The sequence below is a fragment of the Oryx dammah genome, unplaced genomic scaffold (assembly GCF_014754425.2).
Source record: "Oryx dammah isolate SB20612 unplaced genomic scaffold, SCBI_Odam_1.1 HiC_scaffold_2, whole genome shotgun sequence".
Classification (NCBI taxonomy): domain Eukaryota; kingdom Metazoa; phylum Chordata; class Mammalia; order Artiodactyla; family Bovidae; genus Oryx; species Oryx dammah.
This window is the reverse complement of record NW_024070186.1, coordinates 183,266,976-183,334,124: the sequence shown is the minus strand read 5'-3', so window position 1 is coordinate 183,334,124 and position 67,149 is coordinate 183,266,976. Positions and strand designations below refer to the sequence as shown.

The following is a 67,149-nucleotide window of genomic DNA, read 5'->3' as shown; positions in this document are numbered from 1 at the left end:
CCCCTTTGTCAAAAATAAGGTACCCATAGGTGCATGGGTTTATTTCTGGGCTTTCTATCTTGTTCCATTGGTCTAGATTTCTGTTTTTGTGGCAGTACCATACTGTCTTGATGACTGTAGCTTTGTAGTATAATCTGAAGTCAGGACGGTTGATTCCTCCAGCTCTATTCTTCTTTCTCAAGACTGCTTTGACTATTTGGGGTCTTTTGTGTTTCCACATGGACCACAGCCTTGTCTAACGCAATGAAACTATGAGCCATGCCATGTAGGGCCACCCAAGATGGTCGGGTAATGGTGGAGAATTCTGACAAAATGTGGCCCACTGGAGAAGGGAATGGCAAACCACTTCAGTATTCTTGCCTTGAGATCCCCATGAATAGTATGAAAAGGCATAAAGATAGGACAGGGAAGCCTGGCATGCTGCATTCCATGGAGTTGCAAAAAGTCAGACATGACTGAGTGACTGAACTGACTGACTGTGTTTCCATATGAATTGTGAAATTTTTTTGTTCTAGTTCTGAAAAATGCCATTGGTGATTTGATAGGGATCACATTGAACCTGTAGATTGCATTGGTAGTATAGTCATTTTCACAATATTGATTTTTCCTACCCAGGAACATGGAATATGTCTCCATATGTTTATGTTATCTTTGATTTCTTTCATCAATGTCTTATAATTTTCTGTATACAGTTCTTTTGTCCCCTTAAGTTTATTCCTAGATATTTTATTCTTTTTGTTGCAGTGGTAAATAGGATTCATTCCTCAGTTTCTCTTTATGATTTTCCATTGTTAGAATATAGGAATGCAAGTAATTTCTGTGTATTGATTTTATATCCTGCGACTTTGCTAAATTCACTCATTAGCTCTAGTAATTTTCTGATAGTATCTTTAGGGTTTTCTATATATAGTATCATGTCATCTGCAAACAGTGAGAGCTTTACTTCTTTTCTGATCTGGATTCTTTTTATTTCTTTTTCTTCTCTGATTGCTATAGCTAGGACTTCAAAACTATGTTGAATAATAGTGGTGAAAGTGGACACCATTGTCTTATTCCTAATCTTAGAGAGAATGCTTTCAGTTTTTCACCATTGAGAATAATGTTTGCTGTGGGCTTATCATATATGGCCTATACTATGTTGAAGTAGTTTCCTTCTATGCCCATTTTTTGAATAATTTTAATCATAAATGTCTGGGGAGGCCTTACAAATAGCTGTGAAAAGAAGAGAAGTGAAAAGCAAAGGAGAAAAGGAAAGATATAATCATCTGAATGCAGAGTTCCAAAGAATAGCAAGGATACATAAGAAAGCCTTCCTCAGCAATCAATGCAAAGAAATAGAGGAAAACAACAGAATGAGAAAGACTAGAGATCTCTTCAAGAAAATTAGAGATACCAAGGGAACATTTCATGCAAAGATGGGCACAATAAAGGACGGGCACAATAAAGGACAGAAATAGTATGGACCTAACAGAAGCAGAAGATATTAAGAAGAGGTGGCAATAATACACAGAAGAACTGTACAAAAAAGATCGTCACGATCAAGATAATCACGATGGTGTGATCACTCACCTAGAGCCAGACATCCTGGAATGTGAAGTCAAGTGGGCCTTAGAAAGCATCACTATGAACAAAGCTAGTGGAGGTGATGGCATTCCAGTTGAGCTATTTCAAATCCTGGAAGATGATGCTGTGAAAGTGCTGCACTCAATATGCCAGCAAATTTGGAAAACTCAGCAGTGGCCACAGGACTGGAAAAGGTCCGTTTTCATTCCAATCCCAAAGAAAGGCAATGCCAAAGAATGCTCAAACTACCTCACAATTGCACTCATCTCACATGCTAGTAAAGTAATGCTCAAAATTCTCCAAGCCAGGCTTCAGCAGTACATGAACCGTGAACTTCCAGATGTTCAAGCTGGATTTAGAAAAGGCAGAGGAACCAGAGATCAAATTGCCAACATCCGCTGGATCATGGAAAAACCAAGAGAGTTCCAGGAAAACATCTATTTCTGCTTTATTGACTATGCCAAAGCCTTTGTCTGTGTGGATCACAATAAACTGTGGACAATTCTGAAAGAGATGGGAATACCGGACCACCTGACCTGCCTCTTGGGAAAGCTATATGCAAGTCAGGAAACATGGAACAACAGACTGGTTCCAAATAGGAAAAGGAGTATGTCAAGGCTATATATTGTCACCCTGCTTATTTAACTTATATGCAGAGTATATCATGAGAAACACTGGGCTGGAAGAAGCACAAGCTGGAATCAAGATTGCTGGGAGAAATATCAATAACCTCAGATATGCAGATGACACCACCCTTATGGCAGGAAGAGAAGAGGAACTAAAAAGCCTCTTGATCAAAGTGGAAGAGGAGAGTGAAAAAGTTGGCTTAAAGCTCAACATTCAGAAAACGAAGATCATAGCATCTGGTCCCATCACTTCATGGCAAATAGATGGGGAAACAGTGTCAGACTTTATTTTGGGGGGCTCCAGAATCACTGCAGATGGTGACTGCAGCCATGAAATTAAAAGATGCTTACTCCTTGGAAGGAAAGTTATGACCAACCTAGATAGCATATTCAAAAGCAGAGACATTACTTTGCTAACAAAGGTCCGTCCCGTCAAGGCTATGGTTTTTCCTGTGGTCATGTATGGATGTGAGAGTTGGACTTTGAAGAAAGCTGAGCACTGAAGAATTGATGCTTTTGAAGTGTGGTGTTGGAGAAGACTCTTGAGAGTCCCTTAGACTGCAAGGAGATCCAACCAGTCCATTCTGAAGGAATCCCTGGGATTTCTTTGGAAGGACTGATGGTGAGGCTGAAACTCGAATACTTTGGCCTCCTGACGCAAAGAGTTGACTCATTGGAAAAGACTCTGATGCTGGGAGGGATTGGGGGCAGAAGAAGAAGGGGACGACAGAGGATGAGATGGCTGGATGCCTTCACCGACTCGATGGACATGAGTTTGAGTGAACTCCGGGAGTTGGTGATGGACAGGGAGGCCTGGCATGCTGCAATTCATGGGGTCACAGACACGACTGAGCGACTGAACTGAACTGAATTTTGTCAAAGGCTTTTTCTGCATCTATTGAGATTATCGTATGGTTTTTATCTTTTAATTTGTTAGTATGGTGTATCACATTGATTGATTTGTTATATTGAAGAATCCTTGCATCCCTAGAATAAACCCAACTTGATCATGGTGTATGAACTTTTTAATGTGTTGAATTCTGTTTGCTATAATTTTGTTGAGGGTTTTTGCATCTATGTTCATTAGTGATATTGGCCTGTAGTTTTCTTTTTTTGTGTGTTGTCTTTGTCTGGTTTTGGTATCAGGGTGATAGTTGCCTTGTAGAATGAGTTTGGAAGTGTTCCTTCCTCTGCAATTTTTTGAAAGAGTTTTAGGATAGGCATTAGCTCTTCTCTAAATGTTTGATAGAGTTCACCTGTGAAGCCATCCGGTCCTGGGCTCTTTTTTTGGGAGATTTTTTTAAATCACAGCTTTGATTTCAGTGCTTTTAATTGGGTTGTTTATAATTTCTATTTCTTTCTGGTTCAGTCTTGGAAGATTGAACTTTTCTAAGAATCTGTCCATTTCTTCTAGGTTATCCATTTTATTGCCATAGAGTTGTTCATAATAGTCTCTTATAATCCTTTATATTTCTGCATTGTCTGTTGTAACCTCTCCTTTTTCATTTCTAATTTTGTTGATTTGATTCTTCTCTCTGTGTTTCTTGATGAGTCTGCTAAAGGTTTGTCAATTTTGTTTATCTTCTCAAAGAACCAGCTTTTAGTTTTATTAATCTTTACTATTGTTTCTTTCATTTCTTTTTGCTCTGATCCTTACGATTTCTTTCCTTCTGCTAAGTTTGGTTTTTTTTGTTCTTCTTTTTCCAGTTGTTTTAGATGTAAAGCTAGGTTGTCTATTCGATGTTTTTCTTGTTTCTTGAGGTAGGATTGTATTGCTGTAAACTTTCCTCATAGAAATGCTTTTGCTGCATCCCATGTTTTGAGGCGTTGTGTTTTCATTGTCATTTGTTTTTAGGAATTTTTTGATTTCCCTTTTGATTTCTTCACTAACCTGTTTGTTATTTAGAAATGTATTGTTTAATCTCCATGTGTTTGTGTTTTTTATTGTAATTGATATCTAGTCTCATAGCACTGTGGTCAGAAAAGATGCTTGATATGATTTCAATTTTCTTAAATTTACTGAGGTTTGATTTGTGACCCATGATGTGGTCTATCCTGGAGAATGTTCCATATGCACTTCAGAAGGTGTATTCTTCTGCATATGGATGGAATGTCCTGAAGATATCAATGAGATCCACCTCATCTAATGTATCATTTAAGACTTGTGTTTCCTTATTAATTTTCTGTTTTGATGATCTGTCCATTGGTGTAAGTCAGGTGTTAAAGTCTCCTACTATATTGTGTTACTGTCAAAACTGATGGAGAAATCAAAGGCTTTTCAGACAAGCAAAAGTAAAGAGAATTCAGTAACACCAAACCAGCTTTACAACAAATGTTGAAGGGACTTATATAGTCAGGAAATACAGAGAAGAAAAAGATCTACAAAAACAAACCCGAAACAATTAAGAAAATGGCAATAGGAACATATATATCAATAATTACTTTAAATGTAAACAGATTAAATGCTTCAACCAAGAGACACAGACTGGCTAAATGGATACAAAACAAGATGCATATACACTGTCTACAAGAAACTCACTTCAGATCTAAAGACACATATAGACTGAAAGTGAGAGGATGGAAAAATACATTCCATGCAAATGGGAAGCAAAAGAAAGCTGGAGTAGCAAATCCTCATATCAGACAAAGTAGACCTTAAAATAAAGACTATTATGAGAGATAAGGAAAGAGTACATAATGATCAAGGGATCAATCCAAGAGGAAGACATAACAATTGTAAATATCTATGCACCCAACATAGGAGCAACTCAATACATAAGTCAAACACTAACAGACACAAAAGGAGAAATTGACAATCTCTTGACTATTAATATATATTGCAGTTATTTTCTCCTACTTCTCACTTGTATTATTTTTTAAATCATTTAGAAACTTTTAAAAAGTGCATCAATTTTTTAATTTATGGTTTCTATACATATATGTGTCTTTCTTTAGAAAGTATGCCTTATCCCAGGCAGGCTTACAAACATATTTTCCTTTTTTCCCCAATATTTTTATCACATGTGTATGTATTACATGTAGCTTCCAATATCTGGAGACCATTGGCAAGTTTCCTAACATTGCTAACCTTTTGTTTTCTCACTTGTAAAGTAGGGATAATACCAATTTTATTTTGATATTGACATGGTTGAACAAGGGAACATATAAAGGCCATCAAATGCTTGACCCATTTAGAAGTTATTCAGTAGTGGGTAGCTATTGTTATTATGTGATTATCTCAGTATTTAACATCTTATCATAATTTTTTTGTGTATCTGCCTCTTTCACTAAGGCTTTTCATTGATAAGAAATATGGTTTCCCTCATTGTGGCTTCTACCCAGCGAGTTCCTTGGTGGCCTAGTGGTTAGGATTTGGCATTTTTACTGGGGATGCCCAGGTTGGGGAGACATCGCACATGCCTCAGAGCACAGCCAAAACTATTGCTTCTACGCAAGTGCCTGGCAGTTAGCAATATTCAGATGTTTGTTGAATGAATTAATTGGTTGATGGAATGGATGAAACCACATCATAAAGTGGGAAAGCAATAATCTTATCAAGCAGTTCTGATACAAAACTAAACACAAAAGTGAAGTTTAACTAGGTATAGAAGGAACGTTATTAAGTACTATTATCTAGGGGTTCTTTCTAAGGATGAGCTCCAAGAGGACTGAGGTTCCACTGATTTAAACTGCATGTGGATGTTTAGATGAACATGCATTTTTCCAAGGAGAGGGTCCAGAAGCAGGTTGTAGTTCCAGGAGGCCAGGGATCTTGAATCCTTTGTTCACCATTGTATTCTTAGCTCACAGAACAGAGCCTTCTACTCATATTTATTGAATGAATATCTGGCTGACTGAATGAAAAGCTTTCATCAAATTTTCAAAAGGGTCTTTAATCTCCCCAAGTTTTAAGACTCAATAATTTGGAAGGAAAAAAATAAAACAGCTCTCTGAGAGAGGCTTTATCTGAGTCAGAGCTCTGAGAGGAATTTATCACCATGGAGTGATTGAAGAATCTCTCTTTAAATTCCTTTCAAGGGACTGGTTGATTCCCTTCTCCATCAGCTTTCTGATCCTCATATGATAGGCTGTAGACAAGCCCGAATCATAAGCCAGCTTCCGTCACCTACTGTCTGGTGGTCCAGGGGTTAAAACTTCGCACTTCCAGTGCAAGGGGCAGGGTTCGGTCCCTGGTCAGGGAACTAAGATTCCACTTGCCATATGATATGGCCAAAAATAAATAAATAAACTAATTAATTAATTAATTAATTAAACATGTCTAGGGCCAGGTTTCCACAGTAACATCCTTTGAGGGCCTGATGAGTGGATTAAGTCAGAATATTGGTGTAATGCTGGAGCTTTACAGTTCACAACCAATTTTGTGTTTTCATTTGCTCCTCTCCAACTTTTAAGACATTTGTTCACATCCATTTACCCTCATTCGCAGACCTCAAGGAATTTTCTTGCTCTAACCAGTTTGCCTCTATTGGTCCATAGGATTTGCTTGGTTTGGCAAGTAAGTATCAATTATGGTCATTGACAGAAACTTCTGTCCAAATATGCCTAATTATTCTGAGACACAGGAATAATGGGGGGGAATTGCTTGTTGACTTTCTGTCGTATACCAGCACTACTCGGTGCTTTCATGTCATCTTACCCTACAAATTAGACTTGTCATTAAGTCAAAGCATTAACAAAATTTTTGCTATGTGGATATTAATTTTGGACCTGAACCATGGCAGGTGTTTAAAAAAAAATGATTGTTGACAGAATAAACTTTCTTTTGCATTTTAACCTAAATTTCACAAACATTCAAGCCTGGGTAGACATGCTCCCAACCATAAAATGAGACTGAAAATCAGTGAGTTCTTGGGGAAACTGGGCTGTATGGAGCTGTTTTTAGTAAATTCATCAATAAATATTTACTGAGCAAATAACATGTGCTCAAACTATGAAAAGACCTGGGGCTTGTGAGAACATGGTACTCTAGGAGCTGAGGTGCAGGTAGGGAGACTAGATCAAGACTAGGGAAAGTCTACCTAGTTGGCCCACACTAGGCTGGACATGACTATGAGTGAATGTGCAGAGACTTTTGTAGGTTTTCAGGAGAGAGCTCTTGGCAGAACTGAGAAAGGATTTAGTGAGAAAGGACTGGATTCAGTGTTGGGACATGTGGGCTCTAGTTCTAGCTGAGGCTCAACTGGCTGGAAGACTTGGGACAAGTAAGTCCCTTAATTTCTCCAGACATCAATTTTAGCCCCTTTAGAAAATAAAGGAGGGTGGTGGTATTGTTGAACTGTTCAGTTATTAAAGTGTTAGTCGTTCAGTCATGTCCAACTCTTTTGTGACCCCGTGGATGTAGCCTGCCAGGCTTCTCTGTCCATGGAATTTTCCAGGCAATACTGGAGTAGGTTGCCATTCCTTTCTGCAAATGATCTTCCTGACCCAGGGATTGAACCTGGGTCTCCCTTATTGAAGATTCTTTACCATCTGAGCCACCAGGGAAGCCCATTGTTCAGTTATTAAGTGCCTTCCAATTCCTAGAATCTAAAATTCTGACAGCCACACTTATTTTTTCCTTTGAGAAGAAAATACTTCCTATACTTGGAATTGCAACAATCAACGGCATTTAAAAAACACCCACTAATACCCTAGGAGACTGGGCCATAAATCCTCCCCAGGTTTCTTAATCATTTACTTAATCATTCACATCATTTACTATCTTAATCATTTTTAATTATATAGTTCAGTAGTGTTAAGTACATTTACTTTGTTGTGTAACTATTACCACCATCTGTCTCCAGAACACTTTTTATCTTGGAAAACTCAAACTCTGAACCCATCAAACAGTAACTCCCCATTCTCCTCTCTCCTGCCTCTTTATTTTCTGTCTCTATGAATTTGACTACTTATTGTATTAAATATCTTATATATAAGAGGAATCATACAATATTTGTCTTTTTGCGACTCACTTATTTCACTTAGCATAACATCCTCAAAATTCATCCATGTTGTAGCATGTGTCAGAATGCCCTTTTTAAAGGCTGAATAATATTCTATTGTATGGCATACCATTTGTTTTTTATCCATTCATCTGTCGATGGACACACTGAGTTGTTTCCACCTCTTATCTCTTTTGAGTAATGCTGCTATGAACATGGTACTTATATATCTTTTTGAGACCTTTCCGTTTTGGGGGATATATGCCCAAAAGTGAAATTGCTTGATAATGTGGTGATTCTATTTAAAATTTTTGAAAGGTACACTGGTCTGTTTTCCATAGTAGCTGTACCATTTTACATCCTCACCCACAATGCATAAGGGTTCCACTTTCTTCAGCCTTGTCAACCTTTGTTATATTCTTTTTTTTTTTTTTGAGTGGCCATCCTGATAGCTATGAAGTGGTATCTAATTGTGATTTTGATTTGCATTTCCCTAGTGCTTAGTGATATTAAGCATCTTCTCATGTGTTTTCATTTTACATATCTTCTTTGGAGGAATATCTATTTAAGTCACTTTTAAAATCAAGCTGGTTTTGCTATTGTTGAGTTGTAGAAGTTTTTTATATACTTTAGATATTAACTCCTTGGCAGATTCATGATTTGAAAATATTTCCTCCCATTCCATGGACTGCCTTTTCACTCTGTTGATTGTGCCTTTTGATGCACAGAAGTTTTAAACTTTGATATAGTCTAATTTTCCTGTCCTTTTCTCTTGTTGTCTGTGCTTTTAGTGTCATATTGAAGAAATCATTGCCAAATCTAGTATCATGAAGTTTTCCCCTTATGTTTTCTTCAACATTTGTATAGTTTCATCTTTTACATTTAGTTCTTTCATGCATTTTTAATTTTGCATAGGGTGTGAAGTATGAGTTTAATTTCCTTCTTTTGCATGTGGATATCCAGTTTTCCTAAAACCATTTGTTGGAAAGACAGGCTTTTCTCCACTGAATGGTCTTGGCACCTTGTTGAACATCACTTGACTATATATATGAGGGGCTTCCCTGGTGGCTCAGTGTAAAGAATCCACCTGCCAATGCAGGAGATGAGGGTTGGATCCGAGTTGGGGGAGGGAGATCCTGTGGAGAAGGAAATGGCAACCCACCCCAGTACTGGTTGCCTAGGAAATCCTATAGACAAAAAGAACCTAGCAGGCTACAGTCCATGGGGTTGCAAAAGAGTTGGACATGGCTTAAGGACTAAACAACATATACGAGAGGATTTTGAGCTATAAACTTTTGGGGGTGGTGGTACAGAAAGGACATAGTCTATAAGGAAGAGGCTTCCCTGGTGGCTCAGAGGTTAAAGCGTCTGCCTCTAATATGGGAGACCTGGGTTCGATCCCTGAAGGAAATGGCAACCCACTCCAGTATTCTTGCCTGGAGAATCCCATGGACGGAGGAGCCTGGTGGGCTACAGTCCATGGGGTCGCAAAGAGTCAGACACGACTGAGCTTCACTTCACTTCACTTCAGCAGAGTTGAATACTCAGATTCTGTTTCATACAGTATTTGTCCAGTGCTTGTTATGTGCTCAGTGGGCACACGTTTTCCCACACTTTCTCTCTTAATCTTCCCATTTAAACGGTGAGACAGATAAGATGATCCCCTTTAACAGAGAAGTAAACTCAGTCCCCAGAAGAGCACGGTTATGTTTTATGTAGGGGCAGGGACAGAGTCAAGATTTGAACCCAAAGTTACTGGTTCCATGTGTCCTGTCAAGTTAAGATGGACCTCCTGTTCTCATCTCTAAAATGCGAGCAGAAGTGAAAGCAGATGGTCTCTATTGAGCAGCCTTGCAGCTGTAGGATCCGATGCATCAAGGGGTCACTAAAAGCCATGGACCAAGCCTGAGGTGTAGACACTGCTGCTGCTAAGTCGCTTTAGTCGTGTCCGACTCTGTGCGACCCCATAGACGGCAGCCTCCCAGGCTCCCCCGTCCCTGGGATTCTCCAGGCAAGAACACTGGAGTGGTTTGCCATTTCCTTCTCCAATGCATGAAAGTGAAAGTGAAGTCGCTCAGTTGCGTCCGACTCTTCGCGACCCCATGGACTGCAGCCCACCAGGCTCCTCCGTCCATGGGATTTTCCAGGCAAGAGTACTGGCGTGGGGTGCCATTAGACACTACTAAATTGCAGAAAAAAGTGTGCTCCAACTCCGGCCCGGAAGAGTCCCGGGACCGGAGCCCCGCCCCCGGGCGGAGCCCAAGTCTTTACCCGGAACTAGGGCGCGGCTGGGCTGTGCTATTGGCACGGGTGGGAGACGAGCAAAAGAAAATTGCCTGCGACGAGATTCTCATTGAAATGCCCCCATGATACCTCCGGATGGAGAGATTACTCTTTAAAAATGCCTCTAGGATTAGCTCCGATGCCTCTCTCCCTTTTACTCACCTCTCGTGGCGTTCTTTCTTTTTCTTTGCCCCTGCATTGGATGTTCTCTTGGTACGCCCCCACACCGACCGGGAGGGGCGAGGCGCGCTCGCAGGAGCACTGCGCATGCGAATCCCGCCGAGGCCGGGTGGGGCGGCGGGGTGGGAGCACGGACCCCGCCCCTTCGCGACTCCACGCGTGACGTCGCGGGGGGCGCCGGCCTCCGCCCGGCTGCGAGCGGTGAGAGCGAGCGGCGGGCAGATCCAACGCTGCTAGAGCGGGAAGGGATGCGGGTGTTGAGTCTCTGCAGGAGGGGCTTGGCGGGGGAGGGGAGGCCTAGGGGCACTACCAGCCGCCGACCTCTGGCTCTGCCCTCCCCCTTTCTGCCTTTTCCGTCCTTCCAGATGTGCCAGGACGGGAAACAGGGCCGGGGCTGAGCCTTAGTGACACCTGCATTTCTCTGGAGCCCTCCTTCTCCCCCAGCCCATCTGTTTATCTCACCTTCCAGATGTTCCTTTTAATCAGGCTGTCGCTTCTCGCCAGGGAAAGAGCACTCCACTTGGAAGGGGAGCCGGGTTTCAGACTTTGGCCCTTTCACTCCTTTGGTAAAGTGCCCGAACCTCAATTTTCCCCGTAGTTATTTTTGCCTTGTCCCACCTGGTTTTGAAGATCCATATGACCCAGAGAAATAGAAAGGAAATGAACGTTTGTTCAATTCTTGCAAGGCCAGGTACTAGGGCAACTTTTATCTGCCCCATTTAGTCCTCACTATTTGATGTTCCTAGAACTCCCATTTCACAGATTTCTTAAACTCATACAGGTTCGCTGATTTGTCTCCTTGAGCCAGTGAGTGGCAGAGGAGGATTTCAGTTGAGTTTAGCTCCAAAGTGGAGTTTTTTTCGTCCAGCGCTTACTTGTCTGGACTCTCAACTGGAACCCTGGCCAAACCGTGGCCCCAGAACAGCTGCTTCCTGAATTTCTCTCCTGGAGAATTCTCCTTTCTGAGTTCCTTTTTCCAGCACAGCGTACTCTGCTCTGCTTCCGCCTTGATTACTTCAGAAATGAAACTCAGCAAACATTTATTGAGTGGTGCATGGAGATAAACACTCAGAGTTAGGAGCCTCGGATTCCTGTCCTGGCTCTGCCACATTGACTGGCTGTGTGGCCTTGGACAAGTCCCTTGTCTTCCTGATGCTTTAACTTCTCTTTGAATGAAATGGGTAAGTGCCTTCTTACTGGCAGGCTCTTGTCCAGTTCTCCCTTCCTCTCCTCCAGCAGGCTCTTCCCGGAGGCTCAGACCCCTCTGCTCCCCATGGGCAGCTGCCAGGCAGGGCACTACCTGCATTTCTGCCTGGCCCACCACCCACCTCTGGTCTGTGCCACTTTGATCCTGCTGCTTCTTGGCCTTTCTGGCCTGGGTCTTGGTGGCTTCCTCCTCACCCACAGAACTGACCTGCGCAGCCCTGACATCCCCCAGGTGAGTACTTACTCTCCTGCTCATCCATCCCCTGCAGGCCACTTCTTGCTGCTAATCTCCTCTCACCTCTCCTCACCTTCTTTTTGCACACAGGACTGGGTCTCCTTCTTGAGATCTTTTGGCCAGCTGACCCTGTGCCCCGTGAATGGGACAGTCACAGGGAAAAGGCGTGGGTCTCATATCGTGGGCTTACTGACCACCTTGAACTTCGGAGATGGTCCAGACAGGAACAAGACCCAGACATTCCAAGCCCAGGTCCAGGGTAGTCGGATGGGATTGAAAGGTGAGACCAAGGAGGAATTGTGGGGTTGGATATCAGAACACTCAGGGGTGGGGCCCTGCCTCTGACCTCACCATCCTGGTGACTTTGGCCACATCTCTGGGCCTTAATCACTTCTGCTATAATAAGACTAGATATTTTCAGTGAACACAGTGCCCACTGTGTAGATTCTCGATAAATGTTTTCTCTGTCCCCTTCCAGCTTTGAGGATTCTTTGATTCTATCCTTGGAGGTGTGATGAAATTGGCAAGATTTGAGCTAAAGTTCTTTCTCAATCCTCTTCACCCCTTGGGGCTTCTGTTAGAGGCACCTTCTTTTTTCCTTGGGGATATCAGAGAAGCATGTTCTATTTATTTAACCTAGTGTCTTTAGTGCCTGATACAGCTCTGTGTGCTATGAAGTATACAGAAAAATTAGACATCTTCCATTCCCAAATGGCTTAAGTCTTCTGGGAAAATGATGAGTGAGAGTGAGTTGGGGGTGCCATTAATTCCTGGGGGAGATTTGGCCTCAAGTTCCTTCTCTAAAGACTGTGGAAATGAAGGAGGAGGACAGAAAAGTGGAACTCTTAGACTTCTCTGGTCCTTTCCAACACTATTGTTCTAAGATTCTCCATGGAGTCAATATGTATATGTGTAGGGAGGCACACATATACATATATTGCCAGGTGAGAGTAGGTCTTTATATTTTCAGGTGTACGTGTGTGTGATCAGAGAGCAAGAGTAAAGGAATGTATATGATATATACAGACTTGGAACATTTTTTCCTGTCTTTTTATGTAAAATATATAAATATAAAAGATTAACCATAAAGTACACCTATTTAAAATGTACAAGTAAATGGCTTTTTTTATATTAAAAAAATGTGCAACTGTCACCACTGTCCATTCTAGAACATTTTCATTGCCTGACGAAGAAATCCTGTCCCCATTAGCATGTACTTCCCTTTTTCTCGTAACCTTCCAGCCCTAGGCAACCAGTAACACTTTTTATCTCTGAAGATATACCTTTTCTGGACATTTCATATAATATGTTGTCTTTTGTGATTGGCTTCTTTTACTTAGCATAATGTTTTCAAGGTTCATCCATATTGTATGATATGTTAGTACTTCATTTCTTTTTACTGCTGAAAGGCATTCAGTATATGCATATTCCACATTTTATTTATCCATTCATCAGTTGATTGACATTTGAATTGTTTCCACTTCTTACCTATTATGAATGATGCTGCTGTAAACACTAATGTAAAAGTTATTGCATTATTCTATGTTTTCATTTCTTTTGAGTATATACCTAGAAATGGAGTTTCTGGGTCATATAGTAACTCTGTGTTTAAGGAACTGCTAGACTGTTTTCCGAAATGACTGTACCATTTTATATTCCTTCCAGCAGTATATAAGAGTTCTAATTTCTTCACATTCTCACCAACACTGGTTATTGCCTGTTTTTTGACTATAGCCATCCTAGTCAGGGTGAAGTGATATCTAATTACGTTTCTGTTTTGCGTTTTCTTTTTTTATTGAAGTACAGTTGATTTACAGTGTTGTGTTAATGTATTCTGTACATCAAAGTGATTCAGTTATACATATATATATTCTTTTTCATATTCTTTTCCATTATGGTTTATCACAGAATGTTGAGTATAGTGTCCTGTGCTATACAGTAGGACCTTGTTGTTTATACATCCCATATATAATAGTTTGCGTTGGCTAACCCCAGACTCTCAACCCCCCCGCCCCCACTTTCCCTTGGCAAACACAAGTCTGTTCTCTATGTTTGTGAGTCTGTTTCGTAGATATGTTCATTTGTGTTGTATTTTAGATTCTGCGTATAAATGATATTGTATGGCATTTGTCTTTCTCTTTCTGCTTGACTTCACTTGGTGTGATCATCTCTAGGTCCATCCATGTTGCTGCAAACGGCATTATTTCATTCTTTTTATGGCTGAGTAGTATTTAGGTGGTTTCTAGGTCTTGGCTGTTGTGGGGTGCATGTGTCTTCTTGAATTGTAGTTTTGTCTGGATATATGCCCAGGAGTGGGATTGCTGGATCATATGGCAACTCTATTTGAAATTTTTCATACTGTTTTCTGTAGAGGCTGCACTAGTTTACATTCCTACCAACAGCGTAAGAGGGTTCCCTTTTCTCCACACCTCTGCCAGGATTTGTTATTTTTAGACTTTTTGATGATGGTCATTCTGACCAGTGTGAAGTGGTACCTTGTCGGTAGTTTTGATTTGCATTTTTCTAATAATTAGCGATGATGAACATCTTTTCGTGTGCCTATTGGCCATATCTATGTCTTCATTGGACAAACGGCTGTTTAGTTCTTCTGCCCATTTTTTGATTGTGTTGGGTTTTTTTGTTTGTTTGTTTGAGTTGTATGAGCTGTTTGTATGTTTTGGAAATTAAGCCCTTATCAGTTGCATCATTTGATTTGCATTTTCTTAATGACTGATGATATTGAATATTTTTTTATATGCTTATTGGCCATTTGTGTATCTTCTTCAGAGAAATGTATATTCAGAGTCTTTGTTCATTTTAAAAATTGGATAACTTATACAGGGTTCTTATCTGATGTATGATTTGCAAATTTTCTCTCCCATCTCTGGGTTGTCTTTCACCTTGTTAATGGTATGCTTGGAAGCATGAAAGTTTTCATTTAGATGAGGTCCAGTTTCTATTTTTGTTGTTGTTACTGCTTGTGATTTTAGCATTATATCTGACAAGACTGTGCCTAACCCATGGTCACTAAATATAGGTTCGGTTCAGTTCAGTTCAGTTCAGTCGCTCAGTCATGTCCGACTCCTTGCGACCCCATGAATCACAGCACGCCAGGCCTCCCTGTCCATCACCAACTCCCAAAGTTCGCTCAAACTTAAATCCATCAAGTTGGTGATGCCATCCAGCCATCTCATCCTCTGTCGTCTCCTTCTCCTCCTGCCCTCAATCGCTCCCAGTTTTCCAATGAGTCAGCTCTTTGCATGAGGTGGCCAAAGTACTGGAGTTTCAGCTTTAGCATCATTCCTTCCAAAGAAATCCCAGGGCTGATCTCCTTCAGAATGGACTGGTTGGATCTCCTTGCAGTCTAAGGGACTCTTAAGAGTCTTCTCCAACACCACAGTTCAAAAGCATCAATTCTTCGGTGCTGAGCTTTCTTCACAGTCCAACTCTCACATCCATACATGACCACTGGAAAAACCATGGCCTTGACTAGACGGACCTTTGTTGGCAAAGTAATGTCTCTGCTTTTGAATATGCTATCTAGGTTGGTCATAACTTTCCTTCCAAGGAGTAAGTGTCTTTTAATTTCATGGCTGGTTACTACTATTGTTTTCTTGTAAGAATTTTGTATTTTTAGCTCTTACATTTAGATCTGTGATCAATTTTGAGTTAAATTTTTCTGTGTATGGTGTGAGGATAGGGTCCAACTTTATTCATTTGCAGGTACTATTCAGTTGACCTGGCATATTTTGTTGAGAAGACTATTCTTTCCTCATTGAATAACCTTGGCACTCTTACTGAAAGCAATTGACCACAGACATATGGGTTTATTTCTGGATTCTCAGTTCTGTTCCATTGATCTATGTCTCTACTTATGCTAGTACCACACTGTTTTGATCACTGTAGCTTTGTAGTAAGTTTTGAAATCAGAAAATGTGAATTCTCATCTACGGCTGTACCACCCTAACTCAGAAGCTAAGCAGGGTCGAGCCTGGTTAATACTTGGATGGGAGAAAATGCGAACTCTCCAGCTTTGTTCTTTTTTTTTTTTTTAAAGATTGTTTTGGCTATTGCAGATCCCTTGGATTTTCATATTATTTTTAGGATCAGCTTGTCAGTTTCTGCTTCTGCATGGTTAGAAACAAAGTTGTAACATTCAAGATTGTTTTGGACCAAGTAAAAAGTAATCACATATGATTGCATCATCTAAGCAGTAATTATTGAACACCTACTATGTACGAAGCATGGGGAATAGAGCATTGTCTGTAAGATATGGATCCTCACCTCAAATCACTCACAATCTAGCAAGGATACAGATGTGAACAGAAGTAAATACCTTTCAGCATGTGCAGTGGAACACAGGGTACAGCGAGAGTATCATAAGTCTGTCAAGCAGGGATAGTGAAGACAGGCCTTTCCAAGGATATAGGCAGGGACTGAACTGAGGCTCAAGGGAGGCTTCAGAATGTGCCCTTTTGGCCAGTGCGTGCACGTGGGCACGGTTGCTGTTGTGTCCAGTTCTTTGTGACACTGTAGACTGTAGTCCACCAGGCTCCTCTGTCCATGGGATTCTCCAGGCAAGAATATTGAAGTGGCTTGCCATTTCCTCCTCCACGGGATCTTCGCGACTTAGGGATCGAACCCGTGTCTCTTGCATCTCCTGCATTGGCAGGCAGATTCTTCACTGCTGAGCCACCTGGGAAGACCCATTCCAGCCAGAAGGAAGAGCATATGCAAAAGCAGGCAGACAGGGATTACGATGGCACATTTAGGAACTTCCAGGGGTTCGGTTTGTTGCAGGGAAAGGAGTATTGATGAGTGGCAGGAAATGGATCTGAAGCAGCAGGCAGAATTTCATGAAGAGTCCCTTGTGCCAAGCCAAGGTAGTTGAACTTTTAACTAGTATATTTGGCTTACTCAATGAGTTTAATCAGAAAGATAGTAGAATTTTGTTCTTTTGTTCTTTTTAAAAGATCATACTCTGTTGGCTGACTGCCTGGAAGGAATGGGTCAAAGTGCATGAAGACCAGTTAGAAAGTGATTGTGATAAAAAGATGATAAGGACTTCCCTAGGGAACCAGTGGTTAAGACTGCACTCTTCTAAGGCAGGGGCATGGATTCCTTCCCTGGTCAGGGTACTGAGATCCCATTTGCAGTGTAGCGCAGCCCCCCCAAAAAAGATGATACGAAGAACTGAGCTAAGATGGTGGTGTGAAAGAGGGGGACTGATTTGAGAGTTGATAGAAGTGTGAGATGGATAGGATTTGGTGAGAGATTTGATTTGGGGAATGTAGAAGAAAGGGGAATTTTCTTATAAATTTCACAAATATGTTTCTCAGTTGCAATTATGATGTATATACTGGTTTGTATTTTTTTTTCACTTTATGACATCATGTTTTCTATATTACTGAATGGCCAGAACACTATTTTAATGGATATAAATTGATCTGTTAATTGGTTAGACCAACCTTTGTTAATGCTTTCTCTATTGATAAACATTTTTGTTTTCTATTTTTTTATATTTTTCATGAAATTACAATAAACACTTCATATACTTTGCATTTTTCTTTTGAATCCTTTTCGTAGGATTAGTTTCTACGAGTGGTATTACTGAGTCAAAGTATGGACATTTTTTTAAATATGCAAATTCATTTTGTTGTGGAATCAGATTACATAGAAAGGTACAGAGCAAATGTAAAACTCTTCCTTACCTCCCCTGCAGAGTCCACAGTTTGCTGGGCATCCTCTCAGTCCTTCTCTGTCTCCATTTAAAATTGCAACAGAAACATCCAAATTGTCCTCTAAAAATGTCACCAGTGAAGAGTGCCCATTTCTCCACATTTCAACAACTCTTGTTATTATCACTCCTTTTAATTTTTACCAATTTAATGGTCCAAGGAACTACCTGATTTTTATTTTATTTTTTTAGTGAAACAAGTAAAGTGTTTATTAGGAAAAAAGAATACAGTATGTGTGGATAGGCACATGGGCAAACTCAGAGAGAGTCATACCCTTATGGTAGTTTAAATCACTTGTGTGGGGCATTTCTTTTGGGTTTCCTCTGGCCAGTCTTTTTTTTCTTGGGTCGGCAGTTTATTTTTAAAAAAACTAAAAACCCGGTTGTCTTATTTTCTTCCTTGTCCATCATTTTTCTTAGCAGAGCAAGTTACAAAAAACTGGGGAGGGGGGTTATATTATCTTTGCAGACTGACATATTTGCGGAGGGCCCGTGTTAACAATGATTCAAAAGCTCCTAGGTTTACTCCTGAATCAGGCAAAGAGCAAAGGACAACACAAGAAGGAATTTTGTTTACAACATCATAAAATAACATTGATTATGACAACGCAGTGGTTACGATTATGTTCATGATGGGATATTCCTTGCCCAAACACCAGGCAGGCTAAAATCACCCAGCTTCTTACAAACTGGAGGAAGCAGTGCAAGCAGTCATCTGAAGAGTGGGAACCGAATGGGTAAGGCTTCTCGGGTGGTGAGGCTCTTGACACCAGCGGCTCCTCGCCCGGGCTGCCCCCCCTCTTGAGTCCTGGTCTTTTGTTTCGTCTAAGAGGGCGGAGCAGATCTCCAGCTTCTCAGTTCTATCGGGTCACTGTTGGCTGCATTGTCACAGCCCCCCACGGGCTCGCCGTCGAGGTGCACTTGCAGGATAGTGGAGGAGTCTTTAATGCCTTGCCGGAGCTGGCGGTCATCTAGCATGTTGTAGGCCAGGTAGTCACGGACACCAGGGAGCTGCAGAAACTGCAGCACGGCGTGGCTGAAGCCGCACTGGGCTGCTCTGGCGTCCTCTTGAGGGAGAACACCACCTTGTCCTTCTTCACCAATGCGTCCAGGTGTTCCCAAGAGCTGTTGCTGCCCAAGCGTTCTGCCCCGCATGCCCAGGATCCGCAGGCCAGTGCCTGCACCATGCCCACAGTGGAGCAGAGCTGCTGCCGCTGGCCCAGGGACCTGCTCATCCCCGCGTGCTGGCTGGAGCCCTCGGCCCCTGGCGACCTGGGCTAGCCACTGGCCAGTCATTTTGATCTGCCTGAGTCTGTATTTTGTATATCACAGGATCCTCCCACGTATGCTCACGCATCTCTAAGCCAAGGTGGATTCCAGCGAAAATGCCTGTGGGTAGTTTAGCATCACTCCCTTTTTGACCTCCAAGGAGTTTTCTAGACAGGAAGGTCTCCTTGACTTAGAGAATGAGGAATATGTGGTCTCTTAATCTGGATAGGGCCTAGCCTCTCTTGATTGTCCTGCTATTAATATTTTGGAGTTTCTGACCACAGGGAATGAACTCCCAATTGTTCACCCAGTGGGGATGGGCACATCTATCGCTTGCCTCAATCTGACATTGAAAACAGAGCCCAAGGTTGAAATTTTTTTACCCTGAACCCCAACAGTCCCATTGCCTGCTGAAACAAAAATAGCAACATTCTCCATAGAGTTTAAATAAGATTATGTTCAGAATCTTATAAAATAATCCTTAAAATGTCATGATACAACCAAAATTATTCAGCATATAAGGAACACAAAAATTTCAACTGGCACAGGAAAGAATGATCAATAGATGTCAAAATAGAATGCAGATGACAGAATTATTTGACAGAGGTTTTAAGTCAGCCATTATAAAAATGCTCAATCAACAACACTCTTAAATGCTAAAAATAGTCTGTAAAGAGGGAACATAAAGATGTAAATGCAAATTTTAGAATTGAAAATCACAACAACCAAAATTAGAAACTCATTGGCTGGACTCAGTAGCAGACAGAGGAAAGAGTCTTAACTTTGACTTTTGTTGTTGTTTAGTCACTAAGTTGTGTTAGTGACTGTTTTGTTTTTGTGACCCCATGGACTGTAGCCCACCAGGCTCCTCTGTCCATGGAATTTTCCAGGCAAGAATACTGAAGTTGGTTGCCATTTCCTTCTACATGACTTTTTAAATTAATTAATTAATTTTTTATTGAAGGATAATTGCTTACACTGATAGGATACTGAAAGAGGAACTCCCCGGGGTTGGTAGGTGCCCAGTATGCTACTGGAGATCAATGGAGAAATAACTCCAGAAAGAATGAAGGGATGGAGCCAAAGCAAAAACAGTACCCAGTTGTGGATGTGACTGGTGATAGAAGCAAGCTCCGATGCTGTAAGGAGCAGTATTGCATAGGAACCTGGAATGTCAGGTCCATGAATCAAGGCAAATTGGAAGTGGTCAACCAGGAGATGGCAAGAGTGAACATCGACATTCTAGGAATCAGCAAACTAAAATGGACTGGAATGGGTGAACTTAACTCAGATGACCTATTATATCTACTGTTGTGGGCAGGAATCCCTTAGAAGAAATGGAGTAGCCATCATGGTCAACAAAAGAGTCTGAAATGCAGTACTTGGATGCAATCTCAAAATCGACAGAATGATCTATGTTCGTTTCCAAGACAAACCATTCAATATCACGGTAATCCAAGCCTATGCCCCAACCAGTAACTCTGAAGAAGCTGAAGTTGAATGGTTCTATGAAGACCTACAAGACCTTTTAGAACTAACACCCCAAAAAGATGTCCTTTTCATTACAGGGGACTGGAATGCAAAAGTAGAAGTCAAGAAACACCTGGAATAATAGGCAAAATTGGCCTTGGAGTACAGAATGAAGTGTGGCAAAGGCTAATAGAGTTTTGCCAAGAGAATGCACTAGTTATAGCAAACTCTCCTCCAACAGCACAAGAGAGGGCTCTACACGTGGACATCACCAGATGGTCAACAGCGAAATCAGATTGATTATATTCTTTGCAGCCAAAGATGGAGAAGTTCTATACAGTCAGCAAAAACAAGACCAGGAGCTGACTGTGGCTCAGATCATGAACTCTTCATTGCCAAATTCAGATTGAAATTGAAGAAAGTAGGGAAAACCACTAGACCGTTCAGGTATGACCTAAATCAAATCCCTTATGATTATACAGTGGAAGTGAGAAATAGATTTAAGGGCCTAGATCTGATAGATAGAGTGCCTGATGAACTATGGATGGAGGTTCGTCATATTGTACAGGCGACAGGGATCAAGACCATCCCCATGGAAAAGAAATAGAAAAAAGCAAAATGGCTGAGGAGGCCTTACAAATACCTGTGAAAAGAAGAGAAGCGAAAAGCAAAGAAGAGGAAAGATAAAAGCATCTGAATGCAGAGGCAAAGAATAGCAAGGAGAGGTAAGAAAGCCTTCCTCGGTGATCAATGCAAAGAAATAGAGGAAAACAAACATAATGGGAAAGACTAGAGATCTCTTCAAGAAAATTAGAGATACCAAGGGAACATTACATGCAAAGATGGGTTCGATAAAGGACAGAAATGGTACAGACCTAACAGAAGCAGATGTTAAGAAGAGGTGGCAAGAATATACAGGAGAACTGTACAAAAAAGATCTTCACGACCAAGATAATCACGATGGTGTGGTCATTCGCCTAGAGCCAGACATCCTGAAATGTGAAGTCAAGTGGGCCTTAGAAAGCATCACTATGAACAAAGCTAGTGGAAGTGATGGAATTCCAGTGGAGCTATTTCAAATCCTGAAAGATGATGCTGTGAAAGTGCTACACTCAATATGCCAGCAAGTTGGAAAACTCAGCAGTGGCCACAGGACTAGAAAAGGTCAGTTTTCTTTCCAGCCTCAAAGAAAGGCAATGCCAAAGAATGCTCAAACTACCACACAATTGTACTCGTCTTACACATTAGTAAAGTAATGCTCAAAATTCTCCAAACCAGGCTTCAGCAATACGTGAACCGTGAACTTCCTGATATTCAAGCTGGTTTTAGAAAAGGCAGAGGAACCAGAGATCAAATTGCCAACATCCGCTGGATCATCGAAAAACCAAGAGAGTTCCAGAAAAACATCTATTTCTGCTTTATTGACTATGCCAAAGCCTTCGCCTCTGTGGATCACAATAAACTGTGGACAATTCTGAAAGAGATGGGAATACCGGACCACCTGACCTGCCTCTTGAGAAACCTATATGCAGGTCAGGAAGCAACAGTTAGAACTGGACATGGAACAACAGACTGGTTCCAAATAGGAAAAGGAGTACGTCAAGGCTGTATATTGTCACCCTGCTTATTTAACTTATATGCAGAGTATATCATGAGAAACGCTGGACTGGAAGAAGCACAAGCTGGAATCAAGCTTGCTGGGAAAAATATCAATAACCTCAGATATGCAGATGACACCACCCTTATGGCAGCAAGTGAAGAGGAACTAAAAAGCCTCTTGATGAAAGTGAAAGAGGAGAGTGAAAAAGTTGGCTTAAAGCTCAACATTCAGAAAACTAAGATCATAGCATCTGGTCCCATCACTTCATGGGAAATAGATGGGGAAACAGTAGAAACAGTGTCAGACTTTATTTTTTTGGGCTCCAAAATCACTGCAGATGGTGACTGCGGCCATGAAATTAAAACACGCTTACTCCTTGGAAGGAAAGTTATGACCAACCTAGATAGCATATTCAAAAGCAGAGACATTACTTTGCCAACAAAGGTCCATCTAGTCAAGGCTATGGTTTTTCCAGTGGTCATATATGGATGTGAGAGTTGGACTGTGAAGAAGGCTGAGCGCCAAAGAATTGATGCTTTTGAACTGTGGTGTTGGAGAAGATTTTAAAGGAGATCAGTCCTGGGTGTTCATTGGAAGGACTGATGCTAAAGCTGAAACTCCAATACTTTGGCCACCTGATGTGAAGAGCTGACTCATTGGAAAAGACCTGATGCTGGGAGGGATTGGGGGCAGGAGGAGAAGGGGACGACCGATTGAGATGGCTGGATGGCATCACCGACTTGATGGACATGAGTTTGAGTGAACTCTGGGAGTTGGTGATGGACAGGGAGGCCTAGCGTGCTGGGATTCATGGGGTCGCAAAGGGTCCAACACGACTGAGCGAGTGAACTGAACTGAACTGAAATTGCTCACAGAATTTTGCTGTTTTCTGTCAAACCTCAACATGAATCAGCCATAGGTATACATATATCCCCTCCCTTTTGAAGCTCCCTCCCACACCTACCTGATTTTTAAGTTAATTTCTTTGGCCACCTCCGGTCTTAGTTTCAGCATGAGGACTCTAATACTGGTGTGAAGGCCTAGTTGCTCTGCAGCATGTGGGCTCTTAATTCCCTGACTGGGGATTGAACCCGCATCCTTTGCGTTGGAAAGGCAGATTCTTAACCACTGAACCAGGAAGGAAGTTCCTGGAATTACCTGATTGTTTTAATTTGCTTTCTCCTGATTGCTAGTGAAGTTGAGCAATTTTCGTACAGGTTTATTGGCCATTTTCCTGTGTTCTCTAAATTTCCTATTCATATCCTTTAGTTCTTTCAAGATATTTATCTTACGATTTTTTAAAATTCTTTATACATTCTGGATAGTAAACACTTTGTCAATTAAATATGCCATAGGTATTTTCAGTCATTCTGTTACTTTCTTCTTTTTTTAAAACTTACCTTTCATTGTACGGAAGCCTTTAATTCTTATGAAATTTATTGCTCTTGTCCTCAGGCTTTTAAGTTTTGTGTCTTTTTTTGGAATGCCTTTGTTTCCCACTTTAAAATGAGAAAATGTTCTTCTCTGTTTTCTGTTAATACTTACTTAGGTTTTGGTTTTGTTTTAGTTTATTTACAAAAGCTCTTTACTACATCTGGACTTTATAGTGTCAGGTAACAGTCTAACTTTTTTCCCAAATGGAAATTGTCCCAGGGCCATTGACTGAGTAGGCCATTCTTTTTCTACTAATTTGAAATGAGATGTGAACTTTTTAATGGATTTGAGTACCTAGTAGAAGACTGTTTTCTTCAGAAAAATAGACTAGTTTAGACAAATTGATAGCAGCAGTGTGTATCTATCTCAGTTTTACTGCAGCCTTCTGAGAACTGGTATGACCATTTTATTGATTGTGAGCTAACTTAATTTTTGTTTATATTGGTATGCAGTTATTTTCATTTCTCAGTGACATAAATGATGGTATGAAAGGACTTTCTTGAATACAATCAATACCAAAATACCTGGTACTGTAGGAAGCCTACAGAAATGAATAGATGTCTAAAGATGGATACCTCCCAGAATTTTCTTAACATCTCCTCCTCTGTGCCTCTCATAGGATCTTTTGCAGGAGAGCTGGTCCTCGTAACGGCCAGGGTGACCACAGAAAGGACCCCAGGAACCTGCCTGTATTTTAGTGCTACTCCAGAAATCCTGCCCTCCACCCAGCCACCGATATCCTGCTCAGAGGAGGGAGCAGGAAATGCCACCCTGAGCCCTAGAATGGCTGAAGAGTGTGTCAGTGTCTGGAGCCATGAAGGTCTTGTGCTCACCAAGTTACTCACCTCGGTAAGAGCCTCGGTAAACTTTGTTGGGCTTTCATAAACTGTCATGCTGACTGCTGTGTCGTGAAGGCCCCTGGAGGTAGCTTTACCAAGGGGGAAAAGCACAGGCTTTATAATCTTGCCACAGAGGCTGTGTGACCTTGAACAAGCATGTGGGCCTTTCAGAACCTCAGCTTCCTCATCTGTAAAATAGAAAACATGATACTATCTCCTAGTACCAACAAATAAGGATAAATGAGAATGAATGTAAAGTGCCTAGTACAATGTTAGCTATTACTATTAACAATTGTCTTTAGATACAATAAAACATTATCTTCACCTCAAAGGAGTTCAGAAGCTGTAATAAAAGGCAGAATGGACTAATTGCTATGGGAGAGATGTGAGCAAAGTGTTATTCAAACAGAGTGAGGACCAATTAACTCTTAACTTGCACATTTATGGGGAGTGCTTCACCAAGAAGCTGGCATTTAAAAAAGGGAATTGTTTACAGTAGTTTATAATGTACAGAGTGTTTTCAGGTTCATTATCTTATTTGATCTTAAAATAGCTTTTTGAGGTAGCTGTTATTATCCCATTTTACAGATGAGGAAACAGAGAGGGAGTGAATTGCCCCAGGCCATACAACTGGTTAAGTTGGCAGAGCCAGGATTGCAACCTGCAGTGTCTGACTTCCAAGTCTTCTGTCCTGTCAGGGTGATCCTTGGAGAATGAGGAAGACTTGGGCCAGGAATGCCATAGAGGGGGCTCGGGAGAGGGGAGACACATTCCAGGCAAAGGGATTAGCGTGAGCAGAGGCCTAGGGATTGAAAGGTGTTCAGTGTTTGGGGGCACTCCATGATGAGGGCTTAGGAATGACTTAGGGGAAGAGGCAAAGAGATGCAGGGGCCAGGTCATGACGCACCGTGATGCCTGGCTAAGATGCTATGATTTGATAACTGCAGGTTACAGGATTCCTTGGTGCTGGGTGGACAAGACTGGCTAAGTGGAGGAGAGAGACAGTTAGGAGGCTGCTGCATACACTTCCCTCAGATTCGTAAAGACCCTGGTGAGGAACATAACCTGGGAGCTTGGAATCCAGAGATCGTGGTTTCCAGACCTGGCCCTGCTTGCACATTTCAAAACATAGACAGTAGTGAACTTCCCTGTCTCTTGGCGTCATTACAGTGTTCAATTTAACGTTTGAACAAGAAAGTAAGCAAGTGTTAAATTGTATAAAAATAGAGGGCTTTCCTGGTGGCTCAGTGGGAAAGAATCCACCTGCCAAAGCAGGAGACCCGGGTTCGATCCCTGGCCCGGGAGGATTGCACGTGCCATGGAGCAGCACACTGCTTGTGCCACAGCTACTGAGCCCACGCGCTGCAGCTGTTGAAGCCCTCAAGCCCAAGAGCCCATACTCTACAGCAGGAGAAGCCACCTCGACGAAAAGCCCTCACGCCACAGCTAGAGCAGCCCCGACTCCGTGCAACTGGAGAAAAGCCCACGCAGTCACAAAGACCTAGCACAGCCAAAAATAAATAAAAATAACATTTTCCCTTTAGTTGTTCCCTGGATATGGAGAGCCTTTTCCCCCATGAAGGCTCTCTCTATAGCCCTTGGGCTGGGGGTGTCTAAGATGTCTTTTTCCCCAGGGAAGATCCTCCACAGACCCTCTCCATCATTCCTCCTCCCCTCCCCGTCCCCACCCCTAGGAGGAGCTGACTCTGTGTGGCTCTCGGCTGCTGGTTTTGGGCTTCTTCCTGATTCTGTTCTGTGGCCTCTGCTGTCTCACTGCTGCGTGCTTCCATCCGCGCCGGGAGTCCCACTGGTCTAGAACCCGGCTCTGAGGGCCCTGGCCTAGTTCCCGTCTTGTTCTCAGGTAAGGTTCTTTGACTCAGTCCTGTAGGAATAGGGGATGAGGTGGGGGTGGCAGTTCTGAGACAGAGCCATTCCTAAACAATACGGTTTGGTTTTACTTATTTCTGTACTCTATACAGATGGAATCATACACATCCTTCTGTGACTGACTTCTTTCAATTAATACTCTGACTTTAAGATTCATAGTTGTAGTTCATGTCCAAGCTTTTTGGCAACAGTGGTGAATTAAGAGGGTTGAAATTTGATGATATGCCCTGGATATAAATCCTATTTGTCTCGCTTTTTTTTGTGAAATTCTGATGCCCGATTTATGATGTAAATTTTGTGAAATTCATCTGGAGCTGCTCAAAAGGATTGATGATGCCCGTTTACTAGACACATACTGTGTGCCGGCGTTCTTCACATGCACCTTCTCTTTTACATTAGCCATCATTGCATTTAGAAAAAGTTCTGCCAACAGGATCTTTGGAGGGACACAGCTTCCAAAGTGAGGGTGGGACATATTGGCTGGCTAGTTAGTGTGCTCGCTCATTAAGGTAAAAAATTCTGTAAAAACTCATCTTTTCAGGTGAGTCTCGTATATAATTTGAGAGTCATTTTATTGTGTACTCAGCTCTTAAACTATTTTCAGCTTTGGCTGGCTGCTGTGCCCTAGGAAGTCCCCATGGGAGAAGAGGAAACAGCCTAGGCCCAGGGAAGAGCACTAACCAGAGGATCTGGACCTTTACGATCAACTTTGCTCATCTTGCTTAGGGCTAGGCCTGACTACTGCAACCACCTACTTGGGTTGGGAAAAGGTGAAACCCTCTCAGCCTTTCTTAGATCTGAGAAGATTGGAAAAGGGAGGCTTTCTGGCTCCTGGCAGGTTCTGGGGTCCTGAGGCCATCTCACTTGGAATAAGTGCCTGTGCTTATCTCTAGTTGTCACTTCCTCTGCTCCTTCCTCAATTTCTGCAACCAGCCCAGAGCTTCCTCCAAGGGCCCTCTGACCTGCCCTGTGTTTTTTCTTTCTTTCCAGGTGTGGATCAACTTCTTGGGCCTTGATTTTGAGTTGGAAGAGATGTTACAAAAAGTGGAGAGCTGGAATGTGGGAGGAAATAAAAGGCTTTTTTGCTCAGTGTTTTCCGGGGTGTTGATTGGGGGTTGGATTGAGGTGGGAATCTTAGGGTAAGAAGGCTAGGGAGGTTTGGGGGATTTTTCCTTGTTGACTCTTTAGGTTAGGGAACAGGTTTAAGGCATAGATGACTGCAGTTCTTGAGTGTGGTCGTGGAAATGGATTGACATAAATGCAGTGTGACCTTGTGCAGGTCATGGTGCTGTGAAGGGCCTCAGTCTTCTGATGGGATTTGACAGATTGAGTTTTCCGAGCAAAGATTTCCTCGAACTTGGGAGCCCACGCCCAGGCTGGATAGTTATTAACCGGGACAGTCCGTTTTCCCGCCTTTCCCGCGCCCAGCGGCAGTCTTCCCTTACCCCTCCCAACCTCTACCCTGCACGCAGGCGCAGATCACGGCTTCTCATTTCCTTCCACCCGTGCCCCCTCAAAGCTTCCCCTAGCAACAAGCTCGGGCTCCTCGCAAAGGCGGGGCGAACGCATGCGCCGCATCCCTTTCCACCACCAGTTGTCGGACAGTGCGCTGGGCTCCTCCCTCTAAGACTAACCCTTCTCCCCGCCTCCTCCCACCCAGGGTCCGCGTGGCGGGGCGCGCGCGCACTCTGGCTGGGCTGCTGCCCAGCTCTCTGGCAGCAGCAGTAAGGGGAGAGGGGCGGGGCTGTTTCCTTTGGGGCCCCGCCCCCTTGGCCCGGCGTCCTTACCGCGCTTGCGCGCTCCCGCCCGGTCTCCATCTTGGAATTGGGAGGAAGAGGGAGAGGGAGACCGGGACGAGACCAGGGCTGTGGTGCGGAGAGAGGCTGAGACTGAGAAGAAGAGAGGGAGAGAGGGCACTGGGACCGCCCTTCGCTACAATCTTTCAGCTATCCTCGGGAGAGAGAAGGGGAAAGGGAGGGGGCTGGGGCGGGAGTGGGGGCTGTCACCCTCGGACCCCGGCGTGAGAGGGGCCGTGCGGTCGGACGTCCTCGGGTAGGCCCCCTGTCGGTGGCCGAAGACCTGGGGCTCAGTCCCCTGGTCCCGAATTTCCGGGCTTGACCCCACGCTTCTCAGATATCCGGGTATCAGCCCCTGAGATTCCAGATATCTGGGACTCGGGTCCCAGCCTCTCTAAACCTGGGGCTCTGTTTCATAGGATTTCAAAAATCTGGGGTTCAGCACCCCGTGCGCACCAGTGTCCGGGGTTCATTCCCCACGAATTCAAATACCACATTCAGCCTCCCCCCGTTCACATATCTGGGGTTCAGACCCCACAATCAGAAATCCGGGATTCAGCAACTGTCGCCCTCGAGGAGGAGGAGGACTGGACCGCGAGGTCAGACCAGGTTGTCACCCCCTCCCCTCCAGGGGAGGCTTCCCGGGCCCGCCCCTCAGGAAGAGCGAAAGCCGAGGAAGAGGTGGCGAGGGGAAAGGTCTCCTTGCCCCTCTCCCTGCTTGGCAGAGCCGCTGGAGGACCCCAGGAGGAAGCGGAAGCGCTGGGGCACCACAGTGACCCCTACCAGGTGAGACACGGGGTGCAGGGGCGCGAGTCCCTGTGTCTAGCTTGAGAAGAAAGGTGGCTTTCCGGAAAGGTGGGCCTGAATAGACTCTCTGCTCAGGACGGGGAAGCCAGCTGAGCCAGTGGTCAGCCTCTGGCTAGTCTTGCCTTCTGCTGCCACCTTCTTCCCCTTCCCCTCCTTATATCTAGTTGATGGGGGACCTCAGATGACAGGGTCTGTCCTGTCACCCGGGGTCACGCCCTACAGTCCTTGAGCTAATCAGATGGATTTGCACCCTTCTGGTCATCTCCCCGTTCACTTTGCCTCTCACAGCTACTTCTTCATGATTGTAACTCTCTTTCCTTTGCGGTGTTAATTCCCAGACCTCTGCTCCCCGTGGTCGGTCTGCTTATCTGTTCTTTAGGCTTGGTCTAGTTGGGTTTCTTGTCCTTTCGAGGAAGTGTATGTGTACATTTGTGTTTGGGGGTTCTTGGCAGTATTTGCCCTCACTTATTGTTACCTTCCAACCTCTTGCTATGATGGTATAAGTAATCTCATTTGTCAGAAGATTTATCATTTACAAAGTGCTTTAGGTCCATGCTCTCATGTGATCTCTCCTCCCATTCATGTGGTGGGGGGCTGTTTTATCGTTGTCTTCCCATTTTACAGTTGAGCATATTGAGGCCCAGAGAGGTTGCCCAAGGTCACACAGTGGCAGAATCAGAATTTGAACTCAGGTCCTTGATCAAGTCTTGCCCCTGCTCCATACCTGTCTCTTGTCATCTCTTTTCTTCTATTCCTAGGTTTAGCCGGGGGTCCAGAGTAGAATGGGTTGGGGTGAGATTGAAGAATGGGAGGGAGGAGAGCTTCCTTTTTAGGAGGGCTGTTCTCAGAACCTTTCCTGATGGGAGGCTCTGGCTCCTGCCTTCTGCCTCATGGATTTCTGTCTGTACTGTGACCTTCATCTTTACCCTGATCCCCGTCTTTGGCCTGGGTTCCTAAGAGGGCTGTGTCTTCCAACAAATGATAGTGATGTCTCTTAACAGTTAAAGCCAAGCTGCCAGGGGGTAGAATGATCCCCAAAGTATTTAAGCCTTGTGATGACTCTGGAGGCAGGGAAGGAAAAATCCATATGCTAAGTGTCTGCATAATGTTCCTAAGTATGAGATCTCATTTAAAATTTCACAACAGCTCTACTCTGTAATCCATTTTACTGAAGAGAAGACCAAGTGTTAAGGAACTTACTCAAAGCCCTGTTGCTGTCCACTGTGGATGAAATGCATTGGTAGTGTAGCTTAGGGTGGACAGGCTTGGGTTTCCTCGTCTATAGCATGGAGGTAACATTGTCCATTTTAGAAGGTAGTTATGATTTAGCACAGACCTTGGTAATCACTCAGATGTTTGTAATTTGAGGAAGAGGCCCCTTGTGGTGTTTGCTGGCATTTCTTATATGTGACCTGGGGTCCTCGGTTGGCATTCTTGGCTGGGTGCTGGTAAAGAGGTCAAGAACATTCCTTTGGCAAGTTGTGAGCACCTGCCTTTGTGGGTGTGTGGTGGGGGTGAGGGGTGCTTGGCAGGGTTGCTGGCAGGAGAATGGAGAACAGGGCCTGGGAGCTGCTTGGGGCTGGGCTGAGGGCAGTCAATCAATCTCCCAGGCTATTCTGAGCCCTCTGCACCCTGGGGGCCCACCAGAGAGGCGCTTACTTCTTGCCCTCCAGCTTCCAGTTGGGCTGAGGAGACAAAATGAACAACACAACAGGAAACAATGCTCAACAGGATATAATTGCATGTTCGATTGTTAGGAGCTTTCAAGGAGCTAGGACTCTGCCCTGGGAGCCCAGTGCCACTGAAAACTCCTTTGTCCCTAAATTCCAACAAGTGCTTATCCAGGCACCTGGCCTGGAATCCCCTGGGGGTAGGGGGTCTTGACTGATGTGTATTGCTGGAGTTTTCAATATTTCTCTGACTGTGGGCTCTAGAAGCTCTCCCCAAGAGCTGAGGTAGTCAGGGGAGGCTTCCTGCAGGAGGGAGCTGAGCTTGGGGTGAGTTTTTGAGAGAGTAAATGAGTACACAAACCTGACTGGAGAGGAGAAGAGCCTGTTCGCTGGCCTTGGAGAAGTCCTTCTTTTCTGTGCCTCAGCAATCTCATCTGTGAAATGGTGATAACGATCCTTCCCTTCTTGTTGTATAGGGCTGTTAAAGTAGATAGGGGTAATAGTAACACCTCATAACGTGGTGAGGATTGAATGACATAATGCACAGAAGGTGCTTACTACACATGCTCAGTACATGTTCTTTGTGCCACCAGTGTCCTGTACGTGTGTGATGGCTATGCCACCGGACTGGACAAGTAAGGCAGTCCAGGTTGCAAGCCCACAGAGCCAGGTGCCATTTCTCTCTGTCCTCCCATTCTGGGTCTCCTGCCTGCCACAGCATCCCTGGCCCTTTTTGAGAGCAAGCCTCCTGGCCCCTCTGGGCCAGTACCCACTTGTAACAATGGCCGGATTTCCACTGCCTCCGGCCTGGCTGTTTCCTGCTCTCTTCCATGGTGTGAGAGGTTGAGGGAGGAGGGGGCCTCCACGCCAAGGGGAATGGGAAGGTGCCTGGAAATATTTGGGGCATGGGACTTGTGGGACAGGACACTTGGGAACATGGGGCTCTAGCTGGGAGGCAGAATCTTTATTCTTGAGGGGAGACTTAGGAGTTATGGGGAAATGAAACTTGTTGAGGGCTGAGGATGTTGGTGAGGATGCTGAACTCCCAGTCTTCCTTCAGTTTTAGGGACTCCAGGGACCCAGTGCCCCGTACTCTTGTTGCCAGGGCAACTTCATTTTTTTTTTTTTTTTTTTTTTTTTGGAGCTTTGATGTTGTTCCTAATCTCTCCCTTCCCTTCCTTAGTAGTGCCTCCACCTCGTTGGAACTAGGGGAGAAAGCAGAAACTTGAGGGGCTGGTTCCTTTCTCTCTCTGAGGGCCCGGTCTTTGTTCTAAGGGTCCCTTCTCTTCACCAGGTCAAGACCCACTCTCAGGGCCCCCAGGGGCCACCATGCCAGCTGGGGGCCGGGCCGGAAGCCTGAAGGACCCCGATGTGGCTGAGCTTTTCTTCAAGGATGACCCAGAAAAGCTCTTTTCTGACCTCCGCGAGATTGGCCATGGCAGTTTTGGAGCTGTGTACTTTGTGAGTTAAAGCTTGAGAGGGTGGGGTAGGGACTGTCTCCCCACTGTGGACCTCCAGACAGCCCTGTATGCTCCTCTCCACCACCACACCAGCCTTTCCTGCCCTCTCCTACTGGGCCAGCAAGTCTTCTTGCTGCCCAGTGCTTTCTGGGGACCTTCACTACCTTCTGGTCTGGTCCTCAGGCCCGGGATGTCCGGAATAGTGAGGTGGTGGCCATCAAGAAGATGTCCTACAGTGGAAAGCAGTCAAATGAGGTAGGTTGAGCTTGACAGACTGGGTAGGATGCCGAGGACCCCAGTCTTAAGATACAGGCTAAGTAAACCTCTCCTCCCCTTTCTTACCTTCTCTCAGAAATGGCAGGACATCATCAAGGAGGTGCGGTTCCTACAGAAGCTTCGGCATCCCAATACCATTCAGTACCGGGGCTGTTACCTGAGGGAGCACACAGCTTGGGTGAGCTAGCCCCCGACTCTGCCCTCATCATCTTTGCCAGTACTCAGGCCTGTCCTTATCCTGGTCTAGTCTCCGAGGTGGACCCTGTTCCGGGTGTTGTCATGCAGATCTTGGGAGGGAGGAAATTTCTCCCAACCTTTTTAGTCCTCAGACAAACTCATAAGTCATATTGTGCATCCAGAAGGAGAGGTTGAAGAGTGACGTAGCCTGTTAGCAGTTGAAGTGGGGCACATGGGCTGGAGGAGCAGGAGATTGAATGCTGGGATTCAGCTGCTGCTGGTAGTGACGTCTTGGGCTCTTTCTAAAGGAGGGCCTAACTCCAGGGACTTCCCCCACCTTTTTGTTTTCTCAGTTGTCCTTTCTCCCTGTTATTACCCCGGGGGGAGCATTGCTTGAGTAGTGGCTAGGCAGGGAACCCCTCTGTTTTGGATCTCTCCCCAAGCGAGCTAGGCCAGGGGTGGCCAGGTCTGCTGATTTCTGACCCTTGACCCTTCCATAGCTGGTGATGGAGTATTGCCTGGGTTCAGCTTCTGACCTTCTGGAAGGTAAGTGATTCTTTGGCCAACAAGTGGGAGAAGGGAGAAGAGCAGAGAAGCTGTAGGGGATGGGTAAAGGGGAAGTAGTTTCAGCCCCACCCTGGACTCCCTCTTTTGATGGTTTTCCCTTACTCCCCAGTGCACAAGAAGCCCCTTCAGGAGGTGGAGATTGCGGCTGTGACCCACGGGGCCCTTCAGGGCCTGGCTTATCTGCACTCCCACAACATGATCCATAGGTACAAGCAGCACTGGTGATGGCTGGGAGGGAGCTAGTGTTCTGCGTACCACCCCTCTTTGTGCTGGGCTGTAGTCTTCTTGGCCAAAGCCCCTGCCCAGCCTTCCTGAGATGCATGTCTTACCCCTGTGCTTTGCCTTCGGCAGGGATGTGAAGGCTGGAAACATCCTGCTGTCAGAGCCAGGCTTGGTGAAACTGGGGGACTTTGGCTCTGCATCCATCATGGCACCTGCCAACTCCTTCGTGGGCACCCCGTACTGGTGAGTGGGAGTGGTGGTGAATGGAGAGAGCTCCCGGGAGCTTGGGAGCAGGAGTTGGCAGGGTCTGGGCGGGTGATTAGCCTCTCTCTCCTGACCATTCTCCCAGGATGGCTCCAGAAGTGATCCTTGCGATGGATGAGGGGCAGTACGATGGCAAGGTGGATGTCTGGTCCTTAGGCATAACCTGCATCGAGCTGGGTAAGGACATTCATCTCTCTGCTCCTTTATCCTCTTTTCTCTCCACTCCTTTCTCTTTTTCTTACTTTATCCCTATACTGTCCCATCCTCTGAGGCTTTCAGGCACCTGTCCATTTTGAGGACCCTTGATTCCCAGTACAAGCAGCTGTCAAACCCTGCCATTTCTTAGGCCAAAAGATTTCATAGCATTCATCTTTTCCTGTCCACTATTCTAGTTCTAAATCTTTTTTGAGTGCTCACTATGTGCCATGCACTGTGCTAGTAGGTTCTGAGGGTATAGCAGTGAATGAGGTTCCTGCTTTCTTGGAACTTATATTCAAGTGGGGTAAGTAGGCATTTTTTCTCTAAGTGAAAAAAGCTGAATGGAAATGATATAGGAACAGTACAACCAGAAAACAAGGGACTTGACCTAGTTAGGGGCTGAGGAAGGTCTTCTTGTAGCAGAGATGTCTAAACAGAACCACACAACAAATAATAGGTAACTGTTGGAAGGCTTGTAGAGAAAAGCATTACAGACAGAGAATGAGGAGCAGGCCTGGGGAGCTGAGACTAGCTTTAGTTGGTAGCAAAGAGCAGTGAGTGATAAGGCCAAAGAGTTCAGTTCAGTGAGTTCATGAGGTCTTGAAGCCATGTTGAGGTTCTCTTTTCTGCCAGCCAATGCTGTTGCAACAACTGTACCAGGCACAAAATAGGTGCCCAAGAAAGAGATGCTTTTAGTTACTCTTACCAAGAACTGCCTGTCGTGATCTTTCCCACTGCCAGTCTCTTCTTCCTTCCATTCTCTTTTACATCAGAGGTATGCTGCTGTTTTCTCTCCTCAGAGCCTCCCTGTTGCCTTCCAAGACTGAAGCCATCCCCGTTCTTACTTACACCAAGCTTAAGGCTCTTGCTTCCTAAAGGCTGGCTTTCCCCTTTACAAGCTCCACCCTAAGTGTGCTATGAATATTTCCTGTTAATTACCTTTGTACTGTGTCCTTGGCCTGAGGTTGGAGATTTGGACTTGCCTTTCCCTCTGTCTACACACTTACCATTTAAGGCTGTGAACAGATAGGCGATGGAAGTATGTGAAGCAGGCCAGTATAAGAAAAATCTAGAGCTATCCATTTTATTGCTAGTTTTTGGTACAGAAATGTGCACATAAAACTTTCTCTATTATAGAAAAAAAACATCAATCTTGATTGTAAATGGCAACTGATACTCAGTTGGTGTCAGAGAAGCAGTATGGAGGAGACTAAGGCAAACTGGAGGTTGCTGTTCCCAGGAGAACAGGCAGCTATTGTTTAGCTCCAGCCCATTGTTATGCAGGAATGTAGGCTTCATTTCACCAGATCTAATTTTTTAAAAAAGAAATGGAAATTTAGGTTATTTCGTTGATAGTGTCAGAATTTAAAGATCATTGTCAAGGCCGAAACCAAAACAACACAAAATATTTGTCTGGGCCACAAGGGCCTTCTGGCTTGCAACTTCTGAACTAAAGCCTACTTCCATTATTCCTTTTTCCAAACAAGCTTCCCTGAAACCACTGCAAATGGACCAACTTAAAGGCCTGGCTTCCCAGCCATTTACTGTTTCATTCTTAGGCCAATTACTAGCACTTTGAACTTGATGTTATTTGTTGAGTCTCATTTAACCTTCTCTGTTAGACTCCACATTCCTTGAAGACAAGGCCTGTCTGTTTATCTTTTCCAGTACCTAAGCAAGTTTTCTGCTCTCACTGGGCACCTGGTAAATATTAGCTGGGCTGGCAAGTGAATGTGCTTCCCTCTGCCTTTGCTGGTGCTTTTGCGTGTGTTTTCTCTGATCCCTGTTCTACCCATGTGCAGCGGAAAGACTGGATATTGCATCTTAAGAGAGGAAGGAATTGATTGAGGTTATGGGAATTGCTTAGGGTCGGAGAGCGGGGGTGTGGACCAGAGTCTTCTGATTTTAATTTCAGTCTCCTCTGCCCACCTGCCAGCTCTCACCTTCTCCCCCTTGACCTTTCTCTGTAGCGGAACGGAAACCACCGCTGTTTAACATGAATGCGATGAGTGCCTTATACCACATTGCACAGAATGAGTCCCCCGTGCTCCAGTCAGGACACTGGTGAGGACTGGGGTTTCTGGGCCCAGGGGTTAGGCCATAGGGGTTAGGCTGCCTGACTCATGTCCTCTCCACCCCACTCTTACCCTCCTGTGACTTCTAGGTCTGAGTACTTCCGGAATTTTGTCGACTCCTGCCTTCAGAAAATCCCTCAAGACAGACCAACCTCAGAGGTTCTTCTGAAGGTGAGGGCTCACTGACCTAGCATTCTCCTAGAACTGAAGTTGGTTGGAATCACAGAAACCCCTCAGTGAAAGTAGTGATTCCTGATTCTTCCTCTACCAAGAACTTCATTTATGAATTCCCACACACATCCCCAGTGCCCAGCGGACTCTGTTTTGCAAGAGTTTGTCTAGGAGACTGCCTTTATTAAGTAATAATTTGTTTTCACATCTTTCATTAATCCAAGACATATAATTGCAAGTCAGAGCTTCTGGTCAGCGTGCGAGAACCAGGGTTACCACACTGATGTACTGTAATTCAAGCCAAAAGCCTATGTAACCTTGTCATGGGTAAATGTAGGATTTCCCTAGGTGTTTTTCGAGTTATCAAAAGTAGAGGGGCCCACATTCCTTCAGAGATCCATGGGGGCCCTAGGACCCCTAGTTGGGAACTGTCTAGTTTGATCCACTTATTTTATAACTGCGGGATGCCTTGTGAGGCCCAGAGAAGCCTCATGACATGTTCAGGGGCACAGAACACTTTGAAAACCTGGACTAGAATCCAGATCTCTGGCTATTCTTGCCTGTCAGCCATGCCTGGAGGAACAAGAGTGTCTGGGGAGTAGAGATTGGGTGGTAAAAATTAATGTGGGAGGAGGGCTTGGGACTAGACCAGCATCAGGCTGTGGTGGGCACGGGCCCCAGGGGAGTGCCTCAGGCCGGAGGGAATGCCGGGACCCGTGGGATGGTGGGGTGCGGGGGTGCTGGGCAGCAGGTCTCAGTGTTCTCTTTCTCAGCACCGCTTTGTGCTCCGTGAGCGGCCACCCACAGTCATCATGGACCTTATCCAGAGGACCAAGGATGCTGTTCGGGAGCTGGACAACCTGCAGTACCGCAAGATGAAGAAGATCCTGTTCCAGGAGGCGCCCAATGGCCCTGGCGCGGAGGCCCCAGAGGAGGAGGAGGTGACCCAGGGTGCCCTGCCGCCATCTTCACCACCATGTTGTACTTGCCTCTGAGCAGCTGCTTGGTCCCGCTCCCCCACCCCTCTTCATACCCTCTGTCTCCGTGTGCTACCTCCATGTGCGCTTGCCTTGCCCTTCACCTTCCCTGCCCAACAAGCCCATGTCCTGTCCATAGGAAGCAGAGCCCTACATGCACCGGGCCGGGACGCTGACCAGTCTAGAGAGTAGCCATTCAGTGCCCAGCATGTCCATCAGCGCCTCCAGCCAGAGTAGCTCAGTCAACAGCCTGGCAGATGCCTCTGATAATGAGGAAGAGGAAGAGGAGGAGGAAGAGGAGGAGGAGGAGGAAGAAGGTCCTGAAGCCCGGGAGATGGCCATGATGCAGGAGGGAGAGCACACAGTCACCTCCCACAGTTCCATCATCCACCGGCTGCCGGTATGCAACTGTGCCGGAGTAGGCTTGACCGCCACAGGGCCCTGCTCCAGGTCTGACTGGGTCTTCAGGGAACTCTCTCTGGACCCTCTGACCTCTGAGACTCGGGCATTCCTTCCACCTTCTCTTCCTCTAGGGCTCTGATAACCTCTATGATGACCCCTATCAGCCAGAGATGACCCCAGGGCCTCTCCAGCCACCTGCAGCCCCAGCTCCCTCCTCTACCACCTCTTCGGCCCGCCGACGGGCCTACTGCCGCAACAGGGACCACTTTGCCACCATCCGTACTGCCTCCCTGGTAAGCACAGCCATCCTAGGTCCCCCAGACTATTTAAGTTCAGAAATGGCTTTCTCTCTGTGGGTTGTGATAAAGTCCAGATTCCAGACTCTGTTGCTGTCACTTCCTTCTTACCTCGACTGTCTCACCTAAATCCTCCCCCCTCGCCTCCCTTCTCTCAGTAGACTGTTTTGGTCATGTTGCCCAACTCTCACCCTGTCTTTGTGACTTGACTTAAATAGCATCTACTAGTGTGTCTTCCCAGGCTCCTGGCCAGCCAGGTGCTTCGTGTCCTGTGCTTTGGTGCTCCTGAACAGCATTGTGACAGGTCTGCTGGATTCTGTGCCCCTGGAGAGCAGAGATGGTATATAGGTATCTGCCTGTACCAGTAATTGGCTTGCCGGCCCCCACACCTGCCTGTATTTAATCCTTCCAGCTTTTCTGGGAGGGTGAGGATATGATTCCATTTAAGAGATGACACAGTTGTGACTCAGAAGGGCTCCGTTTAGTAGTTCTCAAATTCTGTAACCAGTACCTTGGTCCTTGCCTAAAATAAAGGCATGGCATTTGGGGATTTTTTCCTTCAGTTGATAGGAAAACTGTTTTCCTAAGATAGAATTTTTTGTCTATAATTTTAGTAGATTTTTAGATTACATTCTTGTTTAGCTGTGTTGACAGTCTTCTTGGAGCCCATTGGTTGGTCTGTTATGTTCTTTTAGCCTCTCCTTATGACTGGTTGTTTCTGCTAGGATAACTCTAAAGACCCTCTGATGCTTGATGGTTTATGATACTGTGAGAGAGGTCTGGGACTTCTAGGGATTTGGCCACCTGAACTAGTTTGGGGCCATTGACATAGCCTTTGAACAATGGGATCTGAGTTCAAACTTCAGATGAGGGCATCCAGGTCCAGTGTTCTTGTCATCCAGCATTCTATGGTCTGTATTCTGCCTCCGTACCTGGGCTGTAAAGGGTCTTCAGTGTTTGCTGAAGGGGAAGGAACAATCACTTTCTAGTTCAGAGTATTCTAGATACTATTACATAGGTAGCGAACTTAATCTCCACAGCTCACTATGAGGAGGTGTTATTGTCTCCTGTAACAGAATTGAGGCTTAGCAGCATTAACTTTCTTGAAGTCATATGGTTAGGAAGTGGCAGAGCTGGGGATCTGGGCCCAAGTCTGTCTTGATTCTTTTACTCTTTTGGATCAATCTGAATTGTCCCTACTTTTAGGCAAGACTCCATGTTCAATCCTTTTTCTTGTCTGATGTGGTCACACCAACCCATGAGGGAGATGATGTCTCCATTCTCCAGTGGAGGTGGCAGGCTCAGAAAGGTTAAGTGAGGAAGGTACCAAATGAGAATTAAACCCATGCATCGAAACCTCACGTTCTTGCCCATACAGCACGAAGACAGTGTGTGTGTTAACACGGGGCCAGAGGTGCGCCCCACTCCTCATCCTTTCTCCCTCCCCAGGTCAGCCGCCAGATTCAGGAGCATGAGCAGGACTCAGCCCTGCGGGAGCAGCTGAGTGGCTATAAGCGGATGCGACGACAGCACCAGAAACAGCTGATGGCGTTGGAGTCACGGCTGAGGGGTGAGCGCGAGGAGCACAGTGCGCGGCTGCAGCGGGAGCTCGAGGCACAGCGGGCTGGCTTTGGGGCTGAGGCCGAAAAGCTGTCCCGGCGGCACCAGGCCATCGGGGAGAAGGAGGCGCGAGCCGCTCAGGCCGAGGAGCGGAAGTTCCAGCAGCACATCCTTGGGCAGCAGAAGAAGGAGCTGGCCGCCCTGCTGGAGGCGCAGAAGCGAACCTACAAACTGCGGAAGGAGCAGCTGAAGGAGGTGGGTTTGGACCGCAGCTGTGGGTGGGCTTGATGGGGGGTAAGGCAGGCCTTGACCCCTTGGCTCTCTTACTGCCCTTTCCTAGGAACTCCAGGAGAACCCCAGCACCCCCAAGCGGGAGAAGGCTGAGTGGCTTTTGCGGCAGAAGGAGCAGCTACAGCAGTGCCAGGCAGAGGAGGAGGCTGGGCTGCTGCGGCGGCAGCGCCAGTACTTTGAGCTGCAGTGTCGCCAGTACAAGCGCAAGATGCTGCTGGCGCGCCACAGCTTAGACCAGGACCTGCTGCGAGAGGTAGGCCTCCCCCTCCCCCTGTCGCCTCCCAGGTCCCAGGCTCCTGCCCTGCTTAATCTGCCTCACTTGGGACCATCTTTCCTCTCTGCCCTCATTCATGTTGTGGGCTGGCTTCTCTTTAGCATCTCTCTGACTTCTCGTGCCCACCAGACCACACTTGAGTTCCCAACCTGCCAGGAGCTTGGCACCCTTTTCCCTTTCACCCATAACCCCTCATCTCCCCACCGTCAGTTCCCTTGCCAAGAAGTCCTGGGGCTCTTATTTCCTTGACACTCACAAGGCTTCCTAACCCCTTTCTGGCCCCTGCCTCCCTTTTGCCTCAGGACTTGAACAAGAAACAGACACAGAAGGACTTGGAGTGTGCGTTGCTGCTGCGGCAGCATGAGGCCACGCGGGAGCTGGAGCTCCGGCAGCTACAGGCTGTGCAGCGCACTCGGGCTGAGCTCACCCGCCTGCAGCACCAGACGGAGCTGGGCAACCAGCTGGAGTACAATAAGCGGCGTGAGCAGGAGTTGCGGCAGAAGCACGCGGCCCAGGTTCGCCAGCAGCCCAAGAGCCTCAAAGTACGTGCAGGCCAGCGTCCCCCGGGCCTCCCGCTCCCCGTTCCTGGGGCTGTGGGACCACCTAACACAGGCGCCCCTAGAGAAGAGCAGCCCTGCTCACCTGGCCAGGAGGCAGTCCTGGACCAAAGAATGCTGGGAGAGGAGGAGGAAGCAGTTCCCGAGAGAAGGATTCTGGGGAAGGAAGGGGCTGCCTTGGAGCCAGAGGAGCAGAGGATACTGGGGGAAGAGTCAGGAACCGCTAGCCCCAGTCCACAAAACCATGAGAGTTTGGTTGATGAGGAGGTTTGGGGGCTACCTGAGGAGGAGACAGAGGAGCTTAGAGTGCCATCCCCAGCACTGCAGGAGAGGAGCATTGTGGGCCAGGAGGCATCGGTGGAATGGAGGTTGTGGGGGAAGGAGGATGGCAGCCTCTTGAGTGAGGAGTTTGAGCTTGACTGGGTCCAGGGTCCAGCACTGACCCCAGTCCCTGAGGAGGAAGAGGAAGAGGAGGAGGGGGCTCCATTTAGGACCCCAAGGGATCCTGGAGATGGCTGCCCCTCACCAGACATCCCCCCGGAACCCCCTCCAACACATTTGAGGCCAGGCGCTACTAGCCAGCTCCCTGGACTCCTGTCCCATGGCCTCCTGGCTGGACTCTCCTTTGCAGTGGGGTCCTCCTCGGGCCTCTTGCCCCTACTCCTTCTGCTGCTGCTCCCATTGCTGGCGGCCCAGGGTGGGGGCGGCCTGCAGGCAGCCCTGCTGGCTCTTGAGGTGGGGCTGGTGGGCCTGGGGGCCTCCTACCTACTTCTTTGTACAGCTCTGCACCTGCCCCCCAGTCTGTTCCTACTCCTGGCTCAGGGTACCGCACTGGGGGCTGTCCTCAGTCTGAGCTGGCGCCGAGGCCTCCTGGGCGTCCCTCTGGGCCTTGGGGCTGCCTGGCTTCTCGCCTGGCCAGGCTTGGCTCTACCTCTGGCAGCTCTGGCGGCAGGGGGCAAATGGGTGCAACAGCAGGGCCCCCGGATGCGCCGGGGCATTTCTCGACTCTGGTTGCGGGCTCTGCTGCGCCTATCGCCCATGGTCTTCCGGGCCCTGCAGGGCTGCGGGGCCGTGGGGGACCGGGGCCTATTTGCACTGTACCCCAAGACCAACAAGGATGGCTTCCGCAGCCGTATTCCTGTCCCTGGGCCCCGACGGGGTAATCCTCGCACTGCTCGACACCCACTAGCCCTTTTGGCCAGGTTTTGGGCCCTGTGCAAGGGCTGGAACTGGCGCCTGGCCCGGGCCAGCCAAAGTTTAGCCACCCGCCTGCCCCCCTGGGCTGTCCACACACTGGCCAGTTGGGGCCTGCTTCGGGGTGAGCGGCCCAGCCGTATCCCCCGGCTGCTTCCACGCAGCCAGCGCCGGCTGGGCCCTCCTGCCTCCCACCAGCCACCACCAGGGATGCTCGCTGGGCGGAGATCCCGAGCCCGCCAGTCCCGGGCCCTGCCTCCCTGGAGATGACCAACTCCAGCTCCTCCCCAGCCCGAATCCAGAGCATTGAGCACTTTATCTCCCACTACTCAGTGAAGTTTCTCCATTCCCTGCCCTCTCCTCCCATTCACCCCACACCCCACACCTCACCCCCCAGCCCTTCAGCCTCGAGACAGGCAGCCTCCTCTGCCATGGAGTCCGGAGACAATGCTTTGTGTTCTCCTGATGCTCCTCCCCACCCTAAGTTATTGCTGTTCTCCCGCTGTGTGTGTGCTCATCCTCACCCTCATCGACTCAGGCCTGGGGCCAGGGGTGGCAATGGGTGGGAAGAGTCATGTTTTTTTTTTTTCTCTCTTTGATTTTGTTTTTCTGTCTCCCTTCCAACCTGTCCCCTTTCCCCCACCAAAAAAAAAAAAAGAAAAAGACAAACACAAATAAAATATCTGAGCGGAACTGTACCTTTGGCCCAGGCTGCCTCTGTCTGCTTTGTCCTGCCGCCTAGCCTCCCCGGTATGCCCCCAGTCTGGACCCTTGGCCCCCAGTTCCATGACCTTTTCACCCCATCTACGTTATCTCAACCCCTTTCACTCCTCAGCCTCATCTTTTCTACCTTCATAGCTTCATTGCACCATGACCACTACCAGCTCGGCAGGGCTGGGCCCCTGTTGAGCTGCTTGGTCCCACGGTTCCCCTGTATGTGGATTCCTCCCAGAGAGTGCTCAGGTCCTGGGTCCTTTTCGTCCTCATTCACTGCCTTTTCTCCCAACCCACTCCCTGTGTGGTTCCCTTCTGTCTGGGAGCTAAGTTTCTCTCCTGGCATCAAGGCTGGGGGATGGGACTGCAAACCATCCCCAGTTAGCGGGTGGTGAGTTTGGGGGCCCAAAAGTGTGGGGGCCATGGAAATGGGATTGGTTGTGGGCTTGGAGTGGGAGCTGAGTGCACAAAGGCTGGGCTGGAATGTGGAGGTCTGGTCAGGGTGGCAGCTGCTGGCCTGTTGAACTTGTCAGGCCCTTTCTGGCCACCGCCTTTGCCCCTTTCCCTTGTGTGACCCGAAATGGGGCCACCCTTTCTTACCCATTTCTTGGCTTGGTGCTTATCCTTCTTCCCTCCCTCCCACCCTGAGCTGATGAACCTGGGACTTCCTCTGTCTTTCCTCAGCTTTGTTGCTGTCTTCCATGGGTGTGTTGAGTGACTTGGTTTTCTCACTCATGTATATTTTGTATCTGCTCATAGGCATCTATCTCTAGGTCGTATTTTCTTCCTCCTCTGCATGGTCAAAACTTCCTTGTGTGCACTCAGTACTTGAAAGATTCTCAGTTCCCTTTCATGAACTCGCCTGCTGTTTCTTGTGAGTTGTCCACCCAACTCTGAGCATGCTCTTGGAAGCTGTCTTCTTCTCTTTGCACCTCTTGCCCACTGAGCATCTTCTTGATCTCTCCACACAACCCCATCTCTCCGTGCCTGTCTGTATACAGCTCCCCCGCCCCCTCTGTCTAACATGTTTTCTGTTTCTCTCCCTCTCCCTGTCTCTGCTGCTGTCTCCTCTCCTCCTCTCTTTCTTCTCCCCCTCTCCCCGGTTGTTCCTCCTCCCCCTGCCCCCATCTCCCTTTGGTCCGTCCACTGCATAGTCTAAGGAGCTGCAGATCAAGAAGCAGTTCCAGGAGACGTGTAAGATCCAGACTCGGCAGTACAAGGCTCTGCGGGCCCATTTGCTGGAGACCACGCCCAAAGCTCAGCACAAGAGCCTCCTTAAGCGGCTCAAGGAAGAACAGACCCGCAAGCTGGCAATCCTAGCCGAGCAGTACGACCAGTCCATCTCAGAGATGCTCAGCTCACAGGCGGTGAGGCCTGGGGTCCAGGGAGGGAGCATGGTGGAGGTTGGCCTTGATATTTCCAGGTTAGCTGTGAACACTGGAAGTGGGGAGTGTAGAGAGAGAGGGCTTTTTGTTCTTGGGACACTCAGATACTCTTCCCACTGTTGGGATTCTCTGCAACAGTTTTCTTATTTCCCTTTAAATATTTTCTTAAGGTCTTGACAAAGCCAGCCTGCCTACTCCACCGAGAACCACCAAGGAAAGAATGGCTGTACTTTTTTTCTGGGCCTGAGTTGGTTTAATGTGTGAACAGGGAGCAAATCAAAATGAGTGTGGCCTTCAGGCCAGTTGGAGGGTTTTGAAGGTTGCTGTTAGTGATCACATGACGCAGGAATGGGCCACTTAAAGTAACACAGTGTAAAAAAAGTGAAAGTGTCCTTATTCATTTGCCATTCCCTCACCTAATCCCACCTCTCAGAGGTAACTGTTAAAAATGAATTGTATTAGATTTTTTTTCCTATGCATTTTTGGAAATTATATTAAAAACTTAAACCAAAATGGAATCACTTTGCAAACTGTCCTCTTAACTTCTTTTTCCACCGAATATTTCTTGGACATCTTTCCATGTCAGTACATGTCTCATTTTTTAAGAGCATAGAATTTCCCATGGTATGGATGTACCATGATTTATTTAACCCATCCCTTATTGGTGGACGTTTAGGTTGTTTCCAGTATTTTGCTATTACAACGCTTCAGTGAACATCTTCGAGCACATGTGCAAGTATACGTGGGGGATAAATTCCTGGAAGTGTAATTGCTGTGTCACAGGGTATGATGACCTTTCATTCTGATAGATGTTGAGACTTGGTGCTTCTTGAAACCTTAGGGCCCAGGCCTTCTGGGGCAGGGGAGGATTGTGGGGGTCGGGGAGGAGGCCCTTAAAACTTGTTCTTCCTGATCTCTAGCTGCGGCTTGATGAAACCCAGGAAGCAGAGTTCCAGGCCCTTCGGCAGCAGCTGCAACAAGAGCTGGAGCTGCTCAATGCTTACCAGAGCAAGATCAAGATCCGCACAGAGAGTCAGCATGAACGGGAGCTGCGGGAGCTGGAGCAGAGAGTAGCCCTGAGGCGGGCCCTGCTGGAGCAGCGGGTGAGAGGGCTGGGCTTCCAGGATGGGCTGGGGAGGGCAGCCCCCATCCTGGATCCTCTAACCTCTCTTCTGGGTACCCCAGGTGGAAGAGGAGCTGCTGGCCCTGCAGACAGGGCGCTCTGAGCGAATCCGGAGTTTGCTTGAGCGGCAGGCCCGTGAGATCGAGGCTTTCGATGCAGAGAGCATGAGGCTGGGCTTCTCCAGTATGGCTCTTGGGGGCATCCCAGCTGAGGCTGCTGCCCAGGGCTATCCTGCTCCACCCCCTGCCCCTGCCTGGCCCTCCCGGCCGGTTCCTCGTTCAGGGGCACACTGGAGCCATGGCCCTCCTCCACCAGGCATGCCTCCCCCGGCCTGGCGTCAGCCTGCTCTCTTGGCTCCCCCGGGTCCCCCAAACTGGCTGGGGCCCCCGGCACAGAGTGGCACACCCCGTGGTGGAGCCCTGCTGCTGCTAAGAAACAGCCCCCAGCCCCTGCGGCGAGCAGCCTCAGGGGGCAGTGGCAGTGACAGTGTGGGCCCAACTGCTGCTGCAGTGCCTGGGCCTCTGAGCCGCAGCACCAGTGTTGCTTCCCACATCCTAAATGGTTCCTCCCACTTCTATTCCTGAAGTACAAGGTGGATATGAGCAGATGAATGAGGCAGGGGTGGGTGGAGCCTGATCCTGGAGGGCTATAAGCCTGAGGTCCACCCAAGGGTGGGGGATAGGATGTTGGCTCCAGCTCCTCCCCTCAGACCTCATCTCATGAGCTTCTTGGGCTGGCCAGCGGCCCAAGGCCAGCTTGGGCATAGGTGCCTCAAGGCTGGCCCGGAGCCCTTGCCTCCCCACCATGGTGCCAGGGTTTCTCTCCATCACGGCCTCGGGAAAGGAGGGAGATATGCGTGTCAAATATTTATCTAGTCCCCTGGGGGAGGGGGAAGGGTGGGTCTAGATATATTATATAAAGAGAACTATACTACCCCCTGGATTGGGGCCATGGACTGGGAACGCCAGGCCCCCAGACTTGGGATGTGGCAGAGCAGGTCTGGGGCCTGGGAGGGAAGAACGGGAGGAAAAGGCCTTCCTGAAAGGAGATCAGGATGGGGTCTTGGGGTCAGGATGCCTGGGTCTCTCCATTCCCCCATTGCTGTCTGACGTCCTGTGCCGTCTTGTCCTTTTATCTTTTTTTTTTTTAAATTGAGATCAGAGCTGGGGCAGGTAAAGATAAAAACCTTGGAAGGGGCTGCTCCCAGGCCTGGGGGCAGTCATGAGAGCCCCTCCCAGTATGGGGCTGGCACAGAGCCCTACAGCAAGCTTTTAATAAACTGTTGGTTATTCTGACAGATCCCAGGACTCTCACCTTTTCTGTCTTAATGTGTGTGAAGGAATGTTCAGTGGCAGGTGATAGTGTTACTTGAACTCACTGGGCTGTGTAACTAAAAATTTCAGTGACTTCATTGACTTTGGACATGACTGAATCTAGATCTTCAGAGAAAGCCATCAGTCCCTGGACCTCTGCTTCCCTTTGCTTTGGCTTCAGATTTTCAGAAAGTTCACCTCACCCACAAGCCCCTGGCAGCTCCAGGCTTACAGCTTACTAACAACCTCAACAGTAAGAATTCCAGCAGTCCTGAAGTGACTCCATTGGTTTGATCTGTAGCCAGAGGCCTTGAGTGCTCCAATTGGTCAGGTTTAGATCTTGTACCCACCCCTTTAAAGACTGAAAGAGTCAGTCCATGAACTAAGTGGCTGTTTCCAGGAGGGAGAAGAAAGACATAAACAACAGCTGTTCCCCAGGCCTTTCATTCTTGTTTCACATTCTTAAGGCCAGTTATTCAGATCCTCCTCCCAGCAAGGCGTTAGGTTATCAAGACAGCTAAAAAGCAGGGTGGTCAGAGGGGCCCACTGATCAGGCTGGAGGAAGGAGTCACACTCCTCGAGTCAAGACTTGATGGCAGGGTCTGGAGGCTGGGACTTCTTTTGGAAAATCAGAAAAAGGGAATCAGACCAGGGGGACAATGGCTGCTCCACAGCTCCCTGGACAGGGGTTAAGAGTGGGGACCAGTTTTGACAAGGTGATTCAAACACTCCTTTATTGAGTCTTTTTAAAAATAAATCCCTGTAAACACCTTAAGTTGAGAATGTGAAACTGAGAAGTAGAATCCCAACAGGTTCTGTCTGTGAGGGCTGTGGGTCCTCTAAAGAAAGATGCTTCTGCTCTGTAGGCAGAGTTGGGGGTTGTGGTGAGAAGAATGCTGTATACACTTTCTACCAGAGGAAAGTCCCTCCTGGGGTTGGGGGAGCTCAGTTGCTCTCGCCATCACTGCTGATGATGCCCCGCAGATGTGACCAGTCTGGGGGCGGGGGGCGGGGCCGCTCTTCATCTGAGTCCAGGGTCCTGCAGTATAGTTCCCCTGGTGGGGCTGCTTCTCCTGAAGGGTTCCAGGCTGTGCGTCTGCGTGGCCTGTCTACAGGGCAGGAGAAAGCAGCAGAGGAGTTGTTGGACAAAGTCTGCGTCCCACCCGCTGCTGGGGAGTGGAAGGAAGCCCCTTACCTGAATTGCTGATGATGTTGTTAATGTCCAAAGAGGCCACCTCGGCTGCCTCTTCCCGCTGCTCCTTCAGGGCCCGACACTTCTCTAAGGAAGGGTTACCTGGAGCAGAAGCAGCTCATGATCCTCCCTCCCCGGCAGCCAAGTCCCTCTCTCTGCAGCTCCCAGGGCACAGCCAGCCTCACCCTTCATGCCCAGGGCTTCCAGCTCTGTCCGGAGAACACTCAGGCGTTCCTTGCGTGAGCGGCAGGAACCCAGCAGCTTCTTATAGTTTCGATAGGCGCCACAGGCCCGGATGTAGCGCTTGAGCCTCCTCACAGCGGGGTGGTCCTCACCAGAGCGACCAGAGCCAGCCTGGCAATGGAAGACAGCAGCTGAAGGCCAAGTCTTCTGGGCTGGAGTCAGGGTCTCCCTCTTCCCTGAGGGTGGCCTCCCACTCCATCTTCAACTCTCACCTTCCTGCCTTTACGTTCTGGACTGCCATCTATGGAAGAGGAGGAGGAACTTCGTGTCCTGCCTTTCTTGGAGCTCTTCTTGGAAGAGCGGTTCTTCCTCTCCTTCTTGGGGCTCCCCTCTGCCTCGCTATTACTCACTTCCTTCTCCGAGTCGCTTGCCTCACCACTGATACTGCCCTCTTTGGCTGTCTTGCCAGTAGTTGGTTTCACCTTCCTCGGGCTGTCTTCTCCATCCTCCTTGCTGCTTCCACTCTGCCTTTTCCCACCCTTTCCCTGGGTCCTGTCTTTGCGCTTCCTCTGTACTAGGGGCTCTTCATCTTCCTCACTGCTATCACCACTGCTTGCTGCGGCTTTTTCCTTCTGTTCCTCTCTGTCCCCCCGGTCTCCCAACAGTCGTGCTGCCCTGCTTTTCTGCTTACAGCTCCTCTCCTCCCGAACTGATCTTTTCCCTCCACTGCTCTGGGCTGTGGGTTTCCAGTCCTCTTCTTCCTCTCTGTTCTCTTTCTTCTTGGTTAGGGTCTCCTCCTCACTCTCCTTTGCACTTTCCTGGTGGCTCTTAGCACCTTTCTTTCCCTCCTGGGCAGGTTCCTCCTCGCTGTCCTCACTCTCCTCCCTAGCCTGCTTCCTACTGCCTGAGGCCTTGCCTGGTGCCTGCTTGGTCTTTGCCCCAGGCTTCTTCCTCGTCCTGCCCTTGGACTCCTTTTCCTCTTCCTCACTGCTCTCTTCTTTCCAGACCTTTCTCTTTCTGGCAGAGCCCTCTTCCTCCTCCTCACTGCTCTCCTTCACCACCTCCTTCTCTAATCTGATCTTTGCAGTCAGGTCCCTCTGCTGTTCCTCATCACTGCTCTCAGTTGCTTTCTTTGAGGCCTGATTTGGACTCTCATACTTGGTTGGAGTGACATCTGCTGCCATCCCATTGTTTGCTGAGGGGTTGAGGCGGTCTGGACTGGGGGCTGCAGAGCTGGGCTCTGAAAAGTGGAGAAAAGAGAAGGTTGGGACGGGTTCTCCTGTCCCTTCCCCCTCCACTTGGGACAAGTTGCCTCGAATCCTGCTTTGACGGATGGACGAAAGGCCAGTAGGAAAAGGCTCTCGGTTTACCGTGTTTCTGGTTCTTGACTCCTGGGCCACGCATCTAAGTTCTTGGGACGTAAAAAAAAAAGGGGGGGGCCAAGTCGTGTCCCACTCTTGGGACCTATGGACTGTAGCCTGCTAGGCTCCTCTGTCCATGGGATTTTCCAAGCAAGAATACTGGAGTGGGTTGCCATTTCCTTCTCCAAGGGTTCTTCCTGACCCAGGAATTGAACCCAGGTCTCCAGCATTGCAGGCGGATTTTTTACTGACTGAGCTACGCGGGAAACATAACATGTCCAATAAATACTTTTTTGAATGAACCAACTATGCAAAAGGCACTAACCTGACTCTGAATTGAAACGGAACCTTTTTCTCTCTGGGTCACGGCAAGGGGCGGAAGACCTCTTCGCCTTTTTGCCAACGCGGAGCCTCTCTTCCTTCGCACTCGCTTCATCCACCTGTGTGTGCGTCAAGAGAGCCAAACCTATACCAAGGAAGGGTTCTGCCGCACCCCTCTTAGGCCCCTCCTCCTTGGCCACCACCCCCGCCCGCGGTGGCCCAGGGTCACTCCCACACCTGCATCTTCAGCAGCTCCTCCTCCACTAGCCGCTTCAGTGCCTGCTTCTCCTCAGGTTCCAGGTGGTCGCGGCCCGCGTGAGCCAAGAATCGCCGCCGCACGATGGAGTGCGTAAGCGTGCTGCGGAAACACGTGTCAAGACGGAGTCCTTGTCCCGCCCCTGCCCTTTCCAACCCCAACTCCAACCTCCGGTGCACCTGAGGTCCGGGTGGCCTTGGAAGAAGCTACGGGTGAACTCCTGCATCTCATTCTCTCGCGCCATTTTGCTCCACCTGATAGTGGCGGCTCCCGCCTTTTTTCTTCCCGGCCTCCGTCCGTGCTTTTGACAGGAGGTTGCGCACGCGCAGTGCCGTGACGCCGAGAGGCAGGAGACCGTTGCGGGTCGGTCGCGCGCCGCTTGGGCCGAATTTGCCAGACAAAACTTGTTTTTGCCGGGCAGTTGTAGGGTCTCGTGGCTCCTTCCTTTTCTTAGAAGGAATCGCTTTTTAAAGTTCTCGTTAGAAACCTGTTCGGAGCCGGCTACACCTTTGAGTGTAACGCAATCAAATCGCGACGCTGCCTCCGTTCGTGGTCGCGGGCAACAACTAGGCCTCTGTGACTTTGAAAGGCAGACGGAAAAGGGCGTCCTCGCCTGAAGACTAGGAATCTCAGGGGGGAATGTCTTCTTGTGACTTCAAATCGCTAAGCACATTTCGAATCAGTTAAGGGCGCCCTCCAGCGTCCTCCATCTTTGTGACATCACGTTTCGCTTCGGCGCCATCTTTCGCGTATCCCCTGGAAGCAACGTTCCTTTCCCGGTATTGCTCCGGAGAGCAGGTCGTGTGGTTAAGATCCCTGAGCGCGGGGCACGCCGGGAGTTGTAGTGCCAGCGGACCCAGCCCCGCCGAGGCCCCGGAAGTTGAGGCGGGAGAGGCCGGGCTAAACCGGCTCGGCGTAGCGGGACTTAGAACTACAGCTGAGGCGCTTCTCCCGCAGCGGGTCATGAACGGACCGGCGGACGGTGAAGTGGACTACAAGAAGAAATACCGGAATCTGAAGCGAAAACTCAAATTCCTCATCTACGTGAGTGCCGGGGTGGGAAGGTGGTTGGGGAGGTGAGGCCTGGCGCCGGTAGGTCGTCAGTTTACCTGTATGTAAAGGGAACAGGGTGAGTTGTAGTCGGCTTCCAGCCCCAACCGACGGCGGTTGGCTCAGCGAGCATCTTGCCCGTGGTACAGGAACACGAGTGCTTCCAGGAGGAACTGAGGAAGGCGCAGAGGAAATTGCTGAAGGTGTCCCGGGACAAGAGGTGAGACACGTTGAGGGAAGGAGGGAAGCCAGAGGGTGATGTGGGTCCTGTGGCTCTGCGTTCGGACCCCATCCTGGAATGGGCCACAAATGCGTGAGGCCGGCTAGATGAGGCGGGGGCCCGGAGGACACTGCAGAGGTGGGAGTAACCACTCTTGTTCTGGTCTCTTCCCTCAGTTTCCTCCTAGACCGACTTCTGCAGTACGAGAACGTGGATGAAGACTCTTCTGGTGAGCAAGGTCATGAAAAATTGGTGGAGGACATGCTCCTGGCACTCCAGCAAGTTTCCTGGGCCCTCCCTTTAGGCCTTGGAGGCCAGGGAAGCCTAGTTGCTGGCCCTCCTCCTTTGCTCTTTTTTCGCTGAAGTATTACTGAGTATCTGCTGTGTTTCAGACACTGAGCTTTGCACACGGGATGCAGTGATAACCAAGATAGATGGAACCTCTTGGAGTTTGTATTGTAGTTGCCAGGAATAAATATGCAAAGAAATAAATTAGAATTTTAGATTGGAAGGGAATAAAATCAGGGTTAAGTGGTAGTCAATAGAGCGGGGGTTGATAAGCTTTTTCTGTGAAGGGCCAAGTAATAAGTATTTTAGGCTTTGCAGAACATACCATTTTTATCGCACCTACTCAGCTTTGCGGTGGTAGTTCCGAAACAGCTGTAGATGTTGTATAAATAAGTGAACATGGCTATGTTTCAATAAAACTTTATTTATAAGCACTGAAATTTGAATTTCATAAAATTTTCACATCATATCTTTCTTTGGATTTGTCTTTTTCCCTAACCAACAAGTTAAAAATGTAAAAGCCATGCTTAGTTTATAGAGCATACAAAAGCAGATGGCAGGAAACATTTCAAGAGAGGGTCTTTTCAGGAAGTAATGTTTGCGCTGGGACCTAGATAGGAGGAAACCTATCTTGTGAAGATGAGTGAGAGATTTCCTAGCAGAGGGAGTCACAAATGCAAATTCTCTGAGGTAAGACTGTACCAGATTGTTTGAAGAGCTGAAGTCTAAAAAGCTGTGTTCTTAAACTTTTGAGCACGTTGGCAATTAGTAATATATTTTACATCATGATGGACCCTCACATACTTCCTTACTTAAAAGACAGAATAAAACAACAGTAAGATTACCATATGCAGTTCTGATACTTTTTAGACTGATTTTTTTTTCCCTCAAAAATGTTAAGTTTGTGATCCACTATTAGGTATGATACCCACAGTTTGAAAATGCCCTAAGATTGGCCTTTGTGGCCCTGTTTTTGTCATTAGCCAAGTCACATGCAGTCACCTTTCCATGGTGTCTAGAGCAGGGATCAGCAAACAGCCAGGTTACTTGTTTTTGTAAATAATATCTTGCTAAAACATGCAGCACCCATTCATTTACATAATTTAGGAGAACAGTAGATGAGGTCAGAGAAGTAGAATCGGGCCAGCCCATGTACCTCATGGCAAAACATTCAGCTTTTATTCTAGTTTCTCATTGCCTTCCTGTTCCTTCCTGGAGGTCTTTGAGTTAACATCCTGTCGAGGGAGACTTCAGGATAGGTAGCATGAGGGAACCCAGCATGTTCATGGTCAGAGTGGGATGTATCTGAGAGGCAAGAGCCAGAGACGTAAGCCACCTTCATACCTCGGAGAAGCCCACAGTGTGGTGAGGGGGCCACCCACACATGACACTGCCTGGCACAGCAAGGAGAGGCCCAGCTCTTGAGAATAGAGAGTTACGGAAGAATCAGCCGTCAGCTGGGCGTGAGGGGTTCTGGGAGACTTCTCAGAGAGGTGGCATTTAATCCGCTACTTAAAGGATATCTGAGCAGAGCAAGTGCGAATAGTATATTTCATCTGTAAGTAGTTACTAGTCAAGTGAACCATGGGCCTTCTTGATAGAGACCCATCCTGGGGAATGACTTTTGGCTTTGAGAAAACAGGTTGGTGTGATGTGACTACAGTGTGGTTGGGAGACCAGAAAGGTAGGTTGAGGCCATAAGAAGCATTTCAGATGCTGGCAGAGCTCAGTAAGGATGTGATCAGTTTTACATTTGGGGTCACGCTGGGTTTGGGGAGGACAGACTGGCAGGAGTGGTGAGAGTCCTGAGCAGGCAGCCTGGACATGGTGGGAGCCTGGCCTGGTGCCAGTCGGAATGGGGAGCAGTAGGTGAAGGTAAGATTTAAGGTGCACGTTACCAGGAGCCTGGGTGTGGGGAGTGGAGTAGAGGTAAGTGCTAGACAGCTCAGAGGCAAATAAGAGCATAAAATGATTAGGAGCTGGAGGCCTGGGTACAAGCTCCAGACCCACACCTTCATTTCCAAGCCTCAGGGACTGCATCTGGAAAGCAGAGGTGCCGCTCTCCTCTTCCTCCTGGAATACTTCTGAAGACAATGAGAGGCAGCAGATGGCAAGCACCTGTTCAGAACCTGGCACATGGGAAATGCTTGACACCTGTGTTAGCATGGAGGTGCCCAGCCAGGAATTAGGGTGTAAAGGGCATTTTAAGAAGCTGAGGAAGCTGTGGGCCCCTCCACAATCGCACCTGTGTGCCCTTCAGGTTCACCAGAGCCCTTCTGTAGAGTTGAGATTACACCCCTCTGGGGTAGATAGGGAACCCCCCAACCTCCCTACTGACCAGCCCTTCCCCTCAACAGACTCTGATGCCACTGCGTCTTCAGACAACAGCGAGACAGAGGGGACACCCAAGTTTTCAGACACACCTGCCCCTAAGAGGTGAGACAAGTCATCATTCTTCTCTCGAGGAGGTGGGAGGTGGGGAGGGTACAGACCACCTCTCTGCCTCTGACCCCCTCCCCTGTCCTTTCTCCAGGAAGAGAAGCCCTCCGCTGGGGGGCGCTCCCTCCCCTTCCAGCCTCTCCCTGCCTCCTTCAACAGGGTTTCCCCTTCAGGCCTCGAGGGCCCCCTCCCCATACCTGAGCTCGGTGAGTTGGGATCAAGGGTGGGAAATGGTCCGATGCCTGGGAAAAGGTGGGCATCATTTGGGCAGAGGGGCTGGGCCTCAGGGTGAAGCCAGCCCAGCACCAAGGACATCTGTCTGGGGGTGGCCAGCAGGCGTCCCTCGGAGGGGTGTGAGTCGGGGCTGCCCGCTCCTCTGTGGTGTAGGAATGGGGGACAGGCGTGACTGAGGAGAGCAGACTCCAGGACACAGTCCTGCTGCTGTCCCCTCCCGTCTGTTCTCAGGAGCCACACTCATCACCATCTCTTGTTTTTCCATTCTTCCTCCTGTTTGCATTTCTTCCTTCCACCCCCACCCCATCCACTCCATTTCCCATTTCCATCCCCTCACTCCTGCCTGCAGCTGGCTTCCCCCACCTACCCCCCATTCCCTTCTGACTACCTGGCCCTGCAGCTGCCCGAGCCCAGCCCCCTGAGGCCCAAGCGGGAGAAACGGCCCCGCCTGCCCCGGAAACTCAAGGTACCCTGTTTGGGGGACATTAGGGAGGGGCCAGAACAGCAGGACAGCCATCTGAGGGAGGCTCAAGATGGCTCTAGGCTGGGGGCCTGGCCTAGAACTATGAAGGACTTATGTGGGACTGCTCCCAGGGGCCCAGCCCAGGGCTGGGTGCTGAGGGGTGGGTCCCAAAAGTCCTGGCTCCTGCAACACCAATCCAGTCAAGCCCAGCCTCAGGGGACGCAGAGTAAAGACTGCTGGGGCCAAGCTCCTTTTCACAGGTGTTCTGTTATCCCAGGGAGCCACCGAGGAGGGGTGGAGTTGTGGAATCTAGAATGAAGTCAAGGCTGCACCACTTAAAAACCACATGACCTTGACCTTCTAGGTGTCAGAATGTGTGTGTATGAAGGGAGTGATCAGACCACATGTAATCAGCAAGAACTGTGGAGGGCCTCCTGTGTACCAAGCACTATTCTAGGTGCTGCAGATACAGTAGTGAACACAACAAAAATCCCTACCTTCTAAGAGCCCACGTTCTTGAAGGGATAGGTGGAAAATAAGCAAGATAATTAGGTCACAATGTAGAAAACGGGATTCAGGTGAAGAATCCATCTTACAGTTGGGTGGTCAGAAATTTAAAAGGGAATGAGCAGCAGCCCTTTGGCTGTCTGGGAAGTGTTTCATTTAGGAAGGAAGCCAGTGTGGTCAGAGGAAAGTGAGAAAGAGTGACTAGAGTGCCAGTCAGAGCAGCATCTGAGGGGCAAGAACGTGACTCCAGGCGGTTTGGCCTGAGCAGCTGAAGAAGTGGAGTGGCCCTTCTGAGTCCGAGAGGACTGGGAGGAGCAGGTTTGGGAAGGAAGGTGAGTTTGGCTTTGGACATGTTGAGATGCTATCTGGAAATGCGGACAGGACGACTGGGTAGTGTGAGCCTGGGCCACATGGGGCACATATTTGGAAGTCATGGGCAGGGAGTTAGATGGAGAGAAGAGGCTGGCACCCTGAGTGCCAGGAGAGATGAGGACACGGAAGGCACAGAGCCCTTCCAGCTCTGAGCCAAAGTGATATAGGGACTGGTCTGATGCCTCTCCGTTGGATAGACTGTAGACTCGAGGCTCTGGAGCCAGAAGTGAAATGGGAGCCATGCCTGTGGTAGTCAGGAGTGTGGGTTCTGGAGTTTGAACCCCAGCCCTGCCACTTACTTCTGTATGACTTTGGCCTTTGAGCCTGGAAAATGAGTGACTGCCTAGCTTCTGTTTCACTCCCCTCAGCAGGGTTTTTGCTTCTGGCGTGTGGGGCGTGCTGGTGGAGAGGGCTCAAGCCGCTGAAACCTGCAGCAGAGAGTGGAGGCGTGGTGTAGACTTGGCAGTTTGAGGCTCTGAGGTTCTGGGTCCTGAAGCAGAGGTGTGTCAGGAAGCTACATTCTAGACATGCAGGGCAGAGGGGCCCAGATGGATCACTGTGCATGGGGGAGAGAGTATATCAGGGAAGGCCTCAAAGAACAGGTAACATCTGAGTCCAGGGTGAGTGAGATTTGGGTATTCAGGCCAAGGCAATGGTGAAAAGGAGGCAGGGGCCTGGTGAAAGTGTTGTTTGGGCTGAAGCATGAGTGGTAAGAGGGAAGAACATCAGAAAGAAGATGGAGAGGTGGGTCGTAGACAGCCGGATATTCTGCAAGGAGAGTGAGGGGTCACTGAAGTTTCTGGGTGGGTGGTGTGAGGAGAGAGGAGGAGCAGGTCTGAGGAGGAGAGGGAACGCTATGAAGACTGAAGCCGGTCAGTCAGGAGCCTGGGCCTCATCCACACATGCGCTGTGTGACTTGGGTAGATTGTTTGACTCTGGAACCTCCGCTTGCTTCTCTGTTCAGTGGGGCCCCGTGAGGATAAAATGAGTCACAGAGAGAAGACACTTAGCCCAGTGCCTGGCCCCTGGCAGGCCACAAATAAACATTTGCTGCTGTGGGCCACGCTGAGGAGGCCATGGAGTGAATCCAAGCAGAGAGGACTTAGGTAGGGACTCGAGAGGCTGTGGCTAGAGGAGGGACCAGCCATGCCGCTGGCTTTCTCTGTCCCGTGTGCGCACATGGGTGCCTCGCACTGTGTGCGAGGGCACTGTGCAGAGTTGGCCTCCTGTCTGTCATCGGTCCTGGCAGACTCCTGTCCCCTGAGGTACAAACCCTCTCTGGCCCTCCATGCCACCCCAGGAATAGCAGTTCGTAGGGGGGGATGCCTTGAGAAGCAGAGAGTAGGCCCCTGGGGCCTGAATGAGTTAAAGCAATCAGAAGGGGCACCATGAAGACCACTGCCCTGCCCCGACCCTAGGGCCAGACTGGACACTGCCCGGTGGGAACCTGGGAGGCCCGTGCCTTCAGACCTCCACTCCAAGCCTCCATTTCCTCTGGCCGATGACCTCTCCTCCCTTCCAGGGTGGTCGGAATGGTCAGAGGTCATTAGTGGAAGTCACCTGGCACATAGTAGGTGTTCAGTTTGTGCCCACGGGCAGAGCATGAGGCCCCCAGGGCTCTGGGGAGGATTCAGAAGGACCTGGGGCAGGGGGGCAGCTGGAGGGTTGAACTGGACAGAGGCTACTTCCCAGCCTCAGCACAAAGCTGGACTTCTGACCCATAGAAAAGGGCACTCCAGGTGGAGAGTCCAGCCTGTTCTCAGGCGCTGCCTGTCCGCCACGGCCCTCAAGTGGAAGAGTGACACGCTCAGGTCTGTGTTTTAGAGAGCTCACTCTGGCTGCAGTGCGGAGGAGGAGCTGGATCTGGGAGAGGCTGAAGGCAGGGATTCCAGTTAGGAGGCTGGTCCCATAGCCCAGGTGAGCTGAGAGGAGGGCCTGGCCCAGGCCAGTGGCTGCGGGGATCCCAAAGAGGGGCCCGTCCCAGACATAAGAGGTAGAAGCCTCATATGGCGGGGGGGTGAAGACCTTGGACACCCTGCACTGCATCAGAGAGCCCCTCAAGAGGAGGAGGGAGAGGAGGCAGTGGAGGCCAGCAATAACTCAGGTGCCCAGAGGCGGACAGGCAGGCTCCTGTCTGGCTCTGACTGCTACTTCAGGGGCAGCCACAGTGCCTTACTGGCCAGGGCCAGGCCCAGGCTTTCCTTCCTGGTTTCCTGTGAGACCCCCTCCACCACCACCCTCATCACCACCTCCATCACCACCCCTCACCCCCAGGCACTTGCTGATTTGAGGCTCTGAAGGGGCTGAGGTGGGGCAGGTTCCCTGACTCCAGCCTTGGCTGGCCTGGTTTGCCCACCGCCCCTTGAATGAGCCTTTGCCCTCTTCCCTGGCCCTTAGAACTGTCTTAAGGGGCAGTGCCAGCCCCCTGGAGCTCCCAGTGCCTCCCTGATAAGCCCTCCCTGTGTTTTTCCCCCTGCTGCAGATGGCGGTGGGACCCCCTGACTGCCCTGTGGGAGGGCCGCTGACCTTCCCAGGCCGGGGCTCTGGGGCTGGGGTGGGGGCAGCCTTGGCCCCCCTACCCCCACCCAAGATGCCCCCCCCTACGATCCTGAGCGCCGTCCCTCGGCAAATGTTCAGCGACGCAGGCAGCGGGGACGACGCCCTGGACGGGGACGATGACCTGGTGATCGACATCCCGGAGTGAGCCCCTCTGCCCAACCCCCTGACCAGCCCCCTTGGAGCCAGCACACACGAGCCCCCAGCTTCCGCAGAGTTTATTGACACCCAGTTGCCATGCTGCGGCCACGGACACAATCAGAAAAGGCGTAAACATGCACGTATGTCCCCCAGAAGGTGGGCCCTCTCCAGGGAGGGCAGGGGTCCTGCCCTCACATCCAGCCCGATCCAGAGGACAGTTATTTAAAGGAGTGGCCAGGGCCATCTGTCACCTCTCAGAGAGGCAGAGACCCTGCGGTGGCCCCCCGCTTAAAAGGGCAGCTGTACAGGGCTAGGTAGTGTGTGTGTGTGTGTGTGTGTGTGTGTGTGTGTGTGTGGTTTTTTAAAATGAAGATTGTGTATTAAAGAAGTGGCTCTTTGTTTTTTGTCCTTTTCTTTTTTTGGAAACGTTCTCCTCCAAACCCCTCCTAATCCGACCTCCTCCTATAGGGGAGGGGAACGGGCAGCCTGGAGAGGCAGGAGAGAGAAGCAGCAGCCGGGGCCCAGGGCTCTGTTGGACCCCCCCGCAGGTATGCTCAGGATGGGTGGCTTGCATATTTGCAGGTTGTAGCGAGTCAGGCAGAAGGAAGTTTGCATATGTGAATATAGATCTCCACAGTCCCTCACAAGAAGACAGACCCACAGTCACGGAGACTCTCACGAAATAAGACAGGTAGTGCAGGGTGGGGCATCCACCCCGTGTAAACGTGCAACACACTCGTGCGAAGGTTGGGTACTGGACCCGGCCCCAACAGGGCCGCTCAGGCTGAGGGCAGAGCCCCGGCCGCAGGGGGCAGCTGGCTGGTCAGAGTGTGCCAGCGCTCCAGGGCTGCGTCCAGCTGCTGCAGACAGTCGCTCCAGTGCTTCCGGGCCTCTCCCCGGGCGCCTGGCCCCAGGGACACGCCACCTGGGGAGCAGCAGAGGCAGGCAAGATCAGGGCCCGGCTGGCTGCCAGGCCGCCCTCCATCGGGCACCACCCGGCAGGCTCCTCCCTCACCAATGAAGTCGTTGGATTTGCCGATGTCATAGTCCCAGACTGTGACTTCCAGAGTCTTGGTGGCCAGAGTAGAGAGCTCCATATCGTAGAAGAACTCCTGGGACAGGGAAGGTCACACCTTCCATGAGGCACTGCCCCCAGCCCCGGTCCCCCACCTCAATTTCCGGGTCTCGGTCCCATTCACCTCATTAAATTCCGGGTTGAGAGTCTTCTTCTTCACGCATGTTTTATGCTTGGATTTCTTATCCACATCCGGCCTCAGGTAACTGCCAAGGAGTGGAGGGGGGAATGGGAGTTGGGGGAGGAGGGGCAGGTAGGTCAGGGACAGGCCAGACCCCAGAGGAAGATGGGGCTGGGGGCAGTTCCATGGGGAGGGGAGGACAGGCCTCAGGACAGGGCAGGAGCTCACGTCTTGACATAGGGGTCGGAGTAGCCATTGACGTCCATGGCAGCCAGGTGGGCGCAGCGCACAATGCCCACCAGCAGCCCGCGGCGCCGAGAGCTGTAGCTGAGGCTCAGCAGGATGCGCCCACGCTCCTCCAGCAGCCCCGGCCCCTGCTCCACCTGCTCCAGCTGCGGGCAGACACGGGGGTCAGCAGCACCCCCACCACCTCCCACCAGAAGCAGTCCCCATGGGTGGCTCACCTCCTTCAGGTAACAGGAGATGCCCCTCAGCGCCGCAGACATGGAAGAGGGTGAAGCCAGCTGAGGGGGCGGAGAGAAAGTTCTGGAAACCTGGTCTCCCCTGAGCCCCCTTGCTGTGGTACCCCACCGCCCCACACAGACCGGAACCTGGCGCTCCAGGCAGATGTTAAAATGCTTCTTCTGTGAAGGCTTGAGGCGGCGGAGGGGTACTCGGATCTCCCCGATGAACTCATTGTGGCTCAGCTTGTCTTCATCACAGACGGAGATCCTGGTGGGGAACTGCAGGGTCAAGGGCCCCTGGAGTACCTGAGCCCCACTCCAAGGTGGGAGAAAGGTCCCCAACTGAATTCTGAGCACCTGAGATGGGTCCCAGCTCTGCCCTCAATACTCTGTTGTTGGTCGCTCGGTTGTGTCCTACTCTTTGCGACCCCATGGACTGTAGCCCTCCAGGCTCCTCTGTCCATGGGATTTCCCAGGCAAGGATACTGGAGTGGGGGGCCATTTCCTCCTCAGGGGGATCTTGCCAACCCAAGGGTTGGACCCGGGTCTCCCGCATTACAGGCAGGTCCTTTTATTGTCTGAGTCACCAAACCCCTCACTTGTAAACCAGCTGTCTCCAGCACCAGGCCTGGAGCTTGAGGAGGATGCTTTGATTTGCCTGTGCCTCAGCCCCTCCCTTTTCAGCTGCTCAGGCTGTCCCTGCCCATCAGAACCTGCTCAGCTTGCTGAGGAAACCCTCACAAATCTTGGGAACATTGCCCCCTCCCCCCTACATACACGTTACTGCCTCCATTCAGGGCCTGGGGACAGGATCCAACTGAATGCACACAGGGTGTGCACTGGTGAATATGGGTCACGAGACCAGGACGTCAGAGCCAGAAAGGCCTGGAGGAGCCTCGCGCAGTTGACCAGGAGCCCACCCCTCCCCCCCACCCCCCAGAGCCCTTGTCCTTTACTCTGTGGAGCAGGAGCCAGCCTAGGAGATACTCATGAGCCCAGGAATTAAAAGATACTGCTTTGGGACTTCTCTGGTGGTCCGGTGGCTAAGACTCCATGCTCCCAATGCAGGGGCCCTGGGTTCCAACCCTGGTCAGGGAACTGGATTCCACATGCTGCAACTAAGGTCACCTGAGACCTGACAGAACCAAATAACTTAAGAAAAAAAATACTGCTTTTACTTCCATCCATCCCCCTCCACACCCCCTGCCCTGTCTTCAGCTGTGATGCTTTTGAGCAGCTCTGTCCTGTAGGGATGTTCAGTTCCCAGCTCTGCCACATAGCTATGCCATGACCTTGAGCAAGTCACTTAACCTCCCCGAACCTCATTCCCATTCCTGTCCCTTGAGACCTCACTCCTTAGAGCTGTCAGGGAGACACGGGCAACAACGGGCTGCGTAGGTCTGACTTGAGTCAGGGACTCTGAGAAGGCATCCCAGTGTCCAGGGAAAGACTGCAAGAGGAAGCAGAGCCTCGGATGACGAGTGGGGTTCAGGCTGGCAGAGAGGAGGCAGGAAGAGGCACAGCAGACAAAGGTCAGGAGTGAAGAACCCTTATAAGAGGGCAGTCCCTGGAGGAGCAGTCGGAGCTATTTGGGGGAGAGGGGGTGGCAGGAAAGTCAGGGGAACATTTTGGCCTGCTCCTGAAGAGGGTGGGGAGCCAGTGATGGTTCTGGAGCATCTGAGGGCTTAAGGGGAGGTGGGTCAACCAACCAAAGAAGGTTCCAATGACAGCTGTCCCCAAGGAGGTGCTGAGCTGGAATGCTTGGGACCGGGGAGGATGGACCCCCTCACCTGAGCACCTTGTGCGTGATGTCATCAACCGTGATCCCGCTATACGTCAGGTCCTCGTTCCACACGGGATTCAGCGTGTTCCTCTGAGTCTTAGTTTTTAGTTTATTGGCCTTAGGTGAGGGGATGAAGGATTCACATTATGTGTCCTCCAGACCCACAGAGGCTGGAGAAGGTTGGGAATCCACAAGCTGGGGGGACTAGGGGAGGGAAGAGGCCAGCCAGTACCTTGCAGGCTCCAGGCAGCAGGTGCAGCTTGACATAGGGGTCGGCCAGGCCATTGAAATCCATGGGCTTGAGGCCCTGGGGAGGACGAGAGGGAAGACAGCTGTGAGCTCCAGGCCTACCAACCCACCTACCCTCTCCCTCTCTGTCTGTCTACAGTGTAGACACTTAGGAGCTGGAGGGAAGGAGAAGGAATTAGGCCTGGGGAAGGGGAGGGAGTGGAGAAGGGAAAGGCTACTCCAGTATTCTGACCTGGAGAATTCCATAGACTTTAGAGTCCATGGGGCGCAAAGAGTCCGACCGAGAAGGGAGAATGGAAACCCACCCCCTCAGGATAGGAGGCCAGCAGGGGGAGGCAGGGAGCACCCACCTTAGCCCTGAGGATACTACAGTGCAGAGTGCAGGAAGCCTGGTCGTAGAGAAGGTCAAACTCCAGCGTGCCCAGGGCAGCTGGAGGAAGAGAAGGAAGAGCTTACCTGAGTGAGTGCACAAAGACAAGGTGTGTGTGAGACGGGGCGGGCGGCCCGCTCTGTGTGCCAGCTGTGAAGGTGTGTGCGTGTCTGCGGCTGTCAGCCCGCGAGCCTGTGTCTGGGTCCCTGGCTGGGCTGCAACTGGGGCTGTGTGGGTGGTTGAGTGTCTCAGCAGAAATATTGAATATTGAGCCTCGCTGAAGCTGTAATCTCCACTCCAACTGCAGCTGTGGCAGCAGTGCCCGCTGCCTCCCCACTCCCAGCAGAGCCCAGGCCCTTCCCACCAGCCTGGAGGCCCCCAGGAGTGCCCTGGGCCCTTCAAGCCCCCAGACTCACTGGTATCATCCGAGTCGTAGCTGTCCACCTCGGCTCCCTCCTCAGGCGTAGTGGCCCCAAGGAGGGCCGCCGGGGGGGCCAGGGCCAGGGGGGCCAGATGAGCAGGGGCCTCTCCGAAGCCCCCGCCACCCACTTCGAGGCCAGGTCCCCGGCGGGGGAAGTAGTCGGAGATCTGGCGGATGGGCCGGATGGGCCCCGGGCACACGTTGATGGCCATGTGCTCCTGGATGTTGATGGCCATGCGGTCGCCCCTGCGGCCCCTCATGAAGCACCCCTAGCTTGGGGAGGGAGAGAGCGTGAGCCCCGGGCTGGCTGAGTCCTCAAACCTCCCGTCTGCTGGCTGAGGGCCAGGCGGCAACCACCGGGGTCTGAGGGCCCTCCCTGGCCTCCCTTCCTGGGCGCTGAGGGAGAGGGCAGCCTGTGCCAGCCGAGGGGCAGGCAGGAGGCCTGGGCCCTCCAGACCCTGAGCTGTGCTCCCCCTGGGGCCAGGCTGGCAGCCACTCCCTGAAGAGAGGTCCTGGCTCCAGCACAGCCTGCCCACCTACCTCTAGACTCTCCCCTTTCTCGTCCCAGCTCCTGCCCCTCATTCTGGGCTTCTGTCTGCTCTGGGCCCTGCCACCCCTCAAGCGGCCCTCGGAGGGCCCCTCCTCTCCCTCTCTGAAGCTCTGGCCGTCCTTCTGCACCAGGCGCTGGTCTGGTCTGGGTGTCACCCGCCCCTTAGGTCCCCACTTCCCACAGTCCCTTCATTCAACCTCAGGGTCTGCCTGCTGGCTTGTCCTCCACCCCCTGCGGCCCAAGGTGGGGACCCCCACCTCAGATGCTTCCTCCTGAGATCGGATCTCCAGCGGAGCCAGGAATTGCAGCCTCCGGAGAGCCGAACACCCCCCGGAGGCACACACAGGCTGACACACACACGCTCACCCTCACCCTCTCGTCCCCGGCAGACCAGCCCCCAGCACCTATCTGTGCGCCTCCAACAGGTGCCCAAGCACTGGGGGGCCAGCGGGTGCGGGCTGGGCGGTGGCGGCCGGCGATTCCTAGGGCGGCCGGCGAGAAGAGCGCCGAGTCCGGCAGTCTGAGCCGAGCGGGAGGGAGAGCCGGAGAAAGTGCGGGGAGGAGGGGGTGAGCGAGGTGGAGGCTAGGAGGCAGCCGGCGCGGGCGGCGGGCGGCGGGGAGGGGCGGCCGGAGGCTGGGGAGGGGGCGGGACTCTCCCGCCGGCGCCCGCCCGGGCGCACTTAAGGAACGCACCCGGGTGCACACACATTCACGGCAGGCTGGCACACGCATCTTGCACGGACACTCCCGCGCACACGCCTGTGCCCACGTGCGCACGCTCACAGTCGTGCATAAACCCAGACACGCGCTGGCACACTTACCACGGAGAACTTCGCAGACACACGCTTGCAAACACACGGACAACCTGCGCCACCAGGAACCCTCAGCGAGAATAGTCCGGTGTTCCCCAACTCCTCCCTGGAGACCCGAGCCCCCGCGCCCAGCCCGCGGAGCCTCGCTCCGCCGCTCTCTGCTGCCTTCGGTCCCGGGTCTCCGGGGCAGACCACCGGCCTAGTTGCCATGGCGACGCCGGATCATCCTGCCCCCCCACCCCACCGCACCTCTCCAGTCCTCATGCCCCTCCCCTGCGGAGGAGGGGGGAGGGTGTCTAGCCTCCCCTATCAATATCCGTAGGGGCGGGGACTGTGGGGCGGGGCTTAGAGAACCGCAATGACCCAGGAGCGGGCTGGGGAAGGGGATCTGATCCGCCGGCGGTCACTGGTTTGCGATCTCGCGTCCCGGCCCCCGGCTGAGAAACCTCACAGTTTGAGGCCCGAAGCTGTGGCTCACCTCACGCTTCCATCCTTTGACTGGTCAGGCTTCTTTCCTTGGACCCAACCCAGCTCCCGAGGATCCATGTCCGCTTCTTAGGGCTGGCATCTCCTTTGGGAATCCACTTCCTCTCACCTTCCCACTTGCAGTCGGACCCTCAGGTGCAACGGAGCACAGGGCTTCTTTCTAAATGCCCCAGAGCCCTGGAGGCCTGCCTTCTCCTCTCCTCTCGCCTGAGCCCAGCACCCACCTGTCAGTCTAACTCCAGTCTTTGATCTTGGCTCTCTTCTCTCCCAAACTTGCCAGCCCCCAGTGACAAAGTCCCCACAGTGACCTTCAAGGCTCTTCAGCCTAAGACTGTGACTTCTCCCATCTCATCCCCCTTACTCATCTTGCTGGCTTTCAGGAACATTACTTGCAGTTCCTAGAACATACCTGGGTCTCTCAGTCAGGCAGAACTTTGTTCACCCAAGTTCCTCAGCCTGGAAGATCTTTCCTTTTTTCAGAGGGCACCTTGGACCCCCTCTTCCTAAGACACCTCCCCCACACCCCCAGCTCAGCCCCCAGCTTCCTGAGCTCTTACAGCCTCAGCTGTGGTGATGCTGGTATGTCATGCCTGTTTACATTTCTGTCTCCACCACCACTGAGGAAGAGAGGCTGTCCCAAGCTGGGCCTGCCACTAGGTTGTCAACATTAACTATTGTGATTTTAGATTGTGTAGCAATGTGAATATATTTAGTATTGCTGAATCTGGTGCTTGAAAATGGCTAAGATTTTGAATTGGCCATAAAGTTCATCTTTTTTCTGTAACATTTTAAGGAAAAACTTGAATGAACTTTTTGGCCAACCCAGTATAACTATTCATATATGGATTTTTACCACCACCACCCCCCCCCTTTTTTTTGCTGCACTGTGTGGCATGCAGGACCTTAGTTGCCCGACCAAACTGGTGCCCTCTGCAGTGGGACCATGGAGCCTTACCATTGGATTTCCAGGGAAGTCCCTACCCCATTTTTTTTTTTTTAAGTAAGGAAATGTTAAACCAAACCACACTGAGATGCCACTTGTCACTAATCACATGGTAAACATCAAAGCAAATGTTAACACGTAATGTTGATGAGGCTGTGGATAAATGGGTACCATCTCTGTAACCACTGTTTGACTCTTTGATCCAGAAATTCTGCTTTTAGGATTTGGCCCATGAGCAAAATAATAGAAGTTCAAGATTATTAACTGCACCATATCTGCCATGACAAAAGATTGGAAGCAACTTAAATGTCCGTCTGATTCAATCAGTTCTGTCACAGTTTCACACAATGGAATAGCATGCAGCCACGACAAGGAGGCTGTTTATGTACTTATACAGAATCATCTTCACAATCTCATGGTAACTGAAAAAAGTAAGCTACAGAGGAGCATGAATGGAATACTGCCATTGAGTGAAAAAAGAGAGAACTTATATATGTTTGTTTATTTGTGCATACATTTATGGAAGGCTGCACAGGAAAATGGTAGCTATGGTGACCTCTGAGGAGGCTGTCATGAGGCAGGTGAGGGCAGGAGTAGGAAATGTTTATTTTGTTCCATGTGCATATGTTACCTACTCAAAAGAATACACTAAAACAGCATCTTTTAAAAAATAATTTTATTTATTTATTTTGGCTGTGCTGGGTCTTCACAGCTGCCTGGACTTTTCTCTAGTTTCAAGGAGCAGCGGCTACTCTCTAGTTGTGGTGCTCAGGCTTCTCCTTGCGGTGGCTTCTCTTGCTGTGGAACACAGGCTCTAGGGCACCTGGGTTTTAGTAGTTGAGGTGTGGGCTCAGTGGTTGTGGTTCCTGGGCTCTAGAGCACAGGCTCAATAGTCGTGGTGCACGGGCATAGTGGCTCCACGGCATGTGGGATCTTCCCAGATTGGGGATCAAACCTGTGTCTCCTGCGTTGGCAGGCAAATTACTACTGAGCCACCAGGGAAACCCTGAAATAATATCTTTTTAAAATAAAAGCAGCCATAAGGCTTCCTTTGAGTTTCTCCAGGATAAGAAAGGAAGCAGGACTAAGGGAGATGCTATCCATGATCAGAGCTGGTGAGTTTGAGGAAAGGCAAACCTAGGTCTGCAGTGAGAGGAGGGGCAAGCTGGGCGAGAAGCCCACACCTGCTTCCTCTGCTGCTTTCTTCTCATGGGGCTTAGTGCAGACCCATCATGGGGCATCCAGAAAGCCTTGTTGCAGGAAGGTGAGGATGAGGCTGGAGTTCTGGCTGATTGCAGGGGACATGCAGACAGTGCTGAGCCCTGGTATGTCTAGAGGTGGAAAGGCTTTTCATCATCCATTAAGCCAATAAATATTTATTGAATACCTACTCTATATTGTGGTGCTATGGCTATGACCAAGATGGATGGTCTCTAGCTTCACAGGCTTGTAGGGGAAATAGACAAATGCACAGTCAACTCCAGTGCAGTGAGACTGACGTGGTGATGGGGGGTGGTCTGAAAATTCAAGTTCACTTCCCAGGGGAAGTGTTATCTCAGCTGAGACTTAGGAGATGAGGAAGAATTTCTGAGTCAAGTAGGGGGCAAGAGAGTGGGAGGCAGAGGTGTATCAAAGGCTGGCGTATGCTAAGGAAGGGAAGCTGGGAAGGAACTGAAGTGGGTAGGTAGACAAGAGAGTCACAGATCAGGGTAACCAGTTCAAGAGAAGCCACTGGAGGGTTTTAAGTAGTGGATCCGTATATTCTGGTTTGTTCTCAATGGGAGAAGAGCAAATAGAGATCACGTAGTCCAGAAAACGTTGCAATAAGCCAGGTGAGACATGGGGTTGGCTTGAGTGAGAAGAGGGAAGTACATGAACTTGAGATTTAGATTGGAAATTGAGCCAACAGTTCTTTTTAAAATATATATTTTTTACTTACTTATTTGGCTGTGCTGGGTCTTAGCTGAGGCATGCTGGATTTTTTTTTTTTTTTTTTTAGTTGCTGCATGGGAACTCTTAGTTTTAGCACACAAGATCTAGTTCCCTGACCAGGGATCAGACCCAGGCTGCCTGCACTGGCAGTGCAGAGTCTTAGCCACCAGACCACCAGGGAAGTCCTGAAGCAACAGGCCTTGATTATGGGTTTATCAGGAGAGAAACAGGGAGGGGTTTGAGGCAGTTCCTAAGTTTTCATGTTGAACAAAACATCTAGAGCAACAGCGAGCTTGTTTCCTGCAATAGGAAGAAGGCAC

The 67,149-nt window shown here is 49.4% G+C and overlaps 5 protein-coding genes and 1 pseudogene across 16 annotated transcripts; 3 read left to right on the top strand and 3 right to left on the bottom strand.

Annotated features, from left to right (window-relative positions):
- The first annotated feature begins 10,671 nt into the window (after positions 1-10,671).
- TMEM219 (transmembrane protein 219) lies at positions 10,672-27,363 on the top strand. 5 transcript variants are annotated; one of them, XM_040259520.1, is made up of 6 exons: positions 10,672-10,795; positions 11,834-12,032; positions 12,126-12,315; positions 24,165-24,394; positions 26,079-26,245; positions 27,262-27,363. In XM_040259520.1, exons 2-5 carry the CDS (start codon positions 11,868-11,870, stop codon positions 26,211-26,213), a joined length of 720 nt encoding a protein of 239 aa, XP_040115454.1. In that variant the 5' UTR covers positions 10,672-10,795; positions 11,834-11,867; the 3' UTR covers positions 26,214-26,245; positions 27,262-27,363. The 5 variants fall into 5 exon arrangements, with proteins under 5 accessions (XP_040115454.1, XP_040115446.1, XP_040115475.1 ...); XM_040259541.1 differs by having other exon boundaries at positions 10,681-10,795; positions 11,831-12,032; XM_040259530.1 differs by having other exon boundaries at positions 10,681-11,285; positions 11,831-12,032.
- On the bottom strand, positions 18,455-19,068 carry LOC120859282 (annotated as a pseudogene).
- A 642-nt stretch (positions 27,364-28,005) lies between the features above and the next one.
- Positions 28,006-46,026, top strand: TAOK2 (TAO kinase 2). 5 transcript variants are annotated; one of them, XR_005724184.1, is made up of 20 exons: positions 28,006-28,853; positions 31,839-32,005; positions 32,188-32,259; positions 32,357-32,458; positions 32,958-33,003; positions 33,134-33,230; positions 33,376-33,489; positions 33,596-33,687; positions 35,679-35,772; positions 35,873-35,954; positions 36,728-36,895; positions 37,071-37,331; positions 37,465-37,626; positions 39,079-39,444; positions 39,530-39,733; positions 40,057-40,296; positions 43,374-43,586; positions 44,281-44,388; positions 44,525-44,707; positions 44,790-46,026. XR_005724184.1 is itself a non-coding variant. In XM_040258440.1 (19 exons), exons 2-19 carry the CDS (start codon positions 31,874-31,876, stop codon positions 45,309-45,311), a joined length of 3,150 nt encoding a protein of 1,049 aa, XP_040114374.1. In that variant the 5' UTR covers positions 28,006-28,853; positions 31,839-31,873; the 3' UTR covers positions 45,312-46,026. The 5 variants fall into 5 exon arrangements, 1 of the variants encoding a protein (XP_040114374.1); XR_005724183.1 differs by having other exon boundaries at positions 44,281-44,707; XM_040258440.1 differs by lacking the exon at positions 44,281-44,388.
- A 726-nt stretch (positions 46,027-46,752) lies between these two features.
- On the bottom strand, positions 46,753-50,239 carry HIRIP3 (HIRA interacting protein 3). The gene is made up of 7 exons (XM_040258811.1): positions 49,533-50,239; positions 49,335-49,455; positions 49,102-49,216; positions 47,688-48,655; positions 47,418-47,586; positions 47,236-47,334; positions 46,753-47,149 (listed from the first exon to the last, which is right to left on the bottom strand). The coding sequence occupies exons 1-7, from the start codon at positions 49,595-49,597 to the stop codon at positions 46,986-46,988; spliced, it is 1,701 nt and encodes a 566-aa protein (XP_040114745.1). The 5' UTR covers positions 49,598-50,239; the 3' UTR covers positions 46,753-46,985.
- INO80E (INO80 complex subunit E) lies at positions 48,409-58,021 on the top strand. 4 transcript variants are annotated; one of them, XM_040259485.1, is made up of 8 exons: positions 49,681-50,397; positions 50,553-50,623; positions 50,800-50,852; positions 53,269-53,347; positions 53,445-53,556; positions 53,934-54,050; positions 56,751-56,843; positions 57,409-58,021. In XM_040259485.1, exons 1-7 carry the CDS (start codon positions 50,317-50,319, stop codon positions 56,820-56,822), a joined length of 585 nt encoding a protein of 194 aa, XP_040115419.1. In that variant the 5' UTR covers positions 49,681-50,316; the 3' UTR covers positions 56,823-56,843; positions 57,409-58,021. The 4 variants fall into 4 exon arrangements, with proteins under 4 accessions (XP_040115416.1, XP_040115419.1, XP_040115418.1 ...); XM_040259482.1 differs by lacking the exon at positions 56,751-56,843 and having other exon boundaries at positions 48,409-50,397; XM_040259484.1 differs by lacking the exons at positions 53,934-54,050; positions 56,751-56,843 and having other exon boundaries at positions 49,689-50,397.
- Positions 57,686-63,015, bottom strand: DOC2A (double C2 domain alpha). The gene is made up of 10 exons (XM_040259166.1): positions 62,102-63,015; positions 61,666-61,745; positions 61,299-61,373; positions 61,074-61,183; positions 59,425-59,551; positions 59,284-59,343; positions 59,048-59,211; positions 58,823-58,904; positions 58,639-58,735; positions 57,686-58,548 (listed from the first exon to the last, which is right to left on the bottom strand). The coding sequence occupies exons 1-10, from the start codon at positions 62,364-62,366 to the stop codon at positions 58,403-58,405; spliced, it is 1,206 nt and encodes a 401-aa protein (XP_040115100.1). The 5' UTR covers positions 62,367-63,015; the 3' UTR covers positions 57,686-58,402.
- Between the last annotated feature and the right edge of the window lie 4,134 nt (positions 63,016-67,149).

What these genes read in the sequence shown, in the direction of transcription:
- TMEM219 (XM_040259512.1), top strand. Translation starts at nt 11,772, where the DNA reads ATGGGTAAGTGCCTTCTTACTGGCAGGCTCTTGTCCAGTTCTCCCTTC. An exon ending in GCAGCCCTGACATCCCCCAG is followed by an intron (nt 12,033 to 12,125) that starts GTGAGTACTTAC and finishes TTTTGCACACAG; the next exon opens with GACTGGGTCTCCTTCTTGAG. An exon ending in TCACCAAGTTACTCACCTCG is followed by an intron (nt 24,395 to 26,078) that starts GTAAGAGCCTCG and finishes CCCCACCCCTAG; the next exon opens with GAGGAGCTGACTCTGTGTGG.
- TAOK2 (XM_040258440.1), top strand. Translation starts at nt 31,874, where the DNA reads ATGCCAGCTGGGGGCCGGGCCGGAAGCCTGAAGGACCCCGATGTGGCT. An exon ending in AGGCCCCAGAGGAGGAGGAG is followed by an intron (nt 36,896 to 37,070) that starts GTGACCCAGGGT and finishes TCCTGTCCATAG; the next exon opens with GAAGCAGAGCCCTACATGCA. An exon ending in ACCAGGACCTGCTGCGAGAG is followed by an intron (nt 39,734 to 40,056) that starts GTAGGCCTCCCC and finishes CTTTTGCCTCAG; the next exon opens with GACTTGAACAAGAAACAGAC.
- HIRIP3 (XM_040258811.1), bottom strand. Translation starts at nt 49,597, where the DNA reads ATGGCGCGAGAGAATGAGATGCAGGAGTTCACCCGTAGCTTCTTCCAA. An exon ending in AGGAGCTGCTGAAGATGCAG is followed by an intron (nt 49,217 to 49,334) that starts GTGTGGGAGTGA and finishes ACGCACACACAG; the next exon opens with GTGGATGAAGCGAGTGCGAA. An exon ending in CAACATCATCAGCAATTCAG is followed by an intron (nt 47,150 to 47,235) that starts GTAAGGGGCTTC and finishes CCTGCCCTGTAG; the next exon opens with ACAGGCCACGCAGACGCACA.
- INO80E (XM_040259481.1), top strand. Translation starts at nt 50,317, where the DNA reads ATGAACGGACCGGCGGACGGTGAAGTGGACTACAAGAAGAAATACCGG. An exon ending in AACTCAAATTCCTCATCTAC is followed by an intron (nt 50,398 to 50,552) that starts GTGAGTGCCGGG and finishes CCCGTGGTACAG; the next exon opens with GAACACGAGTGCTTCCAGGA. An exon ending in CCTCCCCATACCTGAGCTCG is followed by an intron (nt 53,557 to 53,933) that starts GTGAGTTGGGAT and finishes TCCTGCCTGCAG; the next exon opens with CTGGCTTCCCCCACCTACCC.
- DOC2A (XM_040259166.1), bottom strand. Translation starts at nt 62,366, where the DNA reads ATGAGGGGCCGCAGGGGCGACCGCATGGCCATCAACATCCAGGAGCAC. An exon ending in CTACGACTCGGATGATACCA is followed by an intron (nt 61,746 to 62,101) that starts GTGAGTCTGGGG and finishes CTCTTCCTCCAG; the next exon opens with CTGCCCTGGGCACGCTGGAG. An exon ending in GTAGTATCCTCAGGGCTAAG is followed by an intron (nt 61,374 to 61,665) that starts GTGGGTGCTCCC and finishes CGTCCTCCCCAG; the next exon opens with GGCCTCAAGCCCATGGATTT.